The sequence below is a fragment of the Lepeophtheirus salmonis genome, chromosome 4 (assembly GCF_016086655.4).
Source record: "Lepeophtheirus salmonis chromosome 4, UVic_Lsal_1.4, whole genome shotgun sequence".
NCBI lineage: Eukaryota > Metazoa > Arthropoda > Copepoda > Siphonostomatoida > Caligidae > Lepeophtheirus > Lepeophtheirus salmonis.
This window is the reverse complement of record NC_052134.2, coordinates 4,994,874-5,060,273: the sequence shown is the minus strand read 5'-3', so window position 1 is coordinate 5,060,273 and position 65,400 is coordinate 4,994,874. Positions and strand designations below refer to the sequence as shown.

The 65,400-nt window shown below is 30.2% G+C and overlaps 1 protein-coding gene across 12 annotated transcripts; it reads left to right on the top strand.

The window, feature by feature from the left end:
* Positions 1 to 41,339: 41,339 nt before the first annotated feature.
* On the top strand, positions 41,340 to 60,755 carry LOC121116435 (putative glutaminase 2). 12 transcript variants are annotated; one of them, XM_071887557.1, is made up of 15 exons: positions 41,340 to 41,547; positions 41,665 to 41,866; positions 45,764 to 45,833; positions 45,907 to 46,144; positions 46,216 to 46,355; positions 50,846 to 50,961; positions 51,040 to 51,164; positions 51,930 to 52,091; positions 52,837 to 53,013; positions 53,076 to 53,236; positions 53,291 to 53,431; positions 53,488 to 53,628; positions 53,697 to 53,839; positions 57,063 to 57,130; positions 59,867 to 60,755. In XM_071887557.1, exons 5-15 carry the CDS (start codon positions 46,222 to 46,224, stop codon positions 59,900 to 59,902), a joined length of 1,404 nt encoding a protein of 467 aa, XP_071743658.1. In that variant the 5' UTR covers positions 41,340 to 41,547; positions 41,665 to 41,866; positions 45,764 to 45,833; positions 45,907 to 46,144; positions 46,216 to 46,221; the 3' UTR covers positions 59,903 to 60,755. The 12 variants fall into 12 exon arrangements, 11 of the variants coding, with proteins under 11 accessions (XP_071743658.1, XP_071743663.1, XP_071743665.1 ...); XM_071887564.1 differs by having other exon boundaries at positions 41,420 to 41,547; positions 50,333 to 50,961; XM_071887559.1 differs by having other exon boundaries at positions 41,462 to 41,547; positions 41,684 to 41,866.
* The last annotated feature ends 4,645 nt before the right edge of the window (positions 60,756 to 65,400 follow it).

Genomic DNA, 65,400 nt, shown 5'->3' with positions numbered 1-65,400 from the left:
GTAACAGCAACATAACTACCTCCTAAAACAAACAAATGCTCAAAATAACCAACATACAGATGCCTACTTAAATATTTACATATCTAAAACTAGTTTATCATTAAAAATAGACCAATCATAATCAATAAAACTTCCATCAAGAGCTTTTGGTTTCGTTTCAATCGATAATAATTAGCTTTCATTAAGTCTGACGATAAGTAGATACCCCCCTCATCAACAATTCCTAAATATTGTATAATTCTTAATCTTCCATTCTGTGAATAAGGACACTTAATGAATAAATAAATATCATCCTCCTCTTCCTCCTCACACAGTCTACAAATAACGGTAACGTTATTTTTCAACCATTTATTTGAAGGCAGTAAATTTGTAGTCAGCCTATAATTTACCCAGCACGTGTAATGGGAAATCAGAGGGCTTTGAATACTTTTTTAAATGACCTAGGCACATTTGTTGATCCCCAACGCTTCCTAAATTTTTCGATAAGCCTCAATCCAGATGAGGTAGGTGGAGTTATGAAGTTCTTGATCCTCTCCTTCGAAACCCTCCTATTGATTGGAAAAATGAATTATCAGGTCTTTCAGGACAAACCAACGACGCATTTCTTTTAAATGCGTATACATTTATCAAAATGAGCCTATTATTTTGTAACTCCTCCAATTTTATATCCCCCACCACATTCCACCCTCCTTGGGTCATTTTCCTCCGACCGTGTTCTCTAAAGATCCGCAATACTCTTGGGTTTCGAACTAAAGGTTCCGCTCCTGTCATACCCAACGAAGCATCCTCAAGCAACTTCGAACATTCAGTACCTATACCCCACAAAAAACTTCCCTTAATTTTAAATAATTTAATAAGGTGGGCATGACCATATTCAGGATGGTCATAAAGATCATAACCAGATATTCTTTTCATATCCACCTTTATGATGCTTGCCCATGTACTTTGACTCCCATTCAATCTTCTAAGCCATCAAAAATTGCTCATAATCCAGCGTTTCTTGGTGTCTACAAGTCCAAGACTCCCACAAGAACTTTTTTTACGAAGTCAAGTCAATGATATTGTAGCACACATTTTCCCATCGAAGACGAATCTTCTCTTCATTTGATCAATTATTTTTTTCTTTTTCTTCAGTGTATGGAACAAAACATATTAAATGACTAATGTTGGACATGATCATTTGATTCAATATAAGTACTCTTCCAGATAGATCCAAACGGTAACTTTGAAAGTGGAAGCATATTTGTTTCACTTTCCTTTCTAGTTCTTCAAAGTTTAGGTCAATTGTCCTCCCGACCTCTATATCCAAAATTTAATTACTTTGCTAATGAAAGAACATTTTTTTGTAGGGGGGTTGGGCTATACGCGGCCTAATATTTACGTCAAAATGATGCTGCCAATGCCATTTTCAATACTAATATCATAGTACGGTTGGAAATCCCGGTAACAATAAACTGTTCCATAATTGTGATTTAGTTATTAAGGGAGCTTAAGTTTTTATTTTGTTCCACTTGATTGTAGTGACAAATACGACTCATTATTAATATGTATAACTTGGGACCAGGCCTCCAAGGCCCCTGCTATATAGCCTCTAGCTCGCAAAATACTAATTAGAATTTATTTATTTCCTTTTTTATTCAATATATGTGTCGAAATATCAAAAATTTCCGTACTTAATATCGAAATATCTTTGTTTCTGACAAATTAAAATCATATCGATTCTGCTACTCAACTAGACCTTTTACAAAGAGATTACAATATAAATTAATTGATCATTCACAAAATCAAGTTTGTATTACCAAAGTACGACTTCAGTCCGAAAGTCTTTATTTATGAAATATATATAAACTGTACAAATTCATGGTATATACCAATGAATCATGATAATCCATTATATATAATTTATTAACATTCTGTTTATTGGCAATATTTAATATCACAATCATTCTTCCAATCAATAATAGCGTACAATAAAACAAGGCTTGATAAATAAATAAATACAATATGATTCTTTAAAAATAGCCCCAATAAAATATGTTGCTAGAGGATAGAATATATATACTTTTACCTATCAATATAATCATTTTCTGAGACTATTTTGACATGTCCCATTCATTTTTTATCATCATTCATCGATCTTTTGTATGAATGAAATATGTAAAATACCCAATATTTATTTATTATTTTTGATACAACATTGCCTGTCAGTGAAAAAAAAATGTAGTGTTGGATTCGAGTTATAACTATCAAGTTCGAGATTCTGAGTATTGAGTCAAGTGAGCTTAAGTAAAGTCAGGAAAGGGGAAAAAATATTCTTCCATTGAATTAAACAAACATCAATACGGCAATTCAAAACTAAGAGCGCATTACATTCAAGGAAAAATATTAGGTCAAAAAAATTATAAGGAACTGCTCAAACGAAATTTAAAAACAACTGAGAGTATTTTATTTTAAATATTCCTTTCATTGGTCAGATGGAGTTACACTGATCAAGTATAAGAAGTTATCATAGTATTACCTTTACTTTATCTGACATAATATTGTGTGAAATGCATATACATGAAGAATGACGGGGCACGAACCAACGCACATTGAGTGCAAGAGAATAATTTCTCCCAAGTTAGTAACCTGCAAGGTAAAAATGGTATATCTTGATGCAGATGCAATAATTACCTTCCTAATTCCCCCAAACCTCAGTTCATTGCCAGAAGTAAGTCGAGTTGCTATAAGTACTTTAGAACTTATTAATGCATAATTTACTGCAGGGATTTCAGGATTGAAATTTGTTTGCAGAGGAATTCCGAAGAAAATATGGGCTTTCATGTGTTATGAAGTCAAATCCACCAAGCCCAACAACTTAGCATTATGACTTGATAAATATAACTGCTCAGATACCGACCATGAAGATTAATCTCTACTCTAGTTTTGAGCATTCGAGTATAGTTAAGTAGAGCTTTTCAAATAATATATTTCGAATGAGTTGTAGTAATTTTCATAAAACACTCGACTTTAGTAAAGTCGAGTTTTTTTTCGAGTTCGACGTTTATCATCACTAATAAAATGTTAACTTACACATAAATCTTCACAATTTTTGAAGATCCCATTTTTCATATTAAAAAAATGGTATTTGATTGTTATTAGATACTATAATATATATGTAGGTATATAATCTTGTGGGAATTGCTTAAAATCTTGTTAACTTTTTTATAACTTTATTATATTTTGAGTTTTTTTATTCTCAATAGGATTACAAATAATACTTTTACCTAGATTTCTGTATAATTATTGAAATATTAATTCTTAATATATATATAAACTGCTAAAAATGAATAAAAAAAGGTTAAACGTTACAAACATTGAGATCAAAGTTATTGGAGGGTTAATTTCTTGTTTTAATACCAGACATAAACGCAGTGTTTTTTTGGTTACAAATTACGTCATCTGATGCACATTATCCACCGTCTATATGTTTTTACTTAAACATTATTTAATTATACTTATTCCCTCTTAAAAAAACCGTTGTTTCAAATCCGAGTTAGTCTGGAAACGAGTTCAATTCTGCACTCAATTAGAGTCTGGTTAAAGTAATAGTATGTAGGCTATGGACAAATATCCAAAAAGCCACAAGGAAACTTCGTGATATCTCATGGATAAAAAGGCATACTTTCAAAATGCTTTTGTCATGTCAAAACTCTCCATTTGTATTTTTTTAGACCTATTTCAAGTGATAGTTTATTATTAAAATCAAACTAAAAGTAAATAGAAGGAAATTGAAGGGATCATAAAGATGTTTTAATAGACATATAAGCAAGTCTTTTTACGTGTATATGATAATAAAAAAGTCAATTTTTATCAAGTAAGGACAAAATATAACCCTTATGAAAAAATAACATTTATTAACAATGGAAGAACACTGAAAAAATTATCCTATCCTAAATTAAACTATTTTCGTATAAAATAGTAATAATTTATTAGAGTTGTAAAAAATAAGGCAATCTGATATGTAACCCATGGAAATTTAAAAAATGTGTAAGAGGAGAGAAGCCTGTTTGTCATTATTTTAAATTAAATTCGCTATAATCAATTATACGAAGAAGAGAATAAACAAAAATCCCACTCCAAATAAACAAGGACATAGATTACTATGATATCCATAAGTGTCCGCAAGGATGTCAACGCCCCCCCCCAATTAAGGAATTTTCTCTTTATTTCAAAAAATTTAATATTTGAATTTTTTTTGTGAAAAAATGTGAATTTTTGAAAAAATTTGGATTTTTTCATTTCAATTTTGCGAAAAAATTATTTTCTATGAATTTTTGTCAACTTTTCATAGAAAATTTAAATATTTATATTTGAAATTTTTTTCGGACAAATTTCGTAAATGAAACAAAAACTAAATTTTTCAATTTTTTGTGAATAGTTGTGAATTTTTGAAAATTTTATTCAAAGTGTTTATAATTTGGAATTTAATTCTTTACATTTTTTTTCCAAAAAAATGGATAATTTAATTTTTATTTTGGCAAAAATTTAATTTTTTCACAAAAGTTTTTTTTTTTCGAATATTTTTTTGTTTATTTATTTATTTTTTTCAAAAAAAATCCAGAACCAAGATCCCCCCCCCCTTTAAAAAAATAAATAAATATATATACATATAATCCTGCTGACGTCTTTGATATCGATCCTCAATTCTATTCCGTGTCCAACAAGGACTTGAACATATAACACCCATGCAAATCATCAGTGTTACTCTCTATCATTCATAGGCACACGCACATTATATTCAGATATTCCTTCCTCAACAATTAAAGAATAATGTATTAAGCTTAAGAAAAAAAAAATACACTGTTCAGGTTCCAACGACAAAAATCTTCGCACGTAGAGATATAACAAATGTTGGAATTCCGATGAGCTTAAAAACGAGGGAGTTACTTTATTTATTTATATTAAAATTTTCATGGTTGTCAGTGGTCGATTGAAGAATTGAGTAACTGCTATCAACCTATTTTGGGCCTTTTCTTTCCTTTTTGGAGGAATGGTTGCACTATACAACAAAGGTAACGCGTGGGGAAGGAATTAATTATAAAAGCACAAATTTTTTACTGGTTAAGAAAATACACTATTTTTTAAATATGCTCGTAGCGATTCCAGCTATTTTTACATCTTTAAATTCATCAAGACTATTTCTCCTTTAACTTATTGTAAGTTTTGAATTATTTCTCGAATGCACTTAATTTGTAACAAATGACATATAGAAGGTCAAGGCTCAGCAATTTGATGATCAGGCCGATGGAACCAAAATATCGTAACTTTTTATAAGTAAATTCTTTCAAAATTGAGGGGGGATGGGTAATGGCTAAGGGTGATAATTTTGGTAAGAATAGAAGAGCGTGCGAGGAGAAGAGAAGAAATACTTATGGCATCATTGATTAAATAATATACATCTTCTTCTATCAATCAAGAAAGTTATCATTCCCCCTTTATTATTCAATATTAATATAATAATATTAGATGGGGATAGTCGATAGAGAACTGAATAAAATGCCTAAAATAACATCGCCTTCTGTCTGGATTTCTGAAAATGGAGGCCCAGGAATTTGGAAAATTATTACCGGATGAGAAACAGATGGTTTGTCGGATTTGTCGATACAAATGTACCTTTAGTCCCCTGTTTAGAATTACACGCCACTCATTATCCTCATCTCATATTCATCTAAAAAAGCAAGTTAATGATGAATACATCAAGTCAGACTTTAACTCTGATCCCACAAAGATGCTTATTGCATGTAATATAACCTTATCCATTGCTAATCATCTACGTTCAAAAAATTTATGGAGAAATACACGGGTAAACCTATCCCTTCCCGAGGAATCATTATTAAATTAATGGAAGATGTTGGTACTGATGTCATTTATAGAAATACATATAAAAATGTTTTGAGTCATCCACACCAAATGACGATCAAGTTATCAGTAAAAAGTATAAAATATTTACTAATTTCGAAATGGAACTCTGAATTTTGTACTATCTAACAGTAAGTATTCAATTTTTTTTAAATCTAACACTAAAATATGATTCTATTTTAGCCAAAATTATCAAAAATTATGATACACAACTCATTCAATTGCAAAAAAAAGTGTTTAAATGGTCGCAACAACGGGAGTAGTAGCTTTGGATGGTTCGCAACTAGTTTGTCTGAGACTAGTTTCTTTACTTAAAGACTTGGGTATGATAATTAGGTTTTCCAATATTACATAGTCAATAAATATTACTCTTTTTATCACTTAAGGCTTAGCTATGGTTGATATGCTCCAAGAAATGGTGTTCAGAAAACTCATAAAAGGCAAAAATAACTACTTAAATGGTCACAACAACCGGGGTAGTTACATTGGGTGTATCATTATAATTAGCAATTGTGTAAATCCTTCATGATAATAGTATGTTGTTATAAAAGCATAAATAACGGGGAAAATATCTTTTTTGATGCTCTTAATAAGGAGTAATATCGCTGGACATTAGTAAATAATTAGCTTTTGCTCTAATTCTTTAAGATCGATTTATTTCTAACATTTTTTATTAGTATATTTATTGTCCAATTTTATGATTTTGACATTTACTTTATTATTAATAATTAGTTAGATCTCATCGGTAGAGATATATCTATCCTGTGCACAATTGTATATAGCAACTTCCATATGAAGAAGAGGGGTGATTATTTTTTTGATTAAAATCCACATCTTGCTTGTGTTTTGCAACCTAAAGTTATGACATATTTAACTGGATTCCGGTGTCAGAACAAGAAAATATTATTTGGATCAATCTATAATTTCTATATTCTGTATATATAATTTATTGTTATTAGTTATATGATTCCAATTGTTTAACTTTGTATATTTAACATAAATGTATGATGGTATATTTTTTATTATGTAGATTATATTTAATTAAAGCCTTCTTTTAAAACCTGGAACTTCAAATATATTTCGAAATACTCAACTTTGTCGTTTCATTAGCTATTATTCTGAGAATAAGGTTCATAATGAATTACAATTTCATGGAGTGTGACATTTTCAAATCTACTGTAACGGATAAAAAATGTCTAAGTCAATTATACGTAGTATATCTACATTAAACATTTTGCTAATAAATACTTTCGTTATACCGTCAAAAATCATAATAAAGCAGGCAGATGATAATCACATCAGTATTTTAAACAATGATACCATATGTATTTTTTTCCCCCTTCTCCTTGCACGCTTTTTTCTCTACAATATTATCAACTTTAGTAATGGCTTCTTGATAACAGAAAAAATCATTACCGGGCCTCCCGAATATATTATTTAATTTTTTTGTCTATTTTTTGCAGTTTTTATTTATCAATCCACTAGTGGCTAAGAGTATCAAATAATGTCGACACTTTGTAAGATGTTATAAATAAAAGTTTAAATTTTTTATGCTGATATCACTATGCAACAAAATCCAAGTGTTGAAGTTTAATTTCAATTGAGAATCATATTTTGAAATGCAAAACCATATGGAGGAAAATTAAAGGCAGTAACAATTCATAAAGACATTTAACTTTTAAATTATTTATTAAGTTATTTTCAAATAAAATAATAAATGTGAATGGTTGCTGGGGGGACAGAAATACTGATGCATAGTGTATTCTAACCTTTGACCTACTAAAATTGGAATTCTAATATATATTATAAAATATTCCCTGGACAACACAAAAATAAGGGTAAGGAAGGACATTTATGGACAATTGAGAATGATTGTTCACATTATTATAAAGGACCCTACAATATTCTCCCAAACTTTTGCACAACCGGTACAAATAAACTCATACACATAGCATGTATATAGGACAGACAAGGGACAGTTGCGAAATTTCTTTTTTTAAACTCAATTTATTAAATGTTGCACAAAACAACCGCAACATCAAACGTGTGATGAGAGCTAATTTTGGGCAGAGCTGAGTCTTATATAATTGCAACACAACCCACGAGCTAAAAGGTTACCTTCCCACATCAATATAATCCATATACCTTTATCTTTTTATCTATAAAAATATGAAACATCTGAAATGTCACATTTCATACTGATTCAAAAATACATATTATATTCCAGATATGGAACTTTTATGCTGATATGGAACAATATTAATGAGTTATATATATAATTAAATGGAATTTATTTAATGAAAAAATTAAACACAAAATTTCCCATAATTATAAAACCCAAGGAAATCCAAGTTTTAAAAAAAACAACCTTGCTGCTAAGCTACATTAAATTTTGGCGTGACTCAGTCACACCAACTCTGAGCAATTTAGTCGAAATAAAAAGTGCTGCAAATTTCCTTTACAATGTACAGTGTGCGTAATCAACTCTGAACAAATGTTAGTACAATAATTTTTGATCACATATCTCAAGAATAATGAGAGATAGAAAATAGAAATTTAATTTAATAATTCATCATGTAAATTAAGTGATAATTTATTCAATATGATTCCAATGAGGTGCAACAGTAGCCTCCAAACGTGCTTAAAGACAAAGAAAGTATTTTTTAAGTAAGTGGCATCTATTCCAGGCTGTAATGATGGAAGTTTTCAGGTCATCAACATTCACGTGGAGAGTACGACAGGCTTCCATCGCCACAACACTCCATATGCTGTAAGCCAATGGATTCAGATCTAGTAATGATGTGGGCCACATGCCCAAAAATTACAAATACTGGACTCAAGCCAAACTTTGGACTCCTTGACTTCAAGTTAAGCCAGATACTTCAAATATGTCCCTAACTACATATACAGCAATCCGGGAGCACCCAAACTGGTTGGCAATGTCCTTGGGCTATATTCCCGCGTGGAGAAAAATCAAGATATTGTTTTGTTTTGTTAGGTCAATGATTTAATCGAGGCAAAATATTGTAAAAATTAATTAGAATTTTTTTTATAAAATCATAAAACTTTAGTAAAAATTTCAAACTTGCAACTCTACTCCTTACTCTCTATTCTAAACCTTTTATGCGTCTTCAGATTTCGGTTACACACAGTATAGTCAAAATATATTATGATTAGATTTAGTCATAAGTGTTTAACTAAAGCGTATAATAATGATTTTTTGAACAAGGGTTTTAATTTGTTCAGTAAAACTTTCTCTCTCTCTCTAAAATAATACATTATTCATTTAGAATTTATCTTAATTGCTTTTTTTGCTAAATTATAATGATGACTTGAAACCCGATATAAACTATTGAATATTGCTTCTTTTTTTTTCAATTAGTAAAGGCTTAAATTATGATGAAGTAGAAACATGAAAGAAATTATGAAAGAGGGAAGGATTTTAGAACATGAATATGTCTTTTTTTAATTAACCACATGAAAAGACAAAATAATAATTTAAATACAAAGTTCTACTCTATAAGATCGAATTTCAATAAAAAATAAAAATATACTAGACATAATGTATAGAGATTAAAGTGAAACTTTACTTAGAATCTCTTACTTAGAAATTTTGGTGAAGGACGTTTTGCATAATTTGGCTTTAAACACGAAGATGAAAAAATTGTAAAATTTCAGGCCCTGCTCTTGACTAGGACCCCCTAACGGATAAAGTTTTATAAATATGAGCAAAATTTATATAAAAAGCAAAAGATGCTCTAATAAATATATATATTTTTAGATAGGAGACTGTATTTTATTTTATAATTAAGATAAATCATTTTTTTTATAATTAAGCTAAATCATTTTTTTATTTTAATTTTAAAAAAGAATATATAGAAAAGAACCCACCACATTTTTCTTTGCCCCAGGCTCTTTTCACTCTGTAGATGGCCCTAGAGAGGACCATAGAAATTGACAACATCAAAATAGTAGATTGTGATCAATAATATTGCCATTTCGAGGATCAAAAATAGTTTTTGTTGCAATCCACACCAATGAATCTGATAAACCGAGTGTTCCATTAAAATATCAAAACTTTGAATTTTAAACTTTAAACAGACATAATTTATTAATTAAACTAATTTGAACAAAATTACTATTATAAACAGATGTGATTCTGAACTCCCTTAATCATTAATGTAGCTTCCGGTAGCGGCAATTATGGCTTTAAGGGGGCGGTGGAAGGTCTGGATCACACTACGGATAGTGTCCTGGCTGACAGTGGCTTCGAGGGGCTTGGTGTTTGAATGACACTGCCATCCTCCCAAAGATTGTAGTCGAGGGGGTTGGTATCAGGGATATAGAGGGCACAAAATTGTCAAAAAAGAACTCAAAAGGTTCATTCAAAAGAGTTTTGCAAAGGAAGAGATTTGTTTCTTTCATTGTGTGTGTCAAAATTGCCCTTCCCACCCACTTTTTTGATAGTTCTCTAAACAATCTGGTGTTAAACCCGAGATCTCTTGCATGGGCCGACATGCACAATGGAAATTAAGTAAGCTAGAGAACCAAGGCTTGTTTGATAACTAATTGTTTATTCTTTTATATATCAAAGTGTTAATTAATTTATTCACTCACCTTCATTAGTTATTAAACTAGTATGTGTTCAGATTTCAATGGACCAGCGGGTATATGGATATACTTTAGAATAAAAAAAATAATCGATGAAGAACGGTACTAGTGAGTCCCATTTAATCTGATGAGATCCCTGCTTATAATGTTAAATCCGTAGGAAATTTTTGGGCTGAACATGTACTCTATGGCTAAAACACTTTTGACCTCCATTATCACATGACACGAACCCCTTTTTTACAGCGTTTGGATGCAGATTTTCTTCCAGAGCCTGTGCAAAGCGGACACCAAATTTGAATATTTTTATATAAGGAGCAGATGAGTAATTGACAATACTTGAGCCAGGTTCATACAGCATATAATATTGACCTAAAATGTGTCATAATTAAATTTATAGACGGTGATTTGTAGGGAAAATAATTTATAACGTCTATTATATTTATTTCTCGTATATATCCATGGAACTCAAAAATATTGGAATTGTGTATTTTATACGTTTTATTTAGTGATCATTATCCAAAGATATTTACTAAGACAACACATTATTAAAAATAAGTATAAAATCCAAATATTTTCTCCTTTCTCATTGAATAATTTTTTAAAAAGAATTTTCTGTCTTGTGTCTTTGAATAGATGCCACAAATAATACGCACATCTTGTATATTCATAACATTTCATTAGAAATGGGAAAATTTTGACTTTTACAGCTTTTATATTGGTGTTTCGCCATAAATATTATCTACCTTTAAAAAATGTACATCGTTCACTATGAATAATATACTTAATAATTTTGTATCTCCATATAAATAAGATTAGTAAAGATCGTAAAATAAAGTAGATTGACATAGCCATACATATCCAAAGAACGTGGGAGACATATCGGTCATGAATATTTGGACATACGAAAATTGGTCCAAATTATGTGCCTTGCTCATGATTCGGAGAATTTTTTAGCAAAATTCAACCGTAGTAAATACAAAAAATATTGACAATATGTAATACAGATGAAGCGTTTCTCTATAACTACAGTCCAGAGTGCAATTGGCAGTCAGTTCACTGAACTGCACGCCATGAACCGAATCCAAAGTGTAGAAATGCATAACAGGTTATCGCATCAGTATTTTGGGATACGCATGCTATGGTATTCATTGGAAACTTCGTGAAAAAATTGTTGTGCATCAAACCCGGTGACAATCCCTCCGTGATTGCACGTAACTTTGGGATCATTAGGACTACCGTATACAACGCCGAGAAGCTCTGCTGCGAAACCAAATCCTTTGTCGATCGTCACAGGTCGGGAAGACCAAAATCGGTCTGTACAGAGAGCCTCATAAGGATTGTGAAGGCGAAGATAGACAGACACCCTCGTGACGACATCCACCAAATTGCCAGGGACTTCATGCTTCACAAAACTGTTGTCCGGTTCATCGTTAAGGAGGATTTGGGCCTAAAAGTTTAGAATTGTTACAAGAATTCAGGGTTCTACTGTTTTACACAGACAAAAGAGGCTACAACGATGGAAGATCCCCCATCATATATTGAAGAAACCCAATAGGAAAATGCTAATTTTTTAAGATGAAAAAATATATACAGTTGACCCAGTTAGTAACTCCTGCAACCTTCGGTACATTGCCAAGACCCCAAAGATGCCCCTCCTTAGGTAAAACTGGCCGGTCGTTCGAAACATCCAGCCAATGCAATGATACTCGGTGTCATTGGTACAGATGGTAACGTGTTTCTAACGTTTTGGATAAAAGGGACCTTCAACCTCAACGCAACCTACGGCATTGGAAATTGCGTATGTAAACAGGATGGAACACCTTGCTACACTTTTAAAATGCCCCAAAAGTATTTGCCCAACAATTTAGGGGTGGATGGATTTTGGTCGAAGAAGATGTGGCCGCCAAACTCACCCGACCTGAACTACTTTACTACTACGTATGGAGCACCGTAGAGTGGAAGATCAACACCCACTACCACAACAGCGTGGAGGTAATGAAGGCCCAGGTATTCGTAAGTTTCGAACACGCCTGGAGCTTTGTATTACGGTAGAGGGAGGAATTTCTGAAAATAATAGAAATTTTGATAAGTTTAATCTAATTATCAATGATATTTTTGTATCACTAATATTAATATTAAGCCTAGTTTTCTCTTTCTTTCTAATAAAGTAAAAAGTGTACAAGGACTTATGGCGCATAGAGTGTGTCCGCTTTAATCGTTGTATTGCCCTCTAAAGTAACTATATTGTATACATACATCAAATTTGGTAAAATAAATCTGTTTTATTATGTTAGCCTACGAACTTTTCATCCGACCTGTAATATTTGCTTTATAAAGGAAATTCAACTCTAAAATTTTCATTTTTGCTTAACCTTACATAATATATGATAAAAATCAGGAATTCTATTTTCTATTTTGATCTTATTGAAAGAGCTATATTTACAAGAAAATATTATCCCTAAATCAGGTTTATACTGTATATTGTACACAATACTAGCATGTTTATACTTTTAAAAATTAGGATTTAACCTTTATAGAAAAATTGACATTTTATAGCACTAAAGATAAATTATCAGGTCCAGTATCTTCAAATTTGAAAAAAAAACTATAAATGTAAATACTGTTAAATTTCAACATCTTGTATGACAATGACATAATATACAATCCCATTGAGTGGTTTATGCTTGTACATGTATTAATTAAAATAATAATCGTTGAATAAAATGTATAAATCAAACAGTTTTCGCTTCTTGAAGATTTTTTACAGGTTTCAATCTTATATTTAATTTATTTTATCTTTATTTATTTCGATCTGTGGCAATAAATGACTGTGAGTGTGGACTATGAATAATAAAATTTACAGTAGAATTTGAATGTATACAAATAAATATGTAGAACTACAGCTTGAGTAGCTAAATTGACTTATAAAATTTAAAAACTGAATAAAATCTGTAAGCAATATGCGACAATTATAAAATTAGAAAATAAGAGCAAAAGGTAATAATAATCAAAAAAAAAAGCGGGTCTGTTGACACAAAACTTCCTTTGAAATATATGATTTATGAAAATTTAAAATGAATTTTGCAGCCCTTGTGCTTTTAGGGTTATAAGGCCAACATTTCCGAGATCTTTTTTGTAGGAGTACCCCATGTATATTAGTCCTTCAAATCTCCTCTTAACTTTCTCCATGGGATTGATTAGGTAAAATTGTGTCATGTTCCAAAATTCGGATCCATACATATAGATAAGTAAGACCAAGGATGTCTGCAAATGGGTAGGCAGGAGGGGTTGTAGCCCCCCCATATTAAGGAGTTTTAAATTTTTGCTTTTTACTGGATTTTTATTGGTCAGGATAAAAAAATATTCGTGAAAATAGGCAAAAAATTTAATATTTGAAAATTGTTTTTCCAAAAAATTTAATATTTGAAATTTTTTTTTCCAAGAAATTTAATATTTAAAATTATATTTTTGCTATTTTTTTTCTTCCCAAGAATTTTTTTTTTGTAAAAAAACAGTATTTATGATATTTTTTGCGAAAAATATGAAGCTTTGTAAAAAAATTTAATTTCGGAAGTTTTTTTAATCTTTGAAATTTTTTCAAAGAAATTTCTGGGAAAAGCTTTTAATTTTTCAAATTTTTTTCCAAAAATATTTTTTAATGATAGCTTTTGGAATTTGTTTTTCCTAAAAAATTTAATATTAAAAATTATATTTTTGAAATTTTTTTTTACAAAAAATTAATTTTTCATAAAAAAAACCGATATTTTTGATATTTTTCGCAAAAAACTATGAAATTTTGTTAAAAATTTAATTTTTGGATGTTTTTTAATCTTTGAAATTTTTTCAAAGAAATATAATTGTCTGTGAAAAGCTTTCAATTTCTGAATTTTTTTTTCAAAAAAATTACTATATGAAGTTTAATTTTTGATTTTTTTTGTGAATAGCTATGGATTTTTGGTATTTTTTCCAAAAAAAATATCCAAAAATGAAGCCTCACTGAATTAACATTTATACAGTACTATTTATATTATTAATTATTCGGGGGGGTGAAAGCTGAAGTCAATATTGGAGGGTCAATAGACAAAGATTATAATAGGGAAAGCCACTCGCCCTGTTTTACTACTTAATAGATATTATAAATAAGGAAAGCCTCCACAAGGCGATTAGAGTACATATCTCTAAAGGAATGTCATTAATGATATACCAATCTACTTTTGGATATTAATATAAGAGAGTAAGAGACAACGCTGAAGCAGCTGTAATCAAAAGTACATTAATCTTAGGAAATACCTAGACATTTATGTTTCATCAAAAAGAATAATGTACAACTTATATTGTTCGGTATACAGGTAGTATATTAGTACAGAGAAACAGATAAGGGATCCCGGAATATTTTTTATTCTTTATAAGTAACAAAATTCCAGAAAATATTGAGATCTCCTAGTAAATAATAAATACTGTGAAAGGCAAATTCTTTACTAAGAATAATAATAAATTTTATGCATTTCCAACGATTCTCAATCGTTGTTTACTTCATATTATCATTAATAGTATCCGGGTTGTTTTTTAGAAGGCGTGAGCATGGGTTTCTTTTTCTTTTTTTGTCAAATTTTTGTCAACCTGCAACAAAAAATAATTTAATAGTACGTGATAAACAACCTATTTTTTTTTTTTTTTTTGTACATTATATTAATTATTGCCATCAGATTGGTCGGGGGTAGTTAAATGGGTTCCTCGGATGTATGTGATGCATTGACCGTGGTTTTTAAGAATCCATGGGTACCTTCAATTACCCCACGCAACCTGAGGGATTAAAGCTATTTTTTGATATGGGCGGTGGTGTTTAACTATCCCACACTACCCCTGCCCAACACAAGGAATTTGAACTAGTTTGTGGCGCTAAAGGGGTCCTTGGATGTATTGGACGCTACCCTCACACTTTAAGGTACTCCCTTGGGGGATGGAACAATTAGATATTTGTCATAAATAATATTTAGTGAATTTATAATATGTTATTATTCATCATGAAGTTTTAATAAAATACGGGCAATTTTCCTCCATGGCAATTTTCTCCAGGCTATCTTCCACGGGTAATTTTCTCCAGAGCAGTTATCAACCCACGTGAAAATATATATATCAAATCTTGGTATACAGCTCTTGATGTTAAATCTTCTCTAGTCAAAAATCTCGAATTTCTGTTAAAGTTGATTTTTTTTGTAAATACACATCCAGCAATTTCAGAAGCTGGAACAAAAAAATCCAGGCACCTTTGGTATTTAAACAAACAAAATATATTCTTGACCTTGTTTGACACCAAAAGTATCATTTCAAGGAAAACAAGCAATTGCCGCAGCAATTATAAATTTGGAAGGTCCATTATTCCATCAAATATTCCAAAACGAATAAAAGTAGACTTAAATCATATTGGAAAACTATAATTAGCAAAATTGTTTTTAAAAAACACCTTGAACTTTTTATATTTGGGCATAAGGAATAATTTCCTTCAAGCTGACTATCAAACTTAGAATTCAAAGGATGACTATCAGGCTTCGTGTTCAATCATTAATAACTTAATATGTGTTAATGATTCGGCTGAAAGGGGGAAGGGGTGCTCCCATAAAAGAATTCAACTCCCTAATTATTAATGATGAAGACTGTTAGAAATGGGTTCAATATTGATAACACCCCTTTTATTTTAATAATAGTTAATTTTGTCAATTTTTTGATTCATTTAAAAAAATTATATAAGATTAATTAAGAAAATATATTTTTTAATTTCCTAAAGAAATTCGATGAGTCCCCTTAACAAAAGAAGATAATGAAAAAGTTTCATAAAAGATTTAAGTCCCTCCGATAATAATTTTTGTTTTTTATTATAAAAATTTGGCAGTATTCCTGATTGTTAAAAAGTATTAAGACATATAATGCGTGCTGTGAGTAATAGGTTAAAAAAGGTTCTTCTCTTTGTACTTCGTTTAAAATCAAAGAAACTAATTTTAGGACAAAAAAATATGAATACTTTTGAAAGATAATTTACTTATGTAAAGAAAGTTATAAATTATATTTAATCATATCTGCTTGTGGTTGGAAGATATCAAAAGAAGAAGACAAAATTTTCGAAAAAAACCCGTCAATTTTCATAACTTAAAGCGCGGTGTGTGCCTCTTAAATCTTTTCCAAATTGCTCCAAATTTGTGAACCATCGTTTTTTGCTTAAAATGCATATTTTAAGCATATGAGAGCTCAACATTTCAAAAAAATTAAAAAGTTAGAAATGCACCGCTGTAATATAGGTAGTGATGTAAATCATGCTTACACGGTTTTGGGGATTAGTAATCTGAAGAATTAATTTTCTTTTCCTTCACTGTTTGCATTGTTATTTAATTCCTGAGCAGTGAACTTACTTTTCCACTACATTCAGTTATATTCAAATCCTGATTGAAGATTCGTGTTTACTCATAAAAGATGGAGAGTATCTTGGGGATTTGGTGCAGAGTTGTAATTGTGTGTCCTTGTTGGGCTCCGAGTAGAATGTAGGATTTAACATATGAGTCTTACCAATGACTTTGTTTATTTCCTTTTCCACCTCCTTTCATATCACAGCTGATTATAGCCAATCTAATGAAAAGTCAGGACAACTAATTTTCTCTCCTCCAAAAATTATTCGAATGGTCAGGGTTACGATGTTGATTTTCGGTTATTTTTTTTTTAACTTGCCAAAAATATAATAGAATTTTCATAACTAACTATAGTGTTGGTTACAGAACTGGTGAGAAGTTTGAGAGATACAAAGAAGATTTCTATAAATTTGACATATTTTTCTTACTTTCGTATTATTTTAATGTATAAGGTTACTTACCCAAGAGTTGAAATGAGAGAAGAATCTACAGAGATATATAAAAATTTGTTTTTATCCATAAGTGACATATTTTTCTCTGGAACTCGTGTCACACTGTACATATATTTAATTTGATTTTTTCAGTACTATGAAGTTATTTTTAAAGATATGACAAGACCTGGAATGAAATTACTCTGAAGGTACGTTATCACATCTATCATGTTGAAAAAAGTTTAAAATCCATACCTATTCACAAAAATTAAATTTTCTCGGAAAAAATTTTAAATATTCAATTTAGGAATAAAATTTCAAAAATCTACAGCTATTTTCAAAATAATTAAATTATTTGGAAAACAAATTGAAAATAAAATTTTCGGAAAAAATTTCAAAATTTTATAGCTAAACACAAAAGTTAAGTTTTTTGAAAAAAAAATCCAAAAATTAAATTTCAATTTTTTTATATTTAAAAAAATTCTAAAATCTATAGCAATTGACAAGAAATTGAATTATTTGTAAAAAAAATTGAAAGTAAATTTTTTTTTAAATCTATAGCTATTAACAAAAAACTATTTTTTTTTTTTTTTGTAAAAAAAAATACTAAATTTGTAGAGGTTGCGCTTTACTTGTGAAGTTGTAATTTCACAATTTAATGTAGAATTGTTATTGAGAAAAACAGTCAATATAAATTAAAAGGATCATTTGACAATAAATATATACACAAGCTTTTATAAGTAATAATTTGGTGCCTGATGTACCAAATTGGGAACATATCAATTAAATACACGTTAATTTCAAAATATTTCATTTTTATGATAAATATTTAGATTAGTTATAATGAACAGACTTCATATATGCAAGAAAAATTTGAAAATCTAATTCTAACATAATTTGGGTCATAGAGGGAAGTGTTACATTGCCTCATTAGACCAAGATCAATTTAGTACGTCAAAATTGATGAACCAATTTCTTTGAAGAACCTATTATCATGGTATACACTTCCTTTTCTGATCCATGATTTTCTCAAAGACAATTAAGAAAATTAACTAATTTTGTAAAAAGGCTCAAGCAAGTACTTACTTTCTTAGAATAATCTTTATTTTGAAATCCCAAATCATTTGATTAATTTTAGTATAATGTTCCCAGAATAATATCATTATTTTTATGCAAATTCCCTTTACAGAGCACAAACAAACAATCAACAAAAAAAATCAATTATAAAGGAAGAAACATTTCGACTAGATCAAATTAAATTAAGGAAGATTAGTAACCAGTTATCATTGGTTATTTGGTGATTTATGAAAATGACTATGATGCCTTCTTACATCAACATTGTGTTCAATACATATCTCAAATCCTTTATCTTATTTTTGCAACCTCGTACTAAAATTAGTCAAATATTTATAAAGTCCGTGCCATGTTTTGGGCTGACTTGGTGTGAAGAAATCCCTTTTCCTCCAATCATGTTATTTCTTCAATCAATGAATGGTGATCTTCTTAAGAGCAAATATCAAATAACATTTGTAATCAATATGAAAATGCATGAATGCTTTTATATTCATAGCATGTTTGTATGAATATGTGCATAAATGTGCATTGATTCCTAATTAAAATACGTCTTCAGAGCATAAGGAAGATCAGTCAATCAAGACCTTTATAGAATGAATACAAAGTCTTGTGTAAACATCAAATGTTCTCAGCTCATTTACATGATTATTTAAAGGGTATAATATAATACTTAGAAGGATTGTGTGGATACAATATACAGAGTAGGGACCCAAACTTAAATTACAAAAAAAATGATTCTTATGGAATGAAGAATATACAACTCAAAGGCCATATTTGATATGTTTAAATACTGTATTTTTAGCTACATTTTCCTCCTTCATAAATAATAACATCTTGTACGGTGGAGCAGCTGGATTTTCATTTTTTTGCGACTTTATATTATGGGTAATGAGTAAAAGTTGTCATACATTATGAAAATTACCTATGCAAAATTACATTGTCCTATACTCTTTTACTTAGGGAATATATGTAGATACGAATAGATACATTTTCAGTTAATTTGCATTGTTTTGATAGACATTTTTGGAAACTATAACAAGTATTTTAAAAAAAGTTGTTTTTTTCTTTCTAAAATTGTATTATTGGGGATAGAGAAAAAAAAAAAAGTAAAACGGATAGCGTGCATAATATATTCTACATTTTCAGAAAGGAAAGATCAAATTTAGTTATGCTATTCTCCCTTTTTACTCCTTAGGGTTAGCTTTAGAAAAAAACTTTATTAATCTTTTGTATAGGTTAGAATAATGTCTATCATCATTAACTTATGTAAAATAAGTATTAATGCTGCATTTCAATTTTTATTGACAAAGTAAACAACTTTTTTCTCCTTTTAAATTTTGAACTAGATGTGCTACCTAAAGATAACATCGTAGAAAAGAAGAAGTTTACATAGGTTATTTCCTTACAAACTAGCTCTTATCGAAATTCGAAAAAATAGAAAAACAAACTAGCCTACTTCACAATCCAGCGAACAGATTTGCAGCTATTGACGATGAATTTGATATATATGGCGTAACGTGCTGTCATGGTGGTAGATAAAAGGGATTCCAAATTTGGATGAGAGGTGCGTTAGACATTCTTCTACACGACACTCTAAGCAACAAAGCCCAGAGTGTTGAGGCCAGGGATGGAAGAGGGCCACATGGAGATAACCCAGAAATCAGCCATGACAACGGCCTCTGGTGTGGAAGAAATGGCATACCCCATTCCTTTTTTGTTATTGCTCCAACATTTTTAAACTAAGAGACATATGATAAAAAAAAAGGCTTATTTATTTTTGTTTCATCTTTAATAATTTAATATTAAATTTAAAAATAATGCAGATAAAATTGTAATTAAATGGAATAAAAGTTTTTGGAACACCACTCTATGGATATCGCTATTTAGGTACATTTTGATTTAAAATATGATTCTGAATTAGAGTATCATCCAAAAGATTAAATTACTCATACTAAATGGTTTACATTAAAATATGTATCAAAACTTTTTCCAATGCATTTGCCCTTGTTTTGAAAAACTGGGCAGAGGCGCCTCATCCCCTAACATGTACAACGTCTTCCGAAGTTTAGGAGCATGCAGCTGCCCTTAGGGAGCTCTTGAAAAGTCTGGAGACAGCATCCCGCTCAAATGACAAATAGATATGGCAATATTTTGACTTAGGCAACGAAATCTCTACACGCAATACTCTTAATTTAATGACGTCAACAAACTTAATGGGACTGTCATTCCAGACTACCCTGTAATATAAATACTGATTAAAATCATTTGTATTTTGGGCATGTTAAGAAAAAGAAACCAAAAATCAATTTGAAGAATGTTTTAGAGAAGAGCAACTTTGCTGTCATAACTTTTCATTTAATCAGCTACAATCAGCTGTAAGAAGAGAAGAGGTGGGAAGGAATTAAGCAAGGATATTGGGAAGAACTACTATGATGTCGTTCTTCAATTATAACTGGAGTCCATCAAGGACTCCAGTTATAATTGAGTAACAAACTCTCTCGATGACTCTCCATCTTTTATGATCACGGACAAATTTTGAATCAGTTTTTGAATATGATAGATTATAAAAGGAAAGGAAGTTCACTACTCAGGAATTAAATAATAATGACAACAACTCATGTAAATATAATTCACTCTTCCGTTTAACAATTATCAAAAACTGTGCGTGCTACAAAATACACTTGATTGTAATCACAACCTATATTCAAGGTAGGACACTCAAATTCTTAAAGGGATCAAAGCCTCCTTGCATGTTAAAAAGTTTGAAGTTTATATTTCGTTTATTCTTATTCTTTTAATGACCTTTTATTAATATAAAGGCCCTAAATTTGAAATAACGTTTCATTTATAGAAAAAAAAATAATAATAATAGACATTTATGTTGTTATTACACCCCTCAGTAGTCACAAGTCTGGAGAGCACATTTATAGCGGCTAGCCAAAAGTGTTTGCCCTCAATAAAAAGATGGGATCGACCAACGAAGCATTTATTCCACATTTGTGGAAAAGGCAGAGTGTCGTTTTTGGGATCTGCGCCGGACCGAGACAATGTTGAGATTGCAAACTACTTAAACCTGGGCAGGTCTTATGTCTGGAGAGTCAAGAAGGAACTGGAAGATTGTGTAGGTGACAACATATACGACTCTGGAGAGAAAATGTTTTTTTGTTTTTTTCTTTGTTGAACACAGTGCTTGGCCTCCAAGCTCACCATATCTTAGCCCCATACTCTTCTTTTTGTGAGGCACAGTTGAGAGACACACCAACTGATCCTCTTGCAACATAAAACCTGGGATGATGTCCAGAACCCAGGAGGAATTTGGGAATCTGACAACAGAGATTGTCATAAATAATTGCTCCCGCTTCCGAGGTCGTTATTGTATTATATATTTTTTTTATATTCAGCTTTCATTTATAATTGGTTTTTATTAGAATTTGATGAATAATTTAGTAGAAATTCCTTCAAAAAAATCGTGTTTGTTGTTAAATAGAGGTCGTAACCTATAGCTACATTAGTGTTAATCTTCTTCGTTATCAATTAATTATTATTCGACATGATGTATTATTCATATTGTAAAAAAACTCATAGATTGACGAACAAGCATAATTGCTTATTCCATTCGAGTTGCTGTCGTGTTTGTTTCTTATTTAATTAACTTAAAGAACTATAACAGTAAAGATTTGAACTACATTAGAACCCCATACGTAGTCAATTATTTTTTTATCTAAGAAAATGAATGGATTAAGGCCATTTACTAATTGAGTGATCATGCAGAGCCCGTTTTTAAAAAATTAAAAGTAATATATTATAATACAACTCAAAAGTGGACAAATGAAATATTTACAAACTATAATTGAAATGGATAATTTTCTTAATTACATATTATTCTTATTTGACAAAAATTTGAACATAATGAAATTCTATAGGATGCTATTTATTAAAATATTACATTACTTATTTTTTTAGCAATGAGAAGTATTAACCATTTTCTTGCTATTTAACTCAATAACCATCAAATGGGTATTAGAGAAAGGAGTCATAATTTCATATATGTATATAGTTAAATAATACATAGATTACATACATTCAACACATATTCTTACTCAAAAAAATATAACAACTAGTAGTATTACGTTGTTGGGGAAATGAAAATTCCATGTTACGAGTATATACAATTTGCTTTGTGAGGGGATTATTTTAGTTGTAAAACTCGTAACATGGGAGTAATTTTTTTTTTTTTTTTTTTTTTTTTTTTTCTCATAGTCACCTTTTGACAAATTTTTACTCTATTTTTTAGTATAGTTTGGTCAACATACATTAAGACATGAATTGAAAAAAAAACAGCATTAAGCATTTAAATAGCCGACAGTTTACTGCACGTAAATTACTGCCTGTGTTCATTTGGCCCATTTCTACTCTTCAACTAATTTTTATGCCTTCATCACAAAATATGGGTTATATCAAGAGGTGTTCTCCTGAGTAAAGCATAATTCATAGTAAAACTGATAACATATATACTGATTAAACAATTCATATCGAAAGAACAAAGAAATTGCGTTATATCAGAATATTCCTTAGTAGATAAACTCATTATTGGAAAAACAACAGTGGAAACTATCCATAAAAGTTTATTGGAACTAAAGTTTGAAATAGTAACCATTATTCTTTAGAAATATGGAAACTTTTATTATTTTACTTGTTTTATAATAGGTTGTATATGTTTTTAATGGGTCCATTGACCCATTGATATTATATGCTAGGTTTTTTGTTTATATGTACCGGGTGTTCCATTGAAATCTGAACACTTACTAATTCAATAATTTTTTATCAGATAAATAGATATCGAAATTGAAGCAACTCCTGTTGAGGATAAAGTATCTCGGATCTCTTATTTTGTCCTATTTTTTAGAGAACATGGAAGTTTTTTCGTTTGTAATAAATTAAGATCGATCTAAGCAAAAGAAAAACACTTTTAAATTTAATATCTGTTTCTTCATTTACTCAAATGTTTTTGTATGTTATTTTTAAAATAATTAATTTTTATGGTTATAGCTTATTAATGTTCTGTTAAAACGTAATATTTACTTTTTATTTTATATATCCAGTCTCTTATTTTATGCATTTAGAATTGTAGTGTCCGGAAGAGAATACAAGACCTGACATTGACTAATTCAATATGTATATTTTATTATTTATTAATAAATATAACATTGATCACTCTGTAAATCCTCTTTAAGGATATCTCAAATACACTATTAACAAAACATAATTAAATTTTGAAAACAATACAGATATTTTGATATGTTTATATATTTTTATTTAATAGTTAATATGTTAATTTTTTTTTTTTTGTATATTCAACTTCAAAACAATCTCTTTGTATGTACCATCAATAGTCTGTCCTCATATGTGCATCCCATCTTCCTCCAAAACGTTTTTGTATTACTATTCAATCTTGATGATTTTTTTCTTTCGGTTCGCCACTTACATCACGAAGATAATCAGCAAAGCTTGCAAGATGGCTATGAAGAAAATGAAGTTCGATACTCATTTTACATCCCATTGCTATTTTGTCCTCCATCTGTATATGTACTAACTTTCTTGTAGTTCCCGAGGAATTTATCCATATATTTGAAAAAAAAAACACAATTGTTCCTTTCCATATCTATAATTTTATTGATCAAATCTTTATCTCTCACGAGTTTTCGTATTTTCGGTCCAGCAGAAACACAGTATTACAATAAATTACTGTCTATTTTTCGAATATATGAGACATTAACTTCGGCTTAATCAATCTTTTCTGATTCAATAGTGAAGCAAGGAGCTTAAATGTTGTTTTTTTCCCCCATCACGTATCAAACCATTTAATTCTTGATAAATTAAATTCTTTAAGGTTACAAGATGCATCTTCTTAAATTCCAAAGTATGGACCATTTCTTTCTTCAACGTCACTTTGATTTTCTAGAGGAAGATCATATGTTTGTACCAGAATTTCATCATGATGAGGGATCGGTCTCGTGTTGAATGCATATTCGAAAACACAGTATGACTTTTATGTTTATTCATAAATCCAGATACAATTTAACTTACAACTGTAAAAATGAGGGCCAGTGTTTTTGATGAGACAAAAATATGAACACTCTTCAGATATGTTCTCCAAGAGTTAAGACTTAACAAAAATAGAGGGAATCGAAGGAAGATACTTTTAACTTGATCATCCATCTCAAGAGATACTCTTATTAGGAACTCCGTATTCCACGGTCGACAACAGAATCAAAATTCATCCGAGGATAACTACTTGACTTCATAAGAGAGCAAAGTCGCCTCCTTCCTTCGGAAGAAGATTCCAGGATTGTAACAATGAAGTGCTCCATTGTCAGTGAGTAGGGAATCCCCATTTTTAAAATATAATTTGTAATTACTTTATTTGAATTTGTACGAAGCGCGGTAACGTATTTTGATATATACTATAATTATTTGTTACAGGGTATGACATAAATATCGTTACTTTGAAATGATAAACATTATTAAGACAATGTAGCATATTTTTTAGTACACCCCAATAAAGATAGAATCACTCAGAAAATTTAAAATCGCAGCAAAATCATTGGATATGCATACTTTTTAAATAAAACATGGAATATTTTTCAATAAAATAAGCTATGATATTTGTGTTCTCTATGAATGATAAATAAGTTATATGGTTCTAAAGAAGAGTGTCAGGTTTCATCATTTTTCAGCTTAAAAATGGAAATATGTCGACTTCAAAACAAAATACAGAATCAATAAAAACATTTTTATAATCATAAAATCCCCCTTTTACATCAGTTTTGTTTATTGTACTTCAATTTGGTGATTTTCTTAATGATAAAAAATAAATCTAAACGATACTAGTCGCAAATTACTATAATCTCAGATATTTCGAAAACCTGACAACCAAGATTAAAACTTGAGATCAGTTTTGGATTCGACCCTCAAAAATAGATTATATTCTTGCTTCATTTGATTGGTTAAATTCCGTGCTCCCCAGAGTAATGTTTACTTATACTTCATCAGTGCAATTCCATCTGACCAATTAAAGGTAAATTTATAATATATAAAACTAACTTTTGGACAAAGATGGAAACAAAAAGGTTGGTGATTGGAATTTTAATCCGTGTCGACCATGACAACTCGGACATCGTCAAGCCGCTCGGGGTCAACCTTTACTCCATCACGCGTTTACAAGCAAATTGATAGAGGGTTCAGCCTCAATGATCGTCATTGAAGTGGTATGATCTGACCATATCATGTCCAAATTTTCAAAAAAGAAGTCCCTAGACCAGTCTAATGTATCAAAGATGGTCAAAACTGCTAGGGAAAAGTGAAAGAGATTTGAGAAGATTCTTGATGTTTGGAGCGTTGTATGAGTCTTCTTAATGACTTCATAATTAACTTATGGTCACTCCAAAACAGAGACCTTAACCCAGTAGAACACATTATCCTGTGGTAAGTGGAGTCCAAATCTTGCCAAGTCCACCACAACAACATTACCGATTTAAGTATTCTGTGAATAAGAAATGAAAGACGATTAGTTGCAGCTACATCTCACATCTGTGTGCGGCTTTATGACTCTACTTGAAGGCTGCGAAAGCTGCCAATGGCGGCCATGTTTACAAATAATATTTTTTGTACATACGCAGATGGTCTGAAAAGTGTTCAACCTCTACGTGAAAATGGCAGAACACATAAATAAAAACTATCCATACCTACCTAGTATCTATTGACAGTTACTTAACAAAGTTTTATCCCTTATAGACGCGCAGTTGTTATGTAACGCACATTTGAGTGGATTGATGTGAGTGTTTTTGGGAAATGGACAAAATTGAGTATCGAGCTGTCATTAAATATTTATTTTTGAAAGTGAAAACTTTAAATAGATTCAAACAATATCAAAAATAGAAGGCGTTCTGTTTTAAAATTTGACACGTCTAGTCAATCCAACTCGGAGTAATTATCAAATGGCTATAGAGGTAAAAAAAAAAGTCCTTTAAATACTAAAAACTTACAAACATAACTTTTTGACTAAAATAACAAATGATCGAATTAATAGGACACTCTAAAAATTGGACACCCAAGTTCAATCGCTAAAATAAAAATTTAGAAGAAGTTGACCTTTTTGTGTCCTTTGACCTTTTATATGACATTAAAAATGTACTATATAAACCTAAAATATTATATGACTATTTCTTTAAGCATAAAAAGGCTTTAATGATCACGACATTTGCTAGTTTCTTCTTATTACCTTGAAAATAGATCAAAAAATACTCATTCATGGGTGAAAAAGTAATTTTCGGGGTAGAGGGGGATTTTTAACGGGAAATTAAAAATTACTTTTTCAAGAGTGCTAAAAAGATGCTCTTGCATCTAAAAAGTTAGGCTAAAATATAATTTGCTCATTTTTATGAATTAACACCACCCACTAAGTTTTGTAGTTCTTCCATACACTAAATTCTAAATAAATAAATTGTCTATGTCTTTATTTAAAGATTATTACTAAACATGAATTGCTAATTTTTTATTTATTCTAAATGCAATATCATGCAATTTACATACAAGAGTCTGCCACATTATCTCGTTCATTCTAAATATTTCAATTTGACAGTAAGATATATATTTTGTAACTGAGTGAAATATTTAGTACACTTATGACATATCTTTCCAATTTGTAATGTCCTGAAAAGAACATAAAAGTTTGCAAATCCTGGAATCATCAAATCCGGATTAAAAGAGATATTAAAATAATATATATATTTCCATTACACTTATTTATCTTTAATGGCCGAGTGCATTTGACGTAATTCCAATGAAAATGTATGCAATGTGGTGCAAAACTTATTCTCTACCCAGTATATTTATGTATTTATACATAAATATACAAGGTTTTAAGAATTTTAAGGTATATATACCTTAAAATCTATTATTATGAAATAATAATTCACAAAAATAATACACCAATTAAATTATAAATTTAAAAATTGTAAGTATTTATATTATATTAACAAACAGTTTGATTACTTTTCAATTCCCAATTTTGTAAACGTGTATTCCTCGTATACCTAATCTACTTTTCTTTTCCATCTATTTTTTACCAGGAATATATACAAGAAGTTATATATATATATATTTTTTTTTTTTTTGTAGAAAAATCATTCCACGATTTTAAAAAAGACTTATATCTCCTCTTTGATTGCTTTGGTTTACAATTTATCACAAATCAAAGATTTATCAAAAAGTTTGGTGTGTCGACATAAAATCCATCTTGAAAAAAAAAAAAAAATAAGGAATAGAGAAAATCACAATATATTCTTCTTATTTCATACATACAGTGTTCATACAACTTATATTATGTATTTCTAATGACAATGGATGTTATAGAAAAGTATCCAATTAAAATCTCAACACTTTGAGCTTCAACAAGATATAATTTAACAATCAAAAATAGAAATTCAACAAAATTAAATGTTATAAATAGATGTGTTTCTGAGCTCTTTTAATCATTAATATAGCTACTCTTAGCGGCATTGGCAGCTTCCAGGCGGCAACAGAAGGTCTGGCATCCATTGCTGATGTAGTCATCTATTGTGGCGTACCAGCGCTGGCTAATATGATAGTGGATTTGAGGGCGTCGGTGTTTGTATGAGGCCTTCTTCTCAATTTGCACACAAAAGCTGAAGTTAAGGAGGTTGGCATCAGGGCTTTAGGGGGCCAAAAGTGTTCAGAAAAACTCAAAAGGTTCATTCAAAAAAGTATTACAATGGAGGAAATGTTTTTTTTTCCATTGCTGGTGTTATAAGTGGCCTCTCTACCCTCACAAGGCTCTTTCCACCCACTTTTTTGGTAGCTCTCTGAACAGTCTGGTCTGAAACTTCGAGATATCTTGCATGATACCTCATAGACTTTAGGGAATGCCCTGGATGTTTTCTTTAACTCCTCCGAGTCCCGTTTGACCTATTTGTTAGAGCCTTTCGTCCCTTCCAACGTTTAGGACTTGCTGAAGGGGTAAATGTTGGTCTTTGAGACGCCCAATTTTTGTAGTGCTCAAAAATGGAAATTGATCCATACGTTCAAGTATCATTTTCTCGATTTTTACGTAAGTTAGAGAGCTCAAATTTGTTTTATTTAGTACCTAATGGTGTATGCTTTCATATATATCATATGAATGAATTAAAATCATTCAACATCTTTAATTATTGAATTAGTAAGTGTTCAGATTTCAATGGATATTATCTCAATTAATTTCTAGGTGTACTCTGCCTTTTAAGATAGTTTTTTTATGTCCCTTGAATTGGTTAGATTGAGTTACATCATTTGAACTTGTAAACCACATCGATAAAAGATGTGTCCATTCTTTTTGCTCCATTATTTTTATATTTGCTTCATTGATGGAATCATGAGGCTAGCATCCAACAAATTCTCAATTTTTGAGGGATAACGCTTAACTTAGTATGTACCTAATATACACATCTGCGCAATTTTAGTGATTTATTTTAATATTTACCTTTAGCACAAAACGATTAAATTTTGGAAGAAGAAAAAAATATATATAAAATACCATTCTTCCAAGTTTTTATTGTAACTAATAATTTTTGATGTTAATATTTCATTCATAGAAAAATAAGGAATTTACTAGTATAGCAATTTCCAATTTTACAGCTAAATAAAAGTGATTTCATTGAGATTCTAACTTTTTTTTTTTTTTTTTTTTTTTTTTTTTTTTTTTTTTTTGCATAGTTAAAGTATATAAATAAGTTACAGTTCTAACGAAAAATAAGCAAACCAAACTTGCCGCTTTACTAGGACAAGAAAATTTAAAATTTAGAATTACATTAAATCCCTTTCCCTTATAAGTATTTTAAAGCAAACATTTTTAAAATCGGTTGACCTTAAGGGGAGTTATATTCCTCTAAAGTTTGAGAAACCTTCAAAAAGGTCCAAAATTTGAGGGACTTCCAAATAGGGCTTTGAGCTCACATAAATCTAAAATTTCATAAATAGTTGTTCTTTTGTTGGTAATTAAATTATAAATTATTAAAATCGGTGATGACCATCTCATCATTTTCCAAAAAGTGTACTGCACTATTTTAGTGGGAGATTATACATAATAATGACGCTTCCATTAAATCTTTTCATGTAAATGGAAAAATTTCAAGTATCAAGTAAATTTTGTGACATAAAAATAGTTATTCTGTCAAATAAAATACATTTTATCTGATCTTTCATTAAATATAGCTTCAATAGGGGCATCATCATTCACAATATTTATGTTATATCTGGTTATAATTTCAAATTTATTAGGTCCATACAAAGTACTAAAAAAAATATTAAGCCTGTATACACCAATTTGAGGCATTAGCCTCACATTAAAATACAATTGTATGTAGATATGTAATCATTATTTTCCAAGACACCATAAAAAATGGTCATTTATATATATAATTATGTATTATCATAAAAATATCAGATAAAACAAATTGAGTGTCTTTAACTATGGATTGAAATGTGTTTCTTCCTTTAGTACATACATGCTTCACTCTGGCTCAACATAGCCTTAAAGCAGGGTTAATAAGTATGTAAGTAGTAGATATTACGGTATATCCTTAGGAAGTCACCGTCCTTGAAGCCTAAAAATGCTGAGTAATGATTAATGATAGATAGTTATATGAAAGACCTTTCCCAGGTTGTTAACGCCTGTAAAAAAATAATTTAAGCTTTTAATTCGAGTTTATGAGAAAAGATCATGGTTTTTGTATTCAACATTAAAAAAAATATGGTCAAATCCAAACATGATGCCATCCGAAGTTATCTTATGTACGTTTCTACAATGACAAGACTTTTGTCTTATTTGATTGATTGATGCCTGATACGGAAATAACTAATTGTTAAATATATTTGTAATTTAATAAGTTCAGACTTGGTGATTGAATACAAAATAAGGACGCTGTTCATACTTTCAGTTCATTTTTGAACATCTCAGCAACTATACGAGAGGGCTGGGGGTGAATGATTAATAGAAAAAATCTTTGAACCTCTTTCATTTATTCGCTCTGTGATTTTAATTCTGTTTGTTTATTAGTTAGTGACCAGGATTACAGTAAAAATTACAGCTCGATATTCATCAAACATAGTACGATGATTATATGTATATGGTCACAGAAAGACCCATTCAATTTTTAGAATTCAAAGTAACTCAATCAGATTTTAGGCAGGGTGTTTTCGCTATACAAAGTGCCCATTCTAGTTTGTTGGATATTTGCTAGGATCACACCAAAAGTTAAGGATCGATTTTCATCAAATTAGCTACGAATATTATAAATGGGCGCACTAAGAAGCCATTAAATTTTTGTGTTCCAGGTCAGAACTCAAAGTTAATGTAACACAGAACTTACAAAATGCATATTCTACTACAACTCTAGTACAAATTGATATACATATATAAACCAATTTGATTTTATGGGGAGGTTTTGCACTCTACTAATTGCGCATTCCAGCTTTTAACTGTTTGTCCAGGACCAAAGCTAAATCTAAGATTTTTCAATCATGTGATCCATTTATGCATAAATTGAGTTGCAGTTAGTCTTCTTTTTTGTCCTCTATGGCACTGATTTATTCATAAAATACTTTTGAACTTACTTTACAAACTCCATGAATTCACAAAATGAATTATGAGAAGGGGAGAGAAAGTTGCATACGTCACGAGTAAATATGATAAAAAGACGTCATCAGGGATTTTTCTCTCACATATATAAACGTCCTCATTTCCACAGACATGTTCTTTTTTTATATCTTATTTGGAGTGTCTGGTTTTTTATATTTAACGAATGAAATGTCTGATATTAAACATTGTTGAAAATCTACTTAAAAATGAAATGTCTGATATTAAACTTTTTTGAAACTCTACTTAAAAATGAAATGAAATTAGAAAAAAGAAAGACAAAAATCAAAACTTTTTAAATTAAAAAAAAAATAATTAGTGTTTTATTCTTATATATATATATTTTTCGAAATATTCCTCCCTCCCTTAAAACTGGCATTTATTGGTTCACATGTTGTTGTTTTTTTAAATAGAATAAAGGTTCTTTCAATATATAAGGTAGACCATTTCAAGCCTCTAAAATTTTGGAACTTGTAATTAAAATTACCCAATTATAGGAGACAACTTTTTCCCCCAATCAAATCATAGCAATGCTCACTCAGCCATTTCTGTGATCTGTCTGTGACGTGAAAAGGTATTGAGTCTTATTGTCATACCCAAGGTAACATTTGAGACTCCCAATTTAAAATATGCATGTTTTTGTACAAAAAAATCATCGTCATGGTGCAAATTCAATCTTCTTTATTTTTGGAGTAGCTGTCGTCATGATGCCCAAAAATTCCCTAAAGTACAACAATGCCTTCTACCGGCAAAAAAAAATAAACACCATCAAACAACTGTATTGCTAATGTATAACAAAATTGTTAATGCACGTCAGTGCCGATTTGATCTTAAGACCCTGCACACACTCTCACAACAACATCATCAATTTTTGATAATTTTTAGTCAAGGTTCTTATCCCTTAAAAAAAACACCATCTGTTAAATTTTTTGGGGGGTAAGATTTACAGTGGAAGCTTCGACCACCTCTATCTATACTAAACGGTTTTTCAGCAGACGAGAAACCTTTCTACGGATCCATAAATTAATTTTTTCCATCAGTAGATGGGACAGATCAGTAAATGAATCATTATATGTACAGGGCTTTGGAGATAAATTGGGAAATTAATATCAGCAAATTATAATAACATTATTCAGCAGAAAAAATAAACAAAGAACATCATATGCTCAACTTAGTAGAATTTGATATCTTGATTCCAAATATGGCCTTATTTTTCTTTCTTAGCCTTGTGGCCTTTAGAAACAGGCTATATATTTTTTGTTACTTTTGGCTATTTTTAAGATTCAATGATTTTCTAAGCACTTGATGTTAAAGATAGAGATAAAGTATGTGGATATATGTATTTTAAAGGGTAATGTTAAAAAATTCTAAAACCATTTTTAAAATTTTTGTACCATGCTTATAACATGAGTTATGATTGTTTACAGTAGAAAAAAAGGATTTTTATTCAGAAGCTCTCAGCTTTAATACGAATATATGCAAAAAGTTTAAAAGTATTTCATTTGATGGTTGAAAATCTGAACTTTAATTTAAAAAAAGAACCTCACCAAAAACCCTTTATATCGTCGTCAATTTGAGAAAAGGCAACGACAATATTTCAAGGATAAAACTTCTTATATGAAAAGTTCATATAAGAAGAGAGAGAGAAAAAAAAGAGCTAAAAATCTTGAAAAGCAACAGCAATTGGAAAAATTTCAAATTCATCTGCTCAGCCCTGCATAGTATATTTTTTGGGCAATTTTTTACAAATGGCAATTTTCCGGAGAGGAATATTCCTGCACGCAATCCTAGAAGCATTTTTTCTATCCTAGCTTAGTTATCAATAAAACAAGACACAATGAAATGTCAAACATTAAAAATAACAAAATGGACCGTTTTCCTCTAAAGTTTAGATAATACATCAGCTGGAGTGTAAATACAATTAATTTTCTGTCCTTGTGTAAAAACTATGATTTCATATATTGAACACGATACACAAAAATATTCATTATACCGAACAAATAAATGTTATTTCTGTTATTATGGCATTTCGTGTAATTAAAGCCATCTCACATAATACATCTTAAATAAATGACAAAAAAAGAATATAAATTTTACTCCTAATTAACCTTAAGATAATCAACAGAAATGAAGAAATGATTTTGTTCGTTGACTACTTTATTGTTCAGAGTCTATTGGTGTTGTTTTTTTTTTTTTTGGGGGGCGTTTAAATTTTCTATTGTCTAAAAATTACGATAACATCTTCTCTTTATTTATTTTATTAAAAACAAACTTGTTGCAACTGGTTTATGAATTCAAGAGGGGTTTTATGGGCCTCTTATTTGTACGAATATAAGAGTCATAAGCCCTTAATATACATAACTTCATAACTTTAGGCTATTGTTGAAGTTAAGTGGAGTGTAGTAATTCCTTAATTTAGTCATAGAGACAAGAATAATCCAGGAGCCAAGGGGCAGTTAAAGATGATGGGGCAACAGTAAATTATAACTATTCTATTTTATTGTAGGCAAAAATACAAGATCAAAAAATTAATAACTTAAATCAACGAAATATTATTATTCCATATTCAATTATATCAGTATTTCACAAGCTGATCGCGAATCTGGAATTTGTGATCTCGTACCAAGTAAGGTTTTTTCAAATTTTATATTTGCATTTTTTGGGGTATTTTTAGGCCTTTATTTGTTTGAGCCAACTTTTGAATATGAAAAAAGCAATAGTCCACAATAAATTACATTTTTTCTTGGCAAATTTTGGGTTAATTTCAAATAAGAGCTTGTATTTTGTATGCATTCATCCAATTATGAGACAAATCAATTTATAGATTAAATTACCAAATCACCATATTTTAGGGGATAAGCTTGAAAAAGAATAACGCCTCGATTTCTTTTAATATTCTTTATTTTTTTAATATATTTAAAAGAACATATATATATATAAACTGAAGCAATTGCGTAACAAGTCCATAAATAAGCATTATAGTTTATACTTATAACTCCAGTGTAGAATTTCAACTCATATTCTAAAAACAAATCTTTAAAAAAAAACAGAAAACATGCAAATTAACAATCAAGATAAATATTTGTTAAATTTCTTAATACCCTTTTTAATATATTTCTATTACTACGTGAAACCTAGGGGAGGTACTGGGGTTCTTCTCTTGCAAAATTCCATGACTCACTTCCTGATTTAGGATTTTTCATAGCGAGAGAGACATAGAGAGCGGAAGCTGCCAAGGGGATGTCTCTTAACTCATCTTCTCGAATAGGGTGATTGGTAGTTAGTGATGAAGGCTTTACAATTAATAATTACAATGTCCTGGGCTCTTGTTACTGCAGAAACTCCATTATCCTTCTTTGAAATTCCAAAAAGAACAAGAGACCTTTTATGTATTTTTCTTCTCCATTCGTAAACTCTCTTTTAAGTTGAAGGATATAGATAGATGTCATGGCAGTCTACAAATGTATGAAGATTGTTATTATAGAACTTTCCACAGTCTTTGCAAGGCCTAACATATTCACTACAAACTGTGGAGATTTGTAAGTACACAATAAACTATTTATCTTCATTTATCCCCCTCAGAGAAGACAGTAAATTTTTCTTTTCCAAATCATAAAGAGGCCCAAACGTTTACTATGCAGCTCCCAGAGTCAATTCACAGCTGCATCCAAGTTTAGAGGGGACATCTTAACGCACCACGGCCATGGCACTAAATGATATTTTGAAGAATTAACAAATGGTAATCTTAATCTACCACTGTTGAGCAATTCTTCTGAGTTTAAATCATGAAGTGTTAAAATATATCGTATGATTTCGTGTTATTCTTCAATTGAGGGGTCCTTTAAATTTTTCTAGAATAAATTTTATTTATATTTTGTCGAATTATATCAATCCTTGAGTGATTTCTAAAAGCAGGAATGAGTACCCAAATTATTCTCTTAGCTGAGTCCCAAACTGGAGATATTAACGAAGTAATTGTGTTGATCAGATTGGTCCCCATTATAAGCCAGAGGTACAGTTACCCGTTCGTTATAGTTCTTCTCCGTTCAACAGATGGATTTCTTGAAAGATCCACAAAAAAATTGAAGTAAACTTTTTGGACAATATGAGATAGTTGAGCTACTCCACCACATATATTGGATCCAGGCCTTTGCGTGGTTTCGATATAATTCTTATAATACAAACCATTAAGCGATTCTTCTCCTTCTAAAGGTAGTGTTTTCAACTTGTTGTGGACTTGCTGTAGCCCTATACAAAGGTATATTAAAGTTATTACAAAAGTATTGTTAAAGTCAACTCTTTTTTTAAGATTGAAATTTTCCAAAAAGAAATCCTTTTGTTGACAGAGGCCCGAATTTCGTTTTAATTATCTTCATGAATACTACTTCTACTCCACTTTATACCCAAGATTTCAAACATTATTTTAACTTTACAGCCTCCATCTTTAAGATCTTTAATATAGAATAGTGACAAAGTAGTTATAGATTATGTTGCATCAAGGAGAACATACTTGAGACTTTACTACAGTAGTAGTATTTCATAAAATCAAGAAAAGACAACTCAACATCAATTTTTGATTGGTTTAAATACTATATTTTTATTCAATACGTCCTCCTCTACATGCAATAACAGCCTATACACTCCTGCGAACAGCTATGGAAAATAAAGGACGTGTGCATGGCGTACCACGCTGTCATGATGGCAGCTCGAAGTAAATCCCTATTAGGATAAGAGGTACTGGAGAGAGAAGACTACCCAAATTTAAAAGTCCAGGGGGTTGAGGTCAAAGCTTGAGGAGGCCCATATGGAGACAGGCCAGAAGTAAACCATTTTTTTTTTGTTACAGAAATATAAGATAATTATATTCAGTATACAAATTTAAACACTATTCCCAATTTAATGGACTTCTTGATGTTGTAGGATGTCGGGTTGGAGATATTAATGGTCATTACAGCCTTCTCGGCACTGAAACAGGTGAGTTTCCTTTTGGTTGTTCCTCCGACTTTTGTACACTTAGAGACTTGGAATTTCAACTAAACATGTTTATTTTTGTTTCAGTTGTCTGTTTGCAAATGTAACAGTGTATTATATTTAGATTAAACTTATATAGGAAATTCCATTATACTTTTTTTTTAAACTTTAATATGAAAAAGTTTATTTATATAACTTATGTCACGGTCAAATATATATTTTGTAGCCTAAAAGAAGTGCCCAATAAAACTGGCAATGTTAATTTTATGTATGGACAGTCATTAAACAAACAAGCTAAAATTATTTTTTCTTAAAAATAAGTGTAGATAACAGTGGTATTCATCAACAAATCATACCATATAAGTATCATAAATCAAATAAAGGTTATAAACTATAGCTAAAATTCTTGGATATCTTAAATCCTCCCCCATATTTGAATATTACCCATAGAACTTAATGCTTAAAAAATATTGGCCTGCATGTATATAAGAATTAAAAAATAAATTGGGATTTTCTCGTTTTCTTAATTTTGTTCAAGATTGTTTTTATGCTTATACCCTTTTGTCTTAAACTTACACCCATCTTATCTACTCGATATTTTTCTTTAACAATTGTAGATAGATGTACATATAGTTAGTTATATATATTAAAATAACTCTAAATAAAAAAGATGGAAATCATTAAGACTAGCCGTCACGTAAGCACTGTTTTAGTTGCTATGGCGATAAACATTCCTGGGGGAAAAGCCATTAAATATAATGGATTTCTTTTTACTACAGCTTATACACGAGGTGCATTCAAAACTTAAGATAACTTTTCAAATTTTGCAGGAAACGTACATTTGGTATACTTCATTTTTTTATGTTAGTACACTTGCTAATAACATTTATTTACTGTTTTGGCTATATAATATATTTAGTTTATTTGTGAGAGGCACAACAGTCATATTGCGTGTTCGGGGATTTTTTTCTATTGAAAAACATGGATTTAAAAAAATGCATCAAATTTTGTATTAAAATGAAATGAAGTGCTCCAAAACACTTGAAACATTGACATTGTCATACGGTGAAACTGTTCTTAGTAAAAAAAGATGTTTACAAGTTGTACACACTCTTCAAATATGACCGGAAAGATGAGCCTCTCTCTGAACGCTCAAGCACGTCAACAACAGATTCTATTTACCAAACCCAAAAAATTATGGAGAATATTGTCGTCAAAAAAATAATCTTGAATAACTATTTCTTTTTTGCAAATATTGCAAACATTTTTTGTGTGTTAAATTTATTTACAAACGAGTCTTCAAACAAATTTCTACAAACATTATTTTATTTACAAATGCAACAGTCCATTGGAAATTCATTTTTTTGCACCTTAAAAAAACGTAACTCCAATTTTCAGCGATTTCTTTTTTTTTTTTTTTTTACACCTCACATCTTTGATTTTACGTAAATTTAGAAAACGTCTTTATTCGTATAGTTATTTTTGAGACGCCATTCACTTTTTGATTTATAACTCAACGCCCTATCTAGTCTTTTTGAGCTCCAAAAAATAACTTATATGACCTCCCTATCAAAAATCTGCCTTAGCCTAGTCAGGTTCAAAAGAGGTAAACATGTAAAGTTTCAACTCAACGGTGTGGGCACCCATAAAAGACACATACTTTATAATATATAGAGACAGATTTATAAACAAGAGCAAAGTAAATTTCTTTGTAAGAGCCCAAAAATAAACAAGAGGACTTGCTAAAATATTACGTTATTATTTTTGTTTGTTTCTTAATATCTGGTGAATTATTCCTCTAAAAAAACATAGAAAGCATGTGAGTTGATACAATTTCTTAATAGGTTTAAAAACACTTTGGGGGAAGAAAATTTAACATGAATATAATTATTAATATTTAATATACAAAAAAAAAGACAAGTTGAGTTTGCGTATTATCATTACTATTATTTTCCAATCCATTTTTTAAATATGCATAATTATAATGAATGAAGAAAATATTCTATATTTTATCACTATAATAATGAAAAATGTGTTAATAACGACATATACAAAACGAAACGACAAATAAAGAAGTGGAAATAAAAAACAGTAGACCTGGCTAATAATTTGATGCGCAATTTCAGTCATTAAAATCCAGTGAATTTTTTATCTGGCCCATGTTTTTTTATTTTTTTTTAATTGGTAATCTAAAGAATGAATTTTATTTTCCTTATAAGTTGTCATTATGATTTCATTTTGAAGTAGGGAACATCCTTTCCTAAATAGATTCAATTATATTCAAAACCTGTTTGAACGTTTGCGTGTGCTCATAAAAGACGGAGAACGTAGCCATGATGATTTATTGGTGGTAACAATTGTAAATCCTTGTAGGACTCAGAGTAAAATTGAGGATCGGAATTGGATTAATTCTAGCAAATGCCCTTGTTTATCCTTTTCTCCTTCGTCCCTTGTCACAGCAGATTGTAGTTGATCTAATGAAACGTCATAAGCACTCTCCGCAAAACATTCTTCAAATTGTTAGAATTACCATGTTAATTTTCGGTTTCTTTTTTTTGCATCCCCATTATACACTAGATCTCATCATTAAGCAAGTTACTATTTGATTCAACATAGCCGAGAAGAGAGGATATCGATGACAATAACAAATTATCCACAAAAAATAAAATAGTTATTATTTTATTAATACATTCATATCAAGTACGTTTGAAGCCATTTGTGCGTGATGTTTTTGGCTATTTTAATCAAATTAAATTTTTTTTTGAATAAATGAGTACCGATTTTTGAAAAATAATATAGGACATTGATCATTAATTGTATTCCGAAGGACCTTACTCCGATGAACTTTGAAGGAAATTGTTATTATTTGATCATTTCAATAAAACGAGTTTCTTACTAATATTTAATTGCTTTAAGACTCAAATGTATTTTAGATAATCAATTGTGCTATCAGAGGGGCGTTCGTAGGAAGAATGTAAGGGTTGTAGCCCTGCCCCGGCCAAATGAAGGATGTTTTGAGGAACCTTAGACAATAAAAGCTCCTTTATTTACTTTTTTAATGCACCAAATAGACTTAGTAGTAGGTATAACGTAGTAACCAATCAAGTCATAAAATACATTTGAACAATATTAGCTCAAAAATATTTAGTTAAAGCTTGTTCAATGCAATATTGTCAATGAATCCTATCTCAAAAAATAACGCAATAGTTGTTTGTTTAGAAATAACATTGATATCAATGTTGGGCAATAACTTTATTCTTACATAATTTCTGTTTCGTATTACTTAGTGTATACGTAAAGTCCGCAATCCGGCACTGAGGGGTCACGGTACATATTAGTAAAGGATTTTTTGTTTTGGTGTTCTTAATACATTCAATAATTTATCCTCATCAAGGTTCCTGCAGGTTAATTTATATTTATATATATACTTTTTTTTTTTTTTTTTGGGGGAGGTTGGTTTTGGAAAATTTTGAAGAATAAATCCAAAATGTTTAAAATCCCTCAGAGAAGAATTGGAAAAATTAAGTTTCAAATAGTAAATTTTTAGGAAAAATAAATTAAATAGCTGTTTAAAAAACATTAAATTTTTTAGAAAAAGTTTTAAAAATTAAATTTTTAGAAAAAGTTTTAAAAATTAAATTTTTTAGAAAAAAGTTTTAAAAATTAAATTTGTAATAAAAATTTTTTCGAAAAAAAAAACATTCTAATAATAAAAAAAAATTTCAAAAATCTATCATTATTTACTAAAAATTAAATTTTTCGGAAAAAAAATTCAGATATTAAATTTTTTGTATAATCTTTCCACGCATTTCACTCTTTCTTCTCTAGGTCAAAACAAATCAAAATTATCTGGTAATAGGAAATGAGCAAATTAGAAAATATATTTTATCTGCAAGTGGTTATGACAGTCTGTAGCTAGTTGCTTAAAAATTACACATGTTTGATTGCGTCTCATCTTTGTGAGAAAGATACGTACTTGTTATTTCTATTAAATAATATTTTTGACACAAGATGGGGCCAATCGATATCCCTTTGTTTACATACGAATATATATAAATAAACAACGCTCATGCCTTATTGGAAATGCAATAGTTAATGTATTGGCTACTGTATATTAATAAGTATGTATAAAAATATCATTATACATTTTTAAATATTAATGAACCTCTATTTGAAGCAAATATATAATTAAACAAGATTTTAGAGGGATAAATTTAGTTGTTTTTTTAAATGTTCCTATAATTGGTCAGATATTGTTGTACAGATTAAGTATAAGTAAATATTACATTTACTCCATCTGATCTTGGAATTTTATGTGAATACATAAAGTATATTTCTGTCTCCGGTGCAAACCTACGTACATTGAGTTCAAGATAAACGTTTGTCCTTTGTGCCACGTCGAGTTTTGGATTGGAAACAGAAATTTTAGTATTTTAATTATTTAGTCCCATTTGTAAATCCAAATATACAGAAGTTTATAATTCATTTAGTTTTTAAATTAAAACTAGTGTTTGTTTTGGCCCTCAAAAAGACCAACATCAATATATATATATATATATGAAATCATTCTGAGACACGATGACAAAATGCTCACATTGATTGAAAAATTTAAACTGGGAAAACAGGGGAATTTTTTTTTGTCATTGGGTCCAATTTAGAGCCGACCCTAAAATGTTAACTTACAATTTTGTTTTTAATTAATCCCCCCTCCCTCAAAAAATGCAAAAAATATGTTACTGTACCGTGAGGATCTTCAAAAATACAAAATAATACAAATAATGTTACTGACGAACATAGGCGCCAAAGCAGGGTGAGGGGATTACCCCGAAGTGTTGGGATGGTATTTTAACCAATAGATGGCGCCATTTTGGAAGAATGCAATTGCTTATTCGAGCACCTATCTATATTCTTCATAATTACTTTTGAACTGGTTTATCCTTGTGATGCATACGAGCGCGGGAGGCAAACAATTTATAATTAAATGTGATGTAATCGTATTACTGAGTATTAAAGACAGATGATGACGTCACAAAAAACTATGAATTACTTTGTTTGTTTTGCCATCACTCATACAAAAAGGCGACATGCCTAAAATTACCCATCAATAGTAATAGATATAGGACAAATACTTGGTAAAAAGTAGAATCCGCGAATAAATGAAGAGCCGAATACCTTTTTTAACTTTAATTGCCTATGAGTAATTACCTACAAGGTACGCATTTATGGGGGTAATATGCGTGTATTTTTACACTAATGATCCGTGTACAAGTTCACGTGTTTTACCCATACACATCTCTACAATAGCAAAAATGTTGTCTCCTTTTTTAAATGATATATCTTGATTTATAATAAATAGGCTTGATGTCTTGGTTCATTTTTTAAATTGTGATCAAGATAGTTGTTTTGTTTTTTCTCCTTCACCTTCATAATAGAGCGTTGTTATGTTGTGATGAGCTACGCAGGCGAGGAGGTACATTAAAGTTTATAAGAAATAATATATCTTTGAACCAATACAGTTTCAAACATAATCACAATTATTGTCAATATAAGTTAGTACCTAATATTTTTGTCTGGTTTTGATTGTTAGTTCTTTTAAATTTTTGAAGATATAAGAAGATACAGTTATCCAACATTTCTAGTTTCCTGGATTAGTGAAAAAATATGGATTCTTTGCCTCAGATAAATATTGAAAATACAGAATTGAATATACTTCCTAATTTTGGTCATCAGAAACAACAGATCAATTTAACGGAATGTGAGTCCTGGAGTGATATATCCCAGGATGATCGGTGAGTGGTGTATTTATTATATGTAAAATCCTTTCAGATTATTTTGGGATAATTTCTTTAGTTTTAAGTCCATACTTGAAAATAAGCACTAATGCTTATATTTTTTGGAGTTTTTACTTTCTTTACAAGTAGGAACATATCTACATACATTGATATAATTTATATAAGCTTGCATACTAATCCGATCTTAAATATATTCCAAAGTATTATACCTATAACCTATAATTATAATCATTTATATATATATACTTTTCGTGTTCTCAGGCTTTGATAAATAAGTCCTTGTTCCTAAGTAGTTAAATTGAAAGGACATTTCAAATACTCTCCACTAATGTAAAAACGTAGTATGTAGCCCCTAAGACAAAAACAGTCTCGAACACTACTCAAGAAAAGAAGAAATGGCCTATTTTTTTATAAAATATTATATAGATAGTGTTAGAAAATCAATACGTTTTTGATAGTACGATTTAAATCAACTTCACCAAGAACGGTATGTACATACTATCAGCTGTATTTTTTCATCATAATTAACTTAATAATATCGACAACTCTATATGTCTCCTTCTGCGGCATCCTGAAGGCAAAAGGCTTTCTTTTTAAGGAGTTGAGCCCTACTTAACATAATAAGGTATTTTTTTATTAAGTACAATATTAAAGTGATTTGTGATTCAACACTTTATTGGAGTAGCCTCCTTTTAGCATTGCATTATCATCAACTCTTTGAGGAGGGAGAGTACACCCAATCATGAGCTGTGACACATTTTCTGAATCTAGGCCCTTGGGATGATTTTCCTCAAGGACATTCATGTATATATGTTCTTAAATCCTTTATATATTATTTATGGTTGATTTAAGAGTTAAATGTTGTTAATCGGTTAAGTATTGAGTGTTTGAAGTGGATGGAAAGTTGAGACACGCTGGTTGGAGTAACTTGTCTCATATATATCAAACAGAAAACAAAATCCACCTTATTGTAAGTAGCGAAAAATCATTTGAAGCTTTACATTTGAAATGGTGACAAAATCATAAAGGATCACAAAACAAATATTCCTAATATTTATGTTTGGTTAAACAAAATTTTGATTCAATATCATACTAAAAACACTTTTATTTTCTACTATAAATCATCGATATTTGCTAATTTCTTCACATGTCCGAGAGCTGTCCCAACTTACCCCTTAGATAATATTGTCAACATTAAAAGAAGTGATGTTACAGCTAAACTATAGTGTAAAATTAATGACAAAAGTTTCATATTGTTTTAAACTTTGTAGAAAAAATAAATGGGGGTTCTATCCGTGTTGAATTTTGGTCTGGAATTTCTAGACCGGTTTGAAACCATTATTATGATTTTAAAAAATTTGGTCCAGCTACGCTTTGGACCGGTCTTGTAGTAAAATTCGATCTATAAACAAAAACGGTCTAGATACAGTCAGACCAATTTATTTTTATTTAAATGAAATGTAAGGGAAATGATGGCGCATGGTTAGCATTTCGGTCTGAATGGTCTAGAAAAAATCATTGAAGGTTTTTTATTGGATAAGTTGAATTCGAAAAACTTAAACTAGCCTGTTTCTTTCTCCTCTATCTAGAATTACGAGTTATTTTCATGTCAGAATATACTCATAAATAGGGATGGGCATTTCGTAGAATGTGAGGAGAAGGGAGGGGTGATGGTTAAAGTAAAGCTAATTATCCCTTTGTTGACATATGATGTCTGTTATATGATTTTGCAAGGAGAAAATATATTACTGTTACAGAGGAAAAGCACGTTCAACATTTATTACAATATGGAAAGAAGGAAAATATTGTGAAGTTAAAGGGTTCATCATATCTAGTGGTAAAAATTTTATTATTTGCAATCCGGAATTATATTGTTGCAAAGTCACGTAGGAAGACGACAAAGTTGGAAGGAGCAAAGAAGATTCTAAATTTTCTCAAGCCCAACAAAAATTTGGGCAAAGTTTTGCTCTTTACTGATGAAAATATTTTCACCGTTGATGCCACTGTGAATAAACAGAACAGCCGGTACATCTTAACTTCAATGACACATGTCATCAAAACCAAAAATCCAGTCTCCACCACAGATGAAGTCTGCCCTCTACTTTTTATGGAGAGGGAGGAGCAACTCAATGCAGATGCTTACATCGAAATTCTTGACAAAAAAAAAGTGCTACAAATGGTCAGAAAAAGTTCAGGGCCAATTTTCCACTCAAGACGGAGCTCTGTATCATCGTGCCACTAAGCCCCTTGCCTTCCTCAGATACAACTTTCTGGACTTCTTTAACATGTCCAGGCCCTGAACCCCCTTCGACTACTCTATCTAAGCGCGTCTGAGGGACAGGGTGTGTGTTACACCACACAGGAGTGTCTAGTCACTAGAAGCTTACATCAAGAAGGAGTGGACCAAGTTCTAGTTTGTCTACATAGGTATATTCAGCAAGGGATATAGGCCTCGTATTGAGGCAATTATTAAGGCTGAGGCCTCACATATTGAATATCAATTGTGCCTAGCACACTTTTCAGATGATTTTATAAGGTAAATGTCCTCACAAAACCTCCTGTTTAAATTTTACTCTTGAAAAATTGAAATAAAATCAAACGTGTAGCACTAGAATACATCAACCCTGTATATTTTAATAATATATTAAATTTATTTTTTTATTCTGTTCTTTTTTTTTTAATCACCATAAGTATGCAGGAATTCATCATTCAGAGACAGAGAGGGATGTTAACACCACGACGATCTATTCAAGTATGAATAAAAGAGAAAATGAAGGATAACACCTACCGTTTTTTCTTTTCTATTTTTAAAACTTTTTTTGTTCTATAGGTTTTACTCATCCCACCTCATAAGCAATTATTCTCAAAATATAATATATAGTATTAAGCGGTCAATTTCTAGAAAATTCCTTATTTTAGATTATATTACTGCCCATGTTTGTAACCCATTATTGTTTCATTACACGTTTGAAAAAATTGAAATGAGTAATAGCCATGTTTACCTACTCAAAGATCATAATGATATTTTGCATTATGCAAATGCCCAAAATAAGACAATCCCTTACAAGCATATCACGTAATGTTGATCATATATTGATAATTTGTTACTAAACAAATAGTGTTGAGTCGACTGGAACAATTATCATCTCTACTTAAATCCATGATTTAGACTTGATTCAAATAGTAAATGTATTTTCTAATTCAAAAAATCCGAATGAGGTCATAAAAGGAGGCAGGAATTGCCGCAAAAGTAGATTAAAAAGTAGTTTAGTATTACACAAAGTCAACTTTGAAATAATTACTCAGGGGCGTCTCCAGGATTACATTTGGGGGAGGGGGAGGCATGGTAATTTTTTTTACCGTCAATCTAATGAACTCTTTTCTGAGAAAGGAAATCCTTGAACAAAAAAAATATGTATATCCCCCTCTTGCAGTCACTTCTGGTACTGAGCATGCATGGCTACAGGGGTGGTCTGAAAAGTTTTCAACCTCAACATTAAGATGGCAACACTCGTAAAACACTCACATTATCTCACTCAACCGACTGTTAAGTAACAGCTGTATGCCCAAAATGGCTGAAACCGTGGTGAATAACTGTAAACAGATGTAAGATAGACGTGACTCGCTTTTATTTACGAGTGCTGTCATCTTTATGTTAAGGTCGGAAGCTTTTCAGACCACCCTTGTACTTTATTCTTTGTCTAATTCTATAGAATCGAGTTGATCCTTAGCACAGTCGACTTCAGTCGTCACAACACTATTTTCAATTCATTGATTCAGTTTTATAATTTTCAAGGGATTTTTCATTGGGTAATTTACAACCTTGAATGGTTTTAAACCCGTTGTATTTGTATACAGCTAATATCTATATACTTCTCTCTTCTTTAACTTCAGAAACGAAGATGATTTTCTATTTGCATCATTGTATGAAGATGACAAAATATCCATTAAGCTATTTTTAGAGGTAAATTTCCATCAAGTCATTAAGTTTCAATGTAAACTTGGAAGTCAACTAAATTAAATTAATGTATTTATAGATGCTGGATAAGGCAGGTCTAAGAACGTCTGATCCTCGTCTCTCGGGTCTGATGTCCCGCTTAAATATTTTAAAGCCCCAAAAATATCCATACATTAAATCGTTGAAGCTGGATACCAATACTTTTAAGCACATGGTCGCAGAATCGGGGGTTCTCTTCAATAAAGTGTTCCAAAATAAACTAATTATTTCAGATTTTGAATCCTTTAAAGAAAAAAATTGTCAAGATTTATCAAGAGGTGAGTTTATTTTTTAATGAAAAAAAAATAATTAATGAAAATCTGAATTCATCAAATTTGAATAATTATAGTGTTTAATGAACACAACCGGGCAAGTTATTGATCAAAAAGGACCAAATAAATGCAAATGGAGCGTTTCAATTTGTACCGTCGATGGACAAAGGCTCTCTCTCGGATGTGCAACTGATCCTTTTACAATGAAAGATCTCTGGTAAGTACACTTTCGTTCTAAATTCATATCAATCTTTGTATGTGATATAAACACATTTTTACATAAGGTGTAGTGTTGATCCGAATACCCTGTTTAAAAACTCCTGTTAGGGCATGTGAATTAGCTATAAGGACATTTTTATCTTATATTTTAAAACAACTTAACTTTCTTTTTTATAATGCTTGATAATCCAGGGGCGTCTGCAGGGGGTGGGCTGTAAGGCAATAGCCCCCGACCCCAAATTACAGATTTTTTTATTTTTCTTTCAAAAAAAAATTAATTTTTTGAAATTTTTTTGAATTTGTTTCCCAAAAAATATAATTTTTGAAATTAAAAAAAAAAAATTATTTTATTTTTTAAATTTTTTCCACAAATTTCATATTTTAAATAGCTGTAAAAAAATTTTCAACAAACTGAATATTTTAAGTTAAATTTTATTCCAAAAAAAATATTTCTTATGGAAAAGCTATGATTTTTTTAAATTTTTTTGTGGATAGTTGTGTACTCTTGAATTTTTTAGGATCTTTTTTGAAAAAAAAATCCAAAAACCAAGCCCCCCCTCCAAATATTGGAGCTTTCAGGGGTAGATGCCCCTACAATCTGCCTGTAAAAGTGGTATCAAGGTGGTGTAGTTCCATTTTAGAAGCGAATTCTAAAGTTTTCTCGAAAATACAGTCAGTCATGATCATGTGTTGGTGTAGGGAGGTACGTGTGTTCCCTGTCGAAAATAAATACTGGCAAAATTTTTGATGCCAAAGATTGATATAATATTTTATGAAATTAAACTAATTTCAATTTAGCTTCTGATTTTGTATTAGTGCAATTTATGAAAATCAATTAATTTTTCAATTTCTAATATTGTACAAAAAAATATTTTTTTCAATTCATTTTCATAATTTGAAATTTGCCAAATTCTTTGAACAAAAATGACTCCACCGAACATTACTCTAAAAATCTTGTTGTGCAAGGTTTATGAATAGTGGTGTTTGCCTAAATCCAGTAATTGAAATAAAATTATTTTCAAGACACCCCTGCATTTTTAACACCCTTACGAATCGCCAAAAACCTAATTATTGTGTCATCTTTAATATAAAATAAGATATGTTCCTTTTGTATAAAATGACTATCCCTCTAAAAGCTCACAATAAAAAGTTATTCAAAGATAAACAAAAGAAAAAATGAAAAATCATCAAGTATTAAAATACTGAAGTTCGGTTTATTCATTGAACAATGAACTATCTAATATGATATTCAAAACTATGTAAAACAAAACTTTTAATGTTTACTATCATTATGAAACAAAAATAAAACTTTGTTCATTTATAAAACTTGTTAAATATTGTTTTTTTGGAAAAAGGAAGTTATATTGTTGAAAGATTTTTTTTTCTTCAAATTATCTCACAAATAACGTTTATTCAAAAGATTTGAGTGTATATAGTAATTTTTTTCATCAAATATGTAAAGAAAAAATATATTTCAATCACTGGTGTATCATTTGCACTTTTCTTGTTAAAGTTATCGTAACAAGAGAGTTATCGGCAACATAACAGCATGCTACATATATGTGTAAAATTTATAAAAATGAGCAAATTTAATTTTAGCCCAACTTTTCCAGTCACTACATATCGTGGTAGTACATATTTTGATGAAAAAAAATTAATCTTGCCCGCCAAACCCCCCTCCCTACCCGAAAATTACTTTTTCACCCATACATGTGTAATTTTTTAATCTATTTTCAAAATAATATGAAGAAACTCAAAAATTTCGTAATCATTACAATCTTTTTTTTATTCTTAAAGTCATAGTTATATAACATTTGAAGATAATAAAGTACAGGTTTATTGTCATACATATAACTTGTCAAAGTGCACAAAATGGGTCAAAATCTTCCAAATTTTTATTTAAGTGTGTGTACTAATTGGGTTTCCAATTGTTAGGGTGATTATTTCGATCTGTTAATTCGATTTTCTGTTGTATTTTTATGAAAAAAGTTATGTTTGTAAAGTTTCAGTCTTCAAATGGCGTTTTTGACATCTATAGCTATTTGAAAAGGACTTTTTCAACACAATTCTCTATTTGTAAAGGGATTCAAAAGTTTCATTTATGTTGTTGAATTTCTAAAGATTCATTATAGTTCCTTTTCACAAGTGAAACATAAGAATATAATCCTTATTTTCCTTTCTTTTCTTTTCTTTTTTAAATTGTAGTCCATCGAAATAATCAATTAAGATTTTTAATTTTAGAAAATTTTAATTAGAGGCTAATTGAAGCCATAAACTGGTAAATAATTATTTTTGCTGAAAAAAACATATTTCGTTTTGTCCATGCAAAAAACCTTCTTTGAAGAATATATTTTGTCTAGTAATAGCTAACTAAACCAGCACAGCTCCTAAAAGCCTCACCGGTTCAAAAAGAATAATAAAAAAAATACTATAATCTATTTAAAAATAAATATGTAATAAAATATTCACAATAACTAAATAGGTTATAGTTAAATATCAATATCCCGAAGAACTTGGTACAGAATATATACCAGACTACTATAATCGGGACTGTTTGAGAGACGAGAACTACAAACAAACATTTTTTTTATACACACAAATTTTGACTTCTATCAAAAGGGATTTGAAATGGAAAAGTGTACTATAAAAATATAAGACTGATTTAATTTTAAAGTAAATGGTCTACTGTTATATTCTTAAATGTAATATATATATTCAATAAACTGTCCTGTTTTCGAGTTTTTTATTTTTTTTCTCCACAAATACCTTTTTTGTTATGGAAAATCAAAAACTAGAAAGAAAATTACGATGATAAGGGCTTTTTTTATTTTAAAAAAACAGGATTTTTTTTCAAAATGGGGCATTTAGTACCGTTATAAAACTATATATCTATATACATTTTAAATATCTTTATTTTACAATATACTACATCAAAAAATACATTATAAGAAATTGGGTAATTAGATTTTAAATATGATAATGGTTAGACGTAACCTGATATATCGGATTGAAATCGGAAAACCGATATATTGGGAAATATATAAAATATCTGCATCGTATTAGAGAAAATTCTTAGAAATTTCCATATTTGCTCCGATATTTTATATGATGCAAATAAAAAAAAAGGAAGTGTCATAGTCAGTGCTTATTTAGGACTGAAGGCTGAAGTCCTATCCAGTTTAGTCTCAGCCCGGTCCAGTTCAGTCCTGCATATAAGTCCTAAAACTGATAAAGTTTGGTACTTGATGACGTGGCTCAACTTTATCTCTTTTTTTTAAATTAGTTTTAGTACTGATAGTCCGAAGGACCGGTCTTAATGAAAGATAAGATCAGTCCAAAGACTGGCTTGGGCTGGACCGAATAAACGGGGGCTGACACAACACTATCTGTAATGACTTATGTACTTCTTAAAAAGTGTAGGACACAAATTTTGCCTCCCTGTTCGTTACATTAGGTAATAAATCCAAGATATTATTTATGTATTACCCACCTGCAAGATAGTAGTGATCTCATTAATAACACAGAGGAACAATTAGGGAGGGAGGGGGGCATTCAATTGAATTGACGACAATAATCGAATTTATCGATAAGTGCAATATGCAAAACTGATCCCTTTTTTCCCTCAGTCATCTTAATTCTGAAATATCTGGAATTATAGCCATTCGGAACTATTATAGTTCAGAGTCCTTTTTTACCCCTAAAAGAATCCCTAAATTAAAATTAATAAAAATTATCTAAATGTGTTTTTTAGGATTAAAAGTGTTGTTATTGATTTTGTATCTAGTTCTGAGCTCGATATTTAGGCTGAAAAATAATGAAAAACGACACACTTCTTTAGACCTTTATAACTTATTCATAAAAGCATAGTAATGAGAAATATCATAGCTTATATTACAGAAATATAGTCAATGTATAGTTTTAAAAAGATATATATTAAAAATATGCAAATTCAAGGATGTTTGTTCCATTTTGTAGTGATTGCACTTTTTATGGCGGTGTACTAGCAAATATCATTATGCTTTTACGGCAATGCCAATTTCATGACGTCATGCCTCGTAAAAGGAAGATTGAGGCGATCGAAGAAAGATTATTTTAACTTGATCATCCATCTCAAGAGATTTTTGAATTCGGATGACGAATTCCACGAGAGACGGCGGGAGGAGAATTCGTCCTAGGAAAACTACCATACCTCATTAGGGAGTAGAGATAATTCCTTCCTTGGGAATGAGATACTATGATCGAAACAATAAAGTGATCCATTCATGATGAGTAGATAATTTTGATATATCAAAATGGTATCACATAAGAAATACAACATGGAACAAAATCCTTGGAGATGCTTAGTTTTTTTATATATCTTTTTTTTAAATTATACATTTAATATTTTTCTATAATGCATGCTATGATATTCCTTATTGCTATGTGTGATAGATTTAAAGTACATCACACATAGGATTAATAAATGTATCAAACTATTCTACTTTTCAGCAAGCCTATACTCTATGCTATATGTATGGAAAATCTTGGTGAACAAGTAGTTCACAAGTATCAAGGACGAGAGCCATCAGGACATAGCTCAAAAGAAATTGTTTTAGATTGCAATAGTAAGTTAATTGAAGCAATGAATTATGTTATTGTTTACTCCATTTCTATTTTTTTATTTTTTTATTCATTCAATTTAGATAAGCCTTATAATCCTCTTGTAGAGTCTGGTGGTATTATGTCCTCCTCTCTTATCCTTCAGAAGGTGAAGCCCGAACTCACAGTTCTGTCAGAGAAATATGAATATGTCCAGCAATGTTTTGATGTAATTAGTTACAGCTATCTATTACACTGCATGCGCACACTTTTCCAATAATTTTATTGCAGAATGCCATTTAATAAATATATTTGATGATGATTCATGCGGCAATAGATAAAATGTTTAATTATTTGCCACGTATTGGAATAATTACATGTTCATTAATTAATAATAGATTCATTTCGTTATGAGGATGCTTCAACAGCTAGCTCCAAGCGATATTAGAACAACAATCATGACAACCGTCCAATAATTAAATAAACAAATTAGAATGGAACGACGTAGCTCAGTATAATCTCAGTATAAATTATTCTCTTGTACTCAATGTGTGTAAGTTTGTACTCTGGTAGTTCCTAGAAAAGGAAATATACTTTATGTATATGGACTTAAAAGAAGATTCCGAGGTCGGATGGAGTGATTGTAATCCTATAATGTCTATTTAAAAAATAGAAAAAGAAAGGAAAGAGCCATATAATCAATGAATGATTGAGATTCAAAGGACAATCCGAATAAATCAATCCTTGAGATCGAATGTGTTGCAGATTCTATGTATGTACCTGGACAAACCATGATGGATCTATTCCGAGGTCGCCTCTGAATGTTATTATCATCAAATATATTCATTTTATTTCTTCGGCATTTAGTGTCCATTTAGCAAAATGACATTCAGCAAAGTGGCTTTCGGCAATAACATTTTTTGCTAAGTGTTCTGGAACCGTACATGTAATCATATTAGTTTATGTGGCTAACGAATATAATCCATATTTTTAGAGAATGGCTGGAGGAGAGTATATCGGATTCAATAACGTCGACTATTTAGCTCAAAGAATCGGTATGGATCAACAAAAAGCTGTTGCTTACTTCATGCGTGAAAATAAGTGCTTTCCAGAGGATAATGTAAACATTGATAAGACGTTGGACTTTAACGCACAGGTATTTAATTAATTTTATCAAAAAATTTAAATAATAAATCCACAATAAGTATTTGTACAATCACGTCATAAGTATTACATTTGCTATGAGTTTTTGAATCCTCGATTTGAACAGTTTGATAATTTTTTAGTTCCAAAAATTCATGGGTGTAATTGAAAATGTATAATTAAGCATAGGATAATTCAACAGAAAATAATGCAAATTATAACTGATTATTTTCCAGTGTTGCAAAGGATTTGCGTCATCAAAAAAGAGATAAAATCAATTGGAAATTACAGATATATTTTTAAAGGTTTTATTAGAAGACAATTATTGATTTTTATTAGAAAAATCATCAAGAGCATTTAGTGATTTTTTTATTTTGAATATAAAAAAAATTATATTAAACTTAGGATTCATAGAGCAATAAGATTACAATATTTGAGTAATAGCTTTAAATTTAAAATGGTTCAAACCATATAAAGATGATGAATTTCCCCCAAAATAGGGTTTTTTCATTTTTAAATGTTCGATATCAGAGATGCCCAGATTAATTGACGACTAATCGGCTTAATTGGCCACTTTCTACTGATTAATCGGTAAGGAGGAAAAATAAGAGGAGGATATTTTTTCAAAATAAAAAAGCACATATAACCTAAAAAGTTATACAATACAATCACCTATACCCCCGTTTCGTTCTACTTGCATATATGCTTGTAATTACATCAAGTATTGTACTATCAATAACTTTTGATCCCACTATTAGATTCAAGCCTTGGAAGTAAATAGTGAAAGTAATGCCGTGATCGCTGCAACCCTGGCCAATGGAGGAATATGTCCTATTAAATCAGAGAAGATCCTTGAACAAACAACTGTGAACTGTGTTTTATCCCTCATGTACACTTGTGGACTTCATCTTTCCGCCGGAGAATTTGCTTTCAATGTAACTATACTTTGTATTCTAATCCCTTCTTTCATTCAAAATCATTTATTGCGTTTATTTAGATTGGTTTGCCAGCCATCTCATCGGGGCATGGAGCTTTAACCGTTGTAATTCCAAATGTGATGGGTATTTCATTATGGTCACCCATGTTAGACTCACTTGATAACTCCATTAGAGGAATGGAGTTTTGCAAAAAATTAATTGACATTTTCAGCTTCCATAGGTAACAATTATACATGAAAGGATATAATACTTGATAGACTTTGTTTATTTATAGATTTGACTGCTTTGAGCAAATGAAACAGTCAAGACTACAGAAAATAGATCCAACCTTATCTCATAAACCAATAAATCAGTTTTATAGAACAATAGGAATGATACAAGCAGCAGCAAAAGGGGACTTGGATAATTTGAAATTGTAAAGTATTTTATCATAATTTCCATTTATATGTAGTGAATATTTATTTTGATCAGAGCCTATCTCCAAAATTCAAACATCAATAATGCTGACGGAGATGATCGAACAGCACTTCATTTGGCTTGCGCTGAGGGACATACCAACTGTATACAATTTTTACTCTATCAATGTGCTGCAAATCCCTTTCTTGCTGATAGGTATCTAAAACAACAAAATAATGGCAGGTGATAATATATATTCCGAAAACCTTCTTTATTATTTTTAGATGGGGTGTAACAGCAGCTACAGAGGCTCAGAAAAGCAAGAAGGAAGAAGTCCAACAAATAATGAAAGATTATTTATTGACTCATTCCAAAGAACATCTTGACGATGACCGGGAACGTGAGCTCCATTCTAAACCACAAAATGGTAAATGGTGTTTTCATGAATTGGGTCGTAGAACTATAGTTAACAATTATTAAACAATGATACTAACTTAATTTTATTTTGTGATCCTTTGGGATTTGATATTTTCTCGACATTTGTGAGTCTTTCAATTTACACACGTACCTTTGTACTATTATATCTAGGATTATTATTGAGTTTAAGCAAATGTAAAGTCATGTATCGTCTATCCTGTAGCGTCGTATTCCTCCCCTCAAAGATTTGAGATCTTACAAATCTTTAATCATTCATTTTCAAATGGTGGATATTTGCTACTGAGATATTATTAGGAAAATATGTAGATAAACTACACAATTATGGCTATTTGAATGTTTTTTCATATCAAAATGTACTTTATTAATTGACACGAATTGAGAAAATTGGAACTTTTTTTTTGTTTGTTCTTCGATTAAGATGATGAGTGCCGGATTGTTGTTTTTTTTTGCTCTAGATGTAAGAAAATGACTTGTATAATTAGAAATTTCAAAATTTATGGTCTGAAGAGTGTTTTTTGTTGGTTTTCAGGGAAAAATATCTAAAACATCTATAGGGTGGCCTCTAAATTAAGTAAAATTGTTAAAAAAATTATGATAAATTATTGATTAAATGTCAACAAAGTTTGCTTAAAACATTATTTTTTTGTCATTTCAAATACAAGAGTAAATAAAGTAAAGAGATACAAGAAATTTCTCTGTTTGTTGAATTCTGGCACTCCTCCTAAAATTGTTTAGGTAGATTGTATTCTTCTATTAAGGCTCTATTCAACCTCACAAATTAACCACATTTGGTTCAATGAAAGGTCTGAATCCCCCTTTAGGATCTAATTAATACAAAAACTCTAGTCAATGATTGTATTGGTGATCACTGGCCGTTCCATTTAGGTGCACCTTATCTTTTTCCCAAAATTAATAAAATGGAGTATGTGGATACCATCTTTGAGAAAAGTCTCACTTTCACATGTCTAATATGATTCAAAAGTGGTATGAGACTCATATTCCCTACTTATGGAGTAACAACTTTTTAACTCTATTCAGTCCAAATTTGAATTCGATGGATTTTAGTATCTGGTTCATTTTGGAGGACAGGGTCTGCAATAAGCCTGTCCTAATTTTGGATTTACTGAAAGTCTCCTTTAATAGGGAATTGGAAAGCATTCCTATGCCTACTGTTATGCCTTCCCAAACAGACTCGAGGCGGTAGTTTTTGCAAAAGTAAAAGACTTTGATTTTTTTTTCACCAATTACTCATATGATATTGAGCAGCATTCATGCAAAATTGGAGGTTACTAATATTATAAATACAAAAGTTGTACTTGAATATTTATTTTACAGTACTTAAGGTCCATCCTGTACATGATTTAGTATGATTTTTCACCTAGAAGGATCTAAATAAAAGATGAAATGATAAAATATATCTCTTATAGATCCACTTTTCCAGATTTACAAGATATTTTAATTATTTGTCTACCAGTTTCAGAATAAGAAATGATAAGTACAAAAAGATGAGAAAAATTAATCTTATCTATAAAATTTATACGTACGTATGAAGGAATTTAACACCAATTACTGAATTCATTATAATTCCCATTTTCTGATAAATAATGAATTTTTTATTTATTTATTGTTTCTTTTTAATCAAAGTCTCTAATCCATTTCCTTTACTATAATATAATACTAAAGTTGTACATGGACATATCCGTATTATACATTTGATTTCAAATTGTTTTACTAAAGCTTTGACTAAATCTAGAATTTAATAAAACTTGTCGATAGACAACGAAATAATTAGAAATATGTTCCGCCTTCAACCATAATGAATATACAGACTAAGACTTGGTGCATTTACGAATGTACAGCCCATACTTTAAAAAAAAATCTTTTGGGGCACGGTGAATCGATCTTATTTTATTTAAAATAATAAACTTATTAGGAAAAAAACAAACTTGCCCTCCAGAGTCCAAGGTTCTGGCCTGATCAGAATGAAACATAACTTTAGGTACATAACTCAAAATTCTCAATTTTTTGTCTAAAGTCTGTATTTGTCTCCATTTTTGAAGTTTGTACCATTTTTTTCAAAGCGGGACAAACAGAAATCAGACACACACACAAATTATTTTAATACTATGTAGGATTTTTTTTTTAAATTGCATCAAAAAAGGTAAATAGTAAATATTCAAAGTATCACGCAATTTTCTTTCATGAAAAGATGCAAAAGATATGGTGGTTTGCCTATTACAAAAATTTCAAAACCTTTGTACTATTGATTGCTCATATCATAGTTTATATACGTTTATAAATTTAGTCAAAGTTTTATAGGAAAGGGGAGGTATTAAAGACAATACGCATAAGCGCTGTTTATTTACATTCTTTTGTAAACGAACTCAGAGAGAGGGACGCCATCTTGTGGCAAAATACTACTAATAACATTTACGTATGTTTCTCAAATAGAAGGCGCTCTCAAAATTCTTCTGAGCATCCAACATTTCGTAAACAACACACACCATACTATCACACCACCTTGCAGATCATATACTTCTTTTTTTTTATGGGCCCGGTACTTTAACATGTAAAAATAGAGGTCTAATTGAAATTATTTAATTTTAAAAAAAATAAGTTTCGAAATTATTGATTTTTTAAAACAAAATTCGAAATTAAAATCAAGTTTAAAAAAATAAATAAACGTACCATGTATCTTTTCTCATCTTTGTATATAGCCCCGCTCACTCTCAAACTGTCCTAGTTAACAATGTTTAAATACAATTTGTAAAATGAGGCCGGATTTAGTGTTTTTTTAAGAAAATAATGTTGTATTTTTTTTATTTTTTGAGTAAACTTTTTTTAAAAAGGACCAACACTTTTTACGGGTTTTTTAATTAATTGAGTCCGTTTTTTTTTAGAAAGTACCATTTCTTGCAAGCCTCAAAAAATGGCCTTTTTAAAAAAGGGGTAAATCCTAAGTAATTTTAAATAAATAAATAAATCTTGTGTATATATTTCTACATATTTACTTTTTCTAACAAGCTGGGAGCCACTCTTACTTAAGATCCCTGGTTAGAACACCTACTAATTGGGCTCTAGTGTTTTTGTTTTTTTGTACAGCATTCTCTCAAAAAATTATACGGATTATACAGTTCTTAAAAATCGTTTGATAAAAATAAGTGATCATTTATAAATTAATCATTTTACTTAATGATGTTTATTTCTTTCAGATGAACCAAAACTCCTAAAATTAATTACAACAACAGTTTTCAAAGATAAAATTGGACTTTTATTAAAGGTAAACTATAGAGCATGGTATTTTTTATAGCCATGTAAATTAACATTAAAGAAAAAAATTTTGAGGGTTGCGTTGTAAATTCTTCGTATTTTGGTGTACATATAAAAAAAGAAACCGAAAATGGACATAGTCACTCTGACAATTTGAAGAATATTTTGGAGGAGAGCAGATTGGATTTCATGTCGTGTAATTATATATGCTACGAGATGAAGTAACAGTAAACAAGTCCTACTATACAAGTATGTGACTTAAAAGTGTGACTTCAATGATCAATGATACTCTATGTCTTTTAAGAGCAAACGTACTTTAGTTACTTTATATGTAGTTATTTTTCCCTCCTCAAGAATTAAAAATAATGATAAAAGCATCGAAAGTAAAAAATACTGCTCAAAATACTATCTATAGATATCGTGCACGCTAGAAAATGCTTAGAATTTACAACTCTAGATCAAGCCTAGTGAGCTCCTTATACCAAAAATTCACAGTCACATTGAACCTTAACATGTACCCTGTACAAAATTACCATTTCTTTAATGGTATTAGAAAATAGTATTAGAAAAATAGGTATATCCACGATGAGAATGATTATATTCTTATTAACTAAACATTTAAAGCAACACCTCTAAACATTGTTCGCTGCCGGGGCACATTAGGGTCGCCTGAACCTATTCCTAAGGGAAGACTTGTTTTTTTAAATAAATATGGTCAACCCTGATCTAGCAACCTCCTATTTTAAGCGTCTCACCGTACGCAACGATCATATCTAGTTTTTAAATGGAATATTATTACAAAACATGAATTCTCTTTAAAAGTGTAACCTACACTAAGGGGTCACTGTTTTTGTTTTCCTTGCCTGACGGCTTAATACAGATTTGGCCGTACTTTTCAATATTATTTTGACACTTACACGATGACTAATGCTTTTCAGTGCACAAAATATTGGAATTAATGCCTCCCTACCTGCTTTATAGAAAGAGGACTGATGATTCAGAGGATGTATATGTGAGTTAATCATAAATACTTGATATAGAATTGAAGTAGTCAAAATTAATAAATGTATAATTAGTAACACATATAACATTGACGAAAGTCAACGCTAGAGACTCACACTCGATTCGAACATAGGAATAATTAAACTTCACTCCAAACTCAATGTTTCAAAAAATCAGACTTAAAAAACCATTGCTTGATACCCACAAAAATCTTTTATTTCAAATTTTATCTGTTAAGCGCCAATTTGTCTTTTTAAATTATTCAACTATGATATCCGTGATGACCGAATCAGAACTTGAGAACTCGTATTTTTGTTGCACTTAAGCATAATTAAACTGAGATTTCAGACTTAAAGTTGAAAGACTTGGTCTCGTAACTGAGAGAAGCAATGCATTGAATATTGTAATTAAAAATAAAATAAAACTGAATTGTACGTAAATAAGGTAGCCGCTCGTTTTAGGTAATTATTCGATACCAAGTAGCGAAAGGAATGCCTTATGATCAATGTTTGTTCAAAGTTTTATTTTATTTTTTGTTCTCCAGAGGATCTATAACTAACTAAACAGCTTCCATAGATTCACACTTTTAATTGAATTAAAAAGATGGATCCTGCAAAGGGAAGATAAAATTACGTACGTCATGAGGGAAAATGATAAATTAACGTCATCTGTGCTACCATAAAAAGAAACATCTTTCAGGGGAGGGGGATGTACGTAGCCAAGGAATCTATTCATTCAATGATGTGTGTTTTGACACTTGGTTTAGAGCTTTTTATTCCGAGTTTTGACGTACTAAGATATCTTCAGGCAAGCAAATAAGTTTTATTACCATTTTCATCAAATACATACGTAGAGTCAGCTAGCAAACTTTCATTCCAAAAGAAACAGAAAACGCCCCAAAATCAGTTGGTAGTCAGCCCATTTGATAGAACTACGGAATTGTTTTTTTAATATCTGATGAGAACGGTTTACACCTGAACAAGAGCTAATTAAATTTCGGACATTGAACGTTCAGAAAACTGACTAATGGAATAGACAGCTGACTACAAAATAGAATGCTTAGAATAATATTTGATGATTTTTAAAGAAGCAAAAGAGTTCACATATTAGGCTTTTACTTATTATTTTTTTAAATATTCAAATCATTCTCACCAATGAACAAAATAACATCAATTACATCAAAGAAAATTAGTAAGATTATGAGCTAGAAAAGAAAAGACTCCTTGCTTGAAGCAATATTCAATCTAAACGTACATAATATATACAATATAATTGAAACAAGAATGATGATTTATACAAATTTCTTTGCAAATAAATTCAATATTTAAGCCGGCTTTCCGTTTCCCCTAAAATGATATTTTTTTGAAAACGGTTTCCAGACCGGAAGAATCTGACAACACCATTTACGCGCAAAATACTTGTATAAGCAACTTTTTCCTTCTTTTATTCGTAAAACTCCTATGAGATTCTTAACCGAGCCAGATTAAGTAGATTTCTTCCTCGTGTGGGCGCGATAGTTTTTGAATCTGAGTAAACAAAACACAGCATTTTGTCAAAGTGGAAAATATATATTTTATATTGATTTGCATAAATAGAAGTGCTAATTTTTGAGTGATTCAATTTTATAGGAAACTCAATGTATCTTGATTTTATATGATAAAAATAGTATTATGTAATTTGTATCAAATGGAAATCTTATGTGTTTGTAGAATGCCTTACAAATATTTTACTCTAACCAAATTAGGTAAGTGAGAGTCAAGACCATACCACCTCAGTTTAACCGAACACTAATTGATTCGTCATAACAAGAATGTCAAAGAAAAAATTATCGGATTCTATCATCGATTGAAATTGATTTAACTAAGTAATTTACTTTGTTGCCCCTGCATTTGGAGTATATTATTATTCAACAACATTTTAAAATAAAATGCATCATTGCAGGGCCATTAAAATAAAATTTCATTTATGAAAAATAAACATTTATTTATAGTAAAATAAGCTACATTTTCAGGGGCGTCCGCAGGGCTGTAGCCCCCCAGTTTCAAAACATTGAAAAAAGTTAATTTTTGAAAAAAAATTCCAAACAATTTAGTGTTTTTGTAAACAGCTGCGCACTTTTGAAAAAAAAATAATTTTTTTGTGGATAGCTATGGATTTTTAAAATTGTTTTCCCAAAAATATCCTTTTTTGAGAATAATTTTAGATTTTTGAAAGGTTTTCCAAATTTTGAGTATTTGAATTTTTTTTAATTTATTTTTTCTAATTTTTATCCAAAAAATTTATTTCTACCAACTATTTTTCAAAAAATACATTTTTTGTGATCAGCACGGGACTTTTGAAATGTTTTCCAAAGTTGCTTTGGATTTTTGAATTTTTTTTTAAATCTTTTTCAAAAAATCAAAGAACCAGTTCCCTTGTCCCCTCACCCCCAAAAAAAAAAAAAATGATATATATTCCTACGTATGCTTCTGATTGTACATATTATACACCCCAAATATTATGTAATAATTAAGAAAAAAATACTTTGTAATAAACATTCAACTCATTTAATTATTAGGCTTATAGCCTCAGAAGATTGTTACCATTTCAAATAATTATTGATAAAAATAAACATTTTTAATTATAGAAAAAAAGTAGAACACAATATCCTAATCTATAGGTAGCAAAGACTTAACCAGGAAAACCCAGATGCCTATTTTTAATTAAAATCTGATTACAACAAGGACTTGCACCTAAAAATCCCTAAAAAAAACTCACTGTTAATCTCATGCCTAGAGCTGCAAACCATAATCCTATTCAATATGTAAAACAAAATAATCCGAAAATAAACATATTAAGCCTCACAATATTAATAATGATTTGGAGGAGATCAGCTTAACTATCATGACGTAATATTTAATTAGCCATATAATCAATAATGAAAAACCAGTGTACATAGAATGGGCATCTTTAAATAAAAGAAACCAAAAATCAAAATGGTAACCCTCACAATTAGAAGAATGTTTTGGAGGAAAGAAAGAATTATGCTCATGACGTGTCATTAGATCAGCTACAATCAGCTGTGCCTAGGGAGGAAGGAGAAAAGGATATAAACAGGGATATTTGCTAGAATTACTCCGAGTTTAACATAACTTACAATTATAACTCTGCAAAGAATATGGGGAGCTCCGTCTTTTATGAGCCCACACGAACGTTCAAACAGTTTTTGATTATAACTTAATTTATTTAAGAAAGGATGTTCACTATTCTTTTATACTTCTTTTTGGACGTAGAAAGGAAGACTCCAAGAGGAATCTAGACCAACCTCCTTCCTCAACTTGATTATTTAAACTCAATTCATCTTCCTCAATGACTTCCTGGTGAATTTTAGAATGAAAATCCTCCAATGCATGAGACTGGAATGTTCTAGTAGGTATCATGCCACAGTGGACAGCAAAGCCATACAGTCCTCGCCGGGTTCAGTTGACTAGCAGAGTTGCAATAAAAAATCATTTTCTCTAAATTCAAAGCTGTCAAAGCAGACCATTCGCGGAAGACCCCCCATGTATTCATTTTATTACTGGACGTAATTTTATTTTATCACTGCAATGGCAATAAATCAACTCTAGCTATATTTATGTTTATTAATACACAAAATGTATTCTAGTTTCTAGCTAGTAGCTTCACTTGTTGTTCTCATGAAGGTAAAAGAACAATAGCAAAATAGTCCCTCTAGCGGGCAAAAAAAAGTAAATTTTGACCAAGATATTTTTCTGCTCGTGATCAAGCTTTATCTACGACACCTAAAGAAAAAAAGAAAATACATAAATCCCACTCCGTATCTAGCAAGAACATAGGCAGGAATGACTGTCTTGTCGATCGTCAATTATACTCTGAGTCCACCAAGAAAGTCCTTATTGGACTCAGAGTATAATCCAGGATTAAAATCCGAGTCATTCCTGTATATGTATATGGCCTTGGTATATACTGAGCAGGATTTATGTTTATTCTCTTCCTGTTTTCGTTACTCAGAGCTAATCTAACGAAACAACGAGACAACTAAGCAGCTCTCCTCCAAAACAATCTTCAAATTGTCAAGATTATCACGTTAATATTCAGGGGTTTTTTATTTTTTATATAAAGGCAGGTTATATTTTATACAACTCAACCAACTATACATAAAGAGAGAGAGAGACTAAGTTTTTCTTGAGTTATTTGTTACGTCAGTTGTTTGATAAATAAGCCACTCATAACCTACTCTCCTGAGCTCCCCGTCCCAAACAAATATATCTTTTATAACATATGTCCTCAAGTTTCTGAGCCCTTCTTCCATTCCAAAAAAAAACCCTACGGAAAACTACGTAAATTAATCTCAAGCTCTACTTTTTTTTCAATATTTTTATAAAAAATTTTAAAATATCGAAACTCACTCAAGTACAAATACATATGTTGATGCCAAAACCGATAAAAAAGTAATGGTATTGTGACAACACTATTCTAAAATAAGAATGAAAGTTTATTGAAGAATGTCATTAAATCAAGCTGAATGACTTCTGTACATTTCAATTACTTAGGTTACATTTTTGAAATCTATTTCTCAGCCGTTATTAATACAACTTTGTTTTAAATTTTTATTCTGAGTTTCACACATTATAATAATGAGATCTGAGAAATTTCAATTATATAATTTCATTTTTCAACTTTTGGCTCTAATGGGTCTTTCAAAATTAACTTACATTTTTTATTTGAATCTTCTTACATTTAGATAAAATTTGATCGTTTGAGAAATGTTTTTTTATTTAAAATTGAGGATGTTTTTAATAAAGAAAGATTTCATATATTAACAAAAAGAAAAAAAATGTATCACAACAATTATCCCCCCTTATGATTTTAATTGAGGTGGGGGGAGGGCAATGAACTTACTCGAATATTGTGTTCTCTATCTAAGCAAAACTTGTTAGGCTTTTCATATACTTTAGTTGATGAATATTGAAGGAGAACATATACACTTTCCAATGATCAATATTGAAGTGCAAAAACAAACAAATGATGTTTTATATTAAGATTAACTACATAGAATATGTACAATGTACAAACATCCATTTGATGCATCATTTATTCTAATTGTTGGCCAATCAGACTTTATCCCATCAATGATATATCATTGGTTAGAAACATATTATAATTGTTTTTCTTATTACATGAAGTAACGAACAAATTCATATATCAAATGGATAAATGTGTATATGTAGACATTTGTTTAAATAACATTAACTATGTAGGGAAGACCAATAAAGTTTAAAAACAGGACAGATGTAGCAGGGTCTTTTCCTCGAGCCTCAAACAAGCTATACCCACCAAATTTACATTCTAATTGTATATTATAATAGAGACTTTTGTGGGAAAAGATCAATCATGTTTGTCATCTATGATTCGAGGTATTGGATAAAAGCAGATTTTGAATTTTATAACCCTTAACTTCAGGTCTTCAACTAGGGCATATTCCACAGCCTTTGGACTCTATTTTCCACTATATAGAATATTCCATTAAGTTGAAATCGGGACTCTGCGAAGGCTAAATTTCTTTCTAGCAATACTTCATATTTTTTGTCCTCTACTCCGTCTTTCTGGAACAAACAACTTTAATATTTAGACTGGTTTTTTTTATTTTGTAGATCTACGAAATAATATTTTTATCCAAGGTCAACTAGTAATCGGCTTTCCGTTAATCGGTATCCTTTATCAATCAAGATTGGTTCATTTTGTGTAAAGTTAATCCTACAACACCTCAGGGATGCTGGATGTATCATTCTGAATTTAAAACAAAAATAATTGATGGTATCCTTGAAGCATTAGTTTGGTGACATATGTCTGGATCAATATTGAATGTCTTCTTATTCGCTGAAAAATAAGCAAATTTTTTATGATGATCTATAACATTCAATAGACACCCACCCAAGATTACACTGTACCTTTGAGGAAGCAATAGTCTTCCTAATTGTTCATGATAGCGGAACAGACAGACTTCTTCTGATAAAACTCAACCATGGACATTCATAGATTTATATTTAAGTACTATTTTATAATCTCTCGATCAAGTTTGAATGACTGTCTTGAGTGAGGACAATGATTTCGGTTTTTGCCCCTTTCTAAAAGTTTGCAGATATTGTAAATCATAAAGGGACTAATTCCCTGCTGCTTGATGATATTGGGGGTGGTCTTTAAAACACAAACCAGAGTGACAGCTTGTAATCTTTTTGTATTGATCTTATTTTCTAAGTGAGATGCATATAAGTTGAAGTTCTAGTTTGAAAGCTAAATACACTGGCTTTCCTAAAGCAAGAAAAAAACTTATGATTGACATCTACGTTCTTTATTATTTTTTTAATAATACATCTCAGTGGTTTAGTGATCTTAGATTGACCTTCCATCTTCATCGAAAGGAAACTGATAGTTTTGCTCAAAGAGTGGTCTTTGAGGGTCCATCAAGGAGCATCAGGGGTCGTGGATTGAAAAGAATTCGCCTTCTGGAAGGGATATTGAAGGTGAGAAGTTAGATAAAAATGAAAAGAAGAAAGTATCAACATGTAAGGATAAGGAAAAGAACGAAGGAAATTCAATAAGAAAAATAAAACAGTTTTTAGCTATTAAGCTAGGTTATTAAAAAAGAAAAGCCCAGAGACAGATCATAGTAATCCATTTTGGAGTCAAATCTATATTGAATAACAAGATGATAATGGAGTTCCTCGAACGGGATTTTCTCCTGACATTCTCCATCATAAAAAATAATTTAATAGTTTGGCAATTCAAGAAGATAATATCAACTTTATTCATGACTGTAAAAGGGGAGCAGGCTTTATAATACTTTCTATGAAGCCCAAACAAATGTTCTCTTGAACTTTAAACACTTGAAAGAATAGCAGAATATTTCTTAAGCAATATCATTAAGTGTACGGGGACTCAAAAGAATGAGTATGTTACAAAAACATGTCGAAGTAACAGTTAAAAATTGATCCGAGATTAGTCTTGTGAAGTTGAAGGAAATTAGGAAAAAATATGGATTACTTCGTGGGAAAATAGAAAGCATACCACATTCCTTTCAACATAGAGATGGGTTGAAAAAATCATTTTAGAAAAAGTAAATAAGATAAGCTCAGAGGGTTTGAAATTTAAAAATAGATATTCCAAGCCAATTCCGCAATTGTCCCTGTTACAGTAAAAAACATGGAATTAGTTTGCAAATTGTAGTAATTGTAATGTGTTAAATGCCTTGAATTTGGACATAAAAGGAGTAATTGC

Coding starts and splice junctions, on each gene's coding strand:
- LOC121116435 (XM_071887557.1), top strand. CDS start 46,222: ATGAACACAACCGGGCAAGTTATTGATCAAAAAGGACCAAATAAATGC. Junction 52,092..52,836: donor CGTTGGACTTTAACGCACAG/GTATTTAATTAA, acceptor TCCCACTATTAG/ATTCAAGCCTTGGAAGTAAA. Junction 53,840..57,062: donor CCATTCTAAACCACAAAATG/GTAAATGGTGTT, acceptor TATTTCTTTCAG/ATGAACCAAAACTCCTAAAA.